Source organism: Schistocerca piceifrons, chromosome 5 (genome assembly GCF_021461385.2).
Source record: "Schistocerca piceifrons isolate TAMUIC-IGC-003096 chromosome 5, iqSchPice1.1, whole genome shotgun sequence".
Lineage (NCBI taxonomy): Eukaryota > Metazoa > Arthropoda > Insecta > Orthoptera > Acrididae > Schistocerca > Schistocerca piceifrons.
Genome location: NC_060142.1, coordinates 361,104,505 through 361,176,593, shown reverse-complemented (window position 1 = coordinate 361,176,593; position 72,089 = coordinate 361,104,505).

Sequence of the window (72,089 nt, the reverse complement as noted above, 5' to 3'; positions counted from 1 at the left end):
TGCCTTTATATTACAGTAGGAAGGTAATTGATAATTATAGATAAATGATTATTAATGGTGGATCACTAGTGACATGGACTAGAGCTTCTTTTGACAGTCTGATCATAGGAAATCACTACTATTAAAATAGTTATGAAGTAATCGTATCTTTTGTACTGATTATTAAAGATTATTCATTACAGTATATTATCTGGCTCAAATGGAATATGTGGACCTGGATCTAGTATAGTTTGAATAATTGTAGCCAGTTACTTATTCGTGATTGCTGTTGAGGTAATATGACACATTTGGTTCAACAATTAACGTGGGGACCCAGAAACCAATTATCGGTAGATATAGACCGTGGAGATCACTTTAGTCGCAACACAATGTGGAAGCACTGTACATACATAACACGTGAAGCTCTAAACGCTATTAATTGAATAAAAACTACGTGGAGTATTTCAGAACTTAGGCACAGTTAATAATTATGTAATTTACGAGTCCACAAGGTTTGTTAACTTTTTTAAGGAAAATATTTGCTCTTCAGTTCAGTAAATTAAGATACTCGGTTTCAACTAGCCCTATCTTTCTCAGAATTTCTAACATCTTGAACCACTTTGCCATGTCGAACGTTTTTTGCAGTTCGACAAATCCAATGAACGTGTCTCGATTCTCCTTCACTCTTGCTTCCACTATCATTCACAACGTCAGAACTACCTCTAAGGTGCATGTACTTTTCCTAAATCCAAGCTGTTCGATCTAATAGATTCTCAGTTTTCCTTACCATTCTTCTGTATATTATTCTTGTCAGAAATTTGGATGCATGAGGTGTTACCGAGCGAGGTGGCGCAGTGGTTAGACACTGGACTCACATTCGGGAGGACGACGGTTCAATCCCGCGTCCAGCCATCCTGATTTAGGTTTTCCGTGATTTTCCTAAATCGCTCCAGGCAAATGCCGGGATGGTTCCTTTGAAAGGGCACGGCCGACTTCCTTCCCCATCCTTCTCTAATCCGATGAGACCGATGACCTCGCTGTCTGGTCTCCTTCCCCAACGCAACCCCAACCCCATGAGGTGTTAAGCTGACTGTTCGATAATTCTCGCATTTATCGGCTCTTGGTGCCTTTAGAATAGTGTCTATGATGTTTTCTCGAAAGTATGATGGTATACAGCCAGTCTCATACGCTCTACACATCAACTTGAATAGTTGTTGTGTTGCCATTTCCTCCAATGATTTGAAAAATTTCGATGGAATGTTATCTATCCCTTCTGACTTATCTGATCTTAAATCTTCCAAAATTCCTTTAAATTCTGATTTTAATATTGGACTCCCTGTCTCTTTCCTATCAACTTCTGTCTCTTCTTCTATCACGTTATCAGATAAGTTTTCCCTCCAAGAGGTCTTCAATGTACTCTTTCGAACGGTCGCAGTCTCCTCTGTATTTAATAGTGGAATTCCCACAGCACTCTTAATGTAGTCGCCCTTGTTTCCAATTTCACCGAAGTTTGTTTCAACTTTTCTGTGTGCTGAGTCAGTCCTTCCGACAATCATTTTTTTTCATGTGGCCATTTTGCCTTAGCTTCCCTGCACTTCCTATTTATTTATAATCCATGTGACTTTTGTTTCTGTATTCCTGAATTTCTATGAACATTTTTGTACTGTCTTCTTTCGTCGATTAGATGAAGTATTTCATCTTTTATCCATGATTTCTTCAGAGTTGTCTTCCTTGTACCTACGGTTTTCTTTCCACTTTCTGTGATTCCCCTTTCTAGAGATGTCCAGTCGTCGTCAACTTAACTGCCTGTTGAGCTATTCATTATCGCAGTATCTGTAGCATCAGAGAACTTCAAGCGTGTCCCTTAATTCCTTAGTACTTCAGTATAGCACTTCTTTGCGCATTGATTCTATTAAAAGTTGAATATTATATAACAGAGCGTTCATTATAGCATCAGCCCTCAACATGTGCGTGCTATGTGGTAGTCTACATAAGCGCTGCAGCTAGTTGCTAGGTCCTTAGTTCGATGTTTGTGTGTTCAATAGAGATAACCGTTTTAATCTTACAGTTTTCATTGATATTTTATTCATATTCTCTGTATGTGAAATGAGCGCCTCGGCTCGTGATGGATGGAATCAAATTAGAAACAGTAATAACTTTAACAACCTCCCCCTCCCCCCCCCACCCTCCCCCACGAATCATGGACTTTGGTGTTGGTGGGGAGGCTTGCGTACCTCGACGATACCGAGAGCCGTAGCGTAGGTTGAGGCGCCAGAAAAACTTGTGGTTCCTGAAGAGTGTGCAGCCTTTTCAGTAGTTGCTGGGCCAATAGTTTGGATGACTGACTGATCTTTTCTTGTAACATCAACCTAAACGGCCTTGCTGTGTTGGCTGGCTTCAGCGAACGGCTGAAAGCAACGGGAAACAACAGCTGCAGTTTTTCCAGAGGGCATGCAGCTCTGCTGTATTGTTAAATGATGATGGCATCCTCTGGAGTAAAATGTTGCGGAGATAAAATAGTCCTTCATTTGGATCTCTAGGCGCGGACTACTCAGAAGGACGTCGTTATCAGGAGAAAAAAACTGGCGTTCTACGGGTCGGAGCGTGGAGTGTGTGATCCCTTAATCTGGCAGGCAGGTCTGAAAATTTAAAAAGGGAAACGGATAGGTTAAAGCTAGATACAGTGCGAGTTAGTGAAGTTCGGTGGCAGAAGGAACAGGACTTCTGGTCAGATGAACACGGAGTTGTAATTACAACATCAAATAGGGGTAATGCAGGAGTAGATTTAATAATGAATAAAAAAAGTAGGAAAGCGGATAAGCTACTATGAACAACATAGTGAACGCATTATTGTAGCCAAGATAGACATGAAACCCACAACCACCACAGTAGTACTAGTTTATATGCCAACAACCTCCGCAGATGATGAACGGATTGAACAAATGTATGATGAGATAAAATAAATTATTCAGATAGTTAAGGGAGACGAAAATTTAATAGTCATCAGGGACTGGAAAATGGAAATGTCGTGTAGCTAGGGCCTCCCGTCGGGTAGACCGTTCGCCTGGTGCAAGTCTTTCGATTTGACGCCACTTCGGCGACCTGCGCGTCGATGAGGATGAAATGATGATGATTAGGACAACACAACACCCAGTCCCTGAGCGGAGAAAATCTCCGACCCAGCCGGAAATCGAACCCGGGCCCTTAGGATTGACAGTCTGTCACGCTGACCACTCAGCTACCGGGGCGGACTATCAGGGACTGGAATTCGACTGTACGAAAAGGAAGAGAAAAATAAATAGTAGGTGAGTATGGACTGTGGGAAAGAAATGAAAGAGGAAGCCGCTTGATAGAGTTTTGCACAGAGGATAATTTAATCATAGTTAATACCTGATTTAAGAATCATGAATGAAGGCTGTATACGTGGAAGAGACGTGGAGGCACTGGAAGATTTCACATTGATTATATAATGGTAAGACTGAGATTTAGGAACCAATTTTAAATTGTAAGACATTTTCAGGGACAGATATCGACTATGACCTTAATTTATTGGTTAATATCTGTAGATTAAAACTGAACAAATCTAAAAAGTGTGGGAATTAAAAGAGATGGGACCTGGATAAACTGAAAGAACCAGAGTTTATAGAGAGTTTCAGAGGGAGCATTAGGGAATGATTGACAAGAACAGGGGAAAGGAATACGATACAACAAGAAAGCGTAACTTTGAGAGATGAAATAGTAAAAGCAGTAGAGGATCAAGTAGGTAAAAAGAGGGCTAGGAGAAATCCTTGGGTAACGCAAGAGATATGAAATTTAATTTGATCGCTAGAGAAAATACAAAAATGCAGTAAATGAAGCAGTTGAAATCGAATACAAACGCCTAAAAAATAAGATTGAGAAGACATGCAAAATGGCTAAGCTGGAATGGCTACAGGATAAATGCAAGGATTTAGAAGCATATATCAATAGGGGATTGATAGATGCCGCCTAAAGGAAAATTAAAATCGTAGAAAAGAGAACCACCTTTATGAATATCAAGAGCTCAGGTGATAAACTAATCTTAAGTAAAGAAGGGAAAGCAGGAAGATGGAAGGAGTATATAGAAGATGTATACAAGGGATACGTAGTTGAGGCCAGTAGTATGGGATTTGACAGAGCACTCAAAGACCTAAGTCGAAACAAGGCCCCAGGAGTAAACATCATTCTGTTAGAACTACCGATAGCCTTGGCAAAGCCAACCATGACAAAACTCCCCCATCCAGTGAACAAAATGTGTGAGATAGACGAAGCACCCTTACGCTTCAAGAAGAATATAATAATTCAAATACCATGGAAACCAGGGCGCCGACAGGTGTGAAAATTACCGAACTATTAGTTTTATAAGTCACAGTTATAAAATATTAACATGAGTTCTTTACAGAAAAATGGAAAAATTGGTGGAAGACGACCTCGGGGAAGATCAGTTTGGATTTCGGAGAAATGTAGGAACAGGCGAAGCAATACTGCCCCTACGACTTCTCGTGGAAGATAGTTTGAGGAAACCTACGTTTATAGCGTTTCTGGACTTAGAGAAAGCTTTTGACAATGCTGACTGGAATACTCTCTTTCAAATTCTAACGGTGGCAGGCGTAAAATACCAGAAGCGGAAGGCTACATACAATTTGTACAGAAACCAGATGTCAGTTATAAGAGTCGAGGCGTGAAAGGGAAGCAGAGATTGGGAGCGGAGTGAGAGAGGTTGTAGCCATTCCCCGATGTTATTCCGTGTGTGTGTTGAGCAAGCAATAAACGAAACAGAAGAAAAATTTGGGTTAAGAATTGAAGTCCAGGGAGGAGAAATAACAGCTTTGAGGTTTGCCAACGGCATTGCAACACTGTCAGAAACGGCAAAGGACTTGGAAGAGCAGCTGAATGGAATGGACAGTGTCTTGAAAGGAAAATATAAGATGAACATCAACAAAAAGCAAAACGAAGATAACGGAATTAGTCGAATTAAATCAGACGTTTAAAGTAGTAGATGCGTTTTACTATTTGGGCAGCGAAATAACTGATGATGTCCGAAGTAAAGAGGATATAAAATACAGACTGGCCACGGCAAGAAAACAGATTCTGAAGAAGAAAAATTTGTTAGCATCCATTATAGATTAAAGCGTCAAGAAGTCTTTTCTGAACGTATTTGTATGGAGTGCAGCCATTATGAGTGAAACATGGTCGATAAGCAGCTTAGACAAGAAAGGAATAGAAGCTTTTGAAATCTGGTGCTACAGAAGATTGCTGGGTAGAACACACAACTAATGAGGCCGTATTGAATAGAACTGGGGGAGAAAGGACATTTGTGGCACAACCTGACTCGAAGAAGGGATCGGTTGGTAGGAGACATTTTGAGACATCAAAGGATCACCAATGCAGTAATAGAGATAAGCGTGTGGGGTAAAAATAGTAGAGGGAGACCAAGAGATGAATACAGTAAGCAGATTCAGGAGGATGTGGGTTGCAGTAGTTACTCTGACATGAAGAGGCTTGCACAGGATAGATTAGCATGGAGAACTGCATCAAATCAGTCTTTGGACTGAAGACCATAACAACAACAATCATTTATATTCCTAACGGGGAGCCAGGTATCGTTTTTTACTGTCAATTTTTTTTTTTTTTTTTTTTACTTTAGTCCTTCTTCTTCTGAAGAAGATCTCCATGGCGATCTTTCAAAGTGGGTCACGTGTAAACATAAATTACGGCGACTGATTAGCTGTGTGCTTTATTAATTGTTGACGTATTGTTAAAGCCTATTATGATCAGGTTTGGCGCTTTTTAGCTAGTAAAAGAATTTGGCATCTTAAAGCATCGAACTTTCAATAGCACTACAGAATCACTACCACAACCCGCTACTCTTCCCATTCACTGCTCTAAGGTTCACTGATCGGTGTTAAAGCGCCACAACGTGCTACAAGTCCAACTACAGAAAGCGATATGTTAGTGCTCATCTTGCGGCGCCTGTCGAGAGTCATCATCATGACCATGTGGGTAGCTGGTGCGGAATCACAAGTGATGACCACTGCAGTTCACCACGCAGTTGCGTGTACCACCGCATTTCTCTTCTCTTAGATAGATAGGTAGGAACATTACAAAGTCCAGCAGAATTAATTATTTTCGGAAATTATTACCAAATTTTTCGTGGTCTCATCGGATGTGCAGCTGCAAATGAAGGTGAAATTAACATATACTTACTTGTACCACCTTCAACAGGACGCCGGAGAAATAATGTAGTGTGTGTTGGATCATTACAGTTATCCATATACTGAGTATATATGTCTCATATGGAAAGTTTTCCTATCCGTAAAACCAACGGAAAGAAATTCGTAACATTAGCGACATATCTGTTGTGGCAGTTATCGATAGTGCTTATAGTAGATTTAAGCACACATGAAGTTTACGCATAGAACGTTTTCGTTCTACATTGAGGCACGATGGCTATTGAGCATTTCGGTATACGTCAAGCTCTCTGCCCTTAGCACACCCGAGCGTCATTGCTGTCCCTTACACACTGGGCTAGATATTGTATCTGTAGAGACATAATTTAAAGTCCACCACCGCAGTTTCTGTCTGTATGTGAAGACTAATATCGGAAACTACCGTACGTTTAATAGATAGACAGACAGATGGATAGAGTGATCCACGAAGGAAGTGTATACCGCTACGAAAGTTAGGCAGCTTGCTGATTACCATAAATGCCATTCTCATGGTGCGATATGTTTCCGATGAAAACACCAAGAGAGAATTCAACAACTCCTAGACGTCAAGGTCATTATCGAAGAAGCAAAAGCACCAGTTGGCCAAAAGCAGAGTAGCAAAGGGTGTAAGCAAGAGGAAGTAAATATAACGTGCTTCCACAATAAATATGTTGACATTGGTAACATTGTTCTTAAGCTGGCATTATATCGGACTATCGACTATTGAGTGGCTGATATTCACAATGAATAATGTTTTTTCTTCACCAGGGAGTTACCACCGTAATCACGTATCCAAGAGAGAAAAAAAAATTGGTGTGAATTCGTAAGGGACCCAACAGCTTAGGTCATCGGTCCCTAGACTTACACACTACTTAAACTAACTTATGCTAAGAACAACACACACACACACACACACACACACACACACACACACACACACACACACCCATGCCGGAGGGATAACTCGAACCTCCGGTGGGAGGGTCCGCGCAATCCGTGATATGATGACTAAAAACCGCGCGGACGCTCCGCGCGAATCCAAGAGTGAAGATGAGACAGCTAACAGTTGCGCTTCTTTCATAACTGTGTCCTCCAAAAAATTTACTTTGGTACGTATGTGAGATATGTGAATAGTAAAATTACAATACTTCGACGTCTCAGTACATTGGCTGACCGACTTTGTTATTTAGCAAAAAGAGTCATTAAATACTCAAGGTTTCCATGAGAAACTAGATACGCTCATGCCTGAACTTTAAATCACACGACGAACTGTTTTGTGTTCTGGATACGAATTTAAAACCCAGCACCTACATCCAACGCAAACTAAGGAAGTTTTTTGTGCGTGAGCGAGATTGCAAAACAGTACCGATCGTCAATGCTCACTAGGTAGTTGTTGGCGTGGCTCAGTTACGAGGTAACTCAAAATTACGTGATGAATATTTTTGTAGTGGACCGGGACTCCTATCCTCCAATTGTTGGTAACTCACCACTAAAAATGTTAAATATGGTTTCATTCACTAGCAACAAAGTGTGCGCATGTTCAAACTCGAAATGACGCGGACGTAATGTTCTTTGTTAGACTGGGATTCGAAACTAGCACCTAATTTGATTGTTGTCTAAGCTCGGTGAAATGTGAGATAAAAAAATTTTTTCACCAATGCGAGCGAGATGTTTGAACTCGAAGTGTCGAGACGAACATTTTCTTACGTTACCGAGTTTCTAACTTGACGTCCATCATAATTATTTTTTAACCATGAATAGACGTTAAATATGGCTTTCTTTCGTCAGCAGCGGGATGCGAGCGTATCTTATATAGTTACCAATGTTAGTCGCCTCAGTTGCTAATGAAAGTGTTAATGTTTTCGAAATGGTATTTTTGTATTCGAGTTTAGAACCATTAAGGAGTGCTTCAACTCTAATACCGTTTTCGTGATGTTTGCTATATCGGAGCAGTAATTTACATCTGTACTGACAGCCATAGGGAACACAATTCACTATGGGTCTTTGGTAACCAGTTTTGTGTAGTCAGACGACTGTACTGAAAAGGTATTAGCGGACCTGCTAGAGAGTTCCGTTAAGTGGGCTGCATGAAAATCAATGCATTCGGATACATTTGAGCATGATAGTACTAATGAAGTATCTCAGATATTGTTTAAATTAGCTCATAACTAAGGTAAGAAGGCGAAGAACTAAAATTGTTTAATTGGGATTGAAAGTGAAAAACAGCACCTTCCTTGTTACAGTCCTAAAATTCTCACAAGCAACAATCTGCGTTTTTAGTATAATTTTGTCAACAAACTAAATTCTTTAACATGGCCGCAGCCGAAACTTTGACTATGACGGATTACAAAACAGTTCACTAACGAGGATTATGCCAAAATTTGTTTCCTGCAATTAGAAATGTTATTAACCAACGAAAATATTCTTGCCGCTATTCAGTGAAAGTGAGATATGGTTGAATAAAACATAAAATGAATTTTTTCATGCAAATTTTATCTCGAAAAAGGTTCTTCTTAAGCGCGCCTATCTCATTACACAATGTAAATTCGTTTCTCTTAAACTAAGCTCAAAAAAGAGAAAAACAACTACTGGTCTCATCAGTAGGCATGTTTCAGCTTCCCACTTCTCCATCGAATTAGCTTTGTTAATACCTGTTGCTGAAATCGATGAAATTTCTTTATTTCACTAAATATACAATGGCAAATTGTGATATACCTCACTTTCCGCGTACAATGGTAATCCCATTTAACACAGATCACGAAACCTCTCGGCAACAGCTTAATGCAGCTGTTAACGTGTATTTTTAGTCATATATATGGTTTCATTCTACTGCTTTCTGACTCCGTTTTTCCATGCAGCGATACTCCACTTTTAGAGACAAAATGGAAGGAGGACTCTTTTTAATGACCACAGTTTAACAGTTATTTGGGTACTGTCTTATCGAAGCCTTTCGTGGACTACTCACTATTCTTCTGCGGGAATTTACAGTCTGTTAATGTGACCCAGGAAGCAACAACTTCTTGGTCTCTGTTAGTTGGCTCATTTGCCATTTCATTCCGATGAGTCTTCAAAAATTTTTCAACCTTCTGAATGTCGTGTTAGGAAATAACAATGTCTATTATAAAAACTCTGCAAATATTCCAAGTATATTTTCATCGCCAAATGAAGTACGCAATAAGTTTGCGTCTACACAGGTTATTTGTGTTCTAAGAGCCCAAAACTTAATTCTGTTTTAATATAAAAATTAAATAAAATCCTTGACCCCAAGAGCTCCTAAATCGTAACTTATTAAGACCAAAATTTATATTCGACATAACTTACAAACGATATCCCTTGTCAAATGACTCGTGGTTTCAGTTGGTAAGAGCTGGGTGAGCGTGGCGAAGGCCTGACGAAGCCATGGACCCAAGTTGACAACAAGGCACTGTGAAAGCCGGTGGTAGCTACATAAGCGTGTGCGCTGTGTTAAACAAAGAATGGACTAGATGTTCGGTTATGTCCGGTTACATAGGGAACATTTGCAGCCATGCAGCCATTCACGGGCTTCGGTTCCCGTACAACAATGGAATTTTAATGAATTACAATGCGCCATATCACCGGTCCACAATTGTTCGCGATTAGTTTGAATGCCATTCTGGACCAATCGAGCGAATGATTTGGCCGCCGAGGTCGCCCGACATGAGTTCCATCGAACATTTGTGGGACATCGAGAGGTTGGTTCATGCACCGGCAACACTTTCACAATTATAAACAGCTATAGAGGCAGCATGTCTCAGCAATTCTGTAGGGACTTGAGACCACGTGTCCATACCACGTCGAACTGCTGTACTACCGTCAGAGAAAATAGGTCTGACACCATATGAGGAGGTCTCTCACGACTTCTTTATCTCGGTGTAAGTAGTGGCAGCAAAAGGGTTTTGTAAGCTGCCTCTTTGAAGCATGAATTATACAAAGGTTATTCGTAAAGTAAGGTCCGATCAATAGCAAACAGAAAACCACAGCGAAACTTAGAATTGTTTTATTAGCGTTAGTTAACTACATCTTCCAGCTACTTCTCTCCATAATCGCCACTCCGACTCAGACGTTTGTCATAGCGTTGTACCAACTTTCCAATGTTCTCGTCGTAGAAGACAGCTGCATGTGCTTTCTGCCAAGTCTCTACGCTGGTCTGCAGCTCGTTGTCTTCTTAGCCAACGGTTCGTGTAAGCGAGGATGAGTCACAGGGAACCAAGTTCGTGCTGTATGGTGGGTTACGAAACACTTCCCATTCAAAACGTTGCAGGAGCCTCGTCAGTGCCCCTGTAGTGCGCGGTGGAGAGTTGTCATGAAGAAGAAAATGCGTGGCAGTTATATTATGTGGGGTTGCATGAAATCTAGCGAAATCTCTCAGTTGGCATCCATACTTGACGAGAGACACTGTTTTCTAGGTATATTTAAGTGCCCACTGTGCCTTCAGAACTGTAAAGAGCAACATCACACGATCAACGAGCATACTAGAAACACTGTCCAATTTTCATTTTTTTTTTTTTTTTTTTTTTTTTTTTTTTGGGTGTGGGGGATCCAGAGTCTTCTGGCTGGTTTGACACAGCCGGCCACGAGCTCCTCTAGCGTGTCAACCTCATCTCAGAGTAGTGCTGACAACCTGCGTCCTCAATTACTTGGTGAATGTATTCCAATCTCTGTCTTCCTCTGAAGTTTATGCCCTCTACAGCTCCCTCTAGCACCATGGAAGTACTTTCGTGATGTATTAACCCATGTCCTATGATCCTGATCCTTCTCCTTACCGGTGTTTTCCACATATTCCTTTCCTCTCCGATTCTGCGTAGAACCTCCTCATTCCTTACCTTATCAGTCTGCCTAATTTTTCAACTTCGTCTGTACCACCAAAACTCAAAAGCTTCGATCCTCTTCTGTTACGGTTTTCCCACAGTCCTTATTTCACTGGCATACAATGCTGTGCTCCAAACGTACATTCTCAGAAATTTCTTCCTCAAATTAAGGCCTATGTTTGATACTAGTCGACTTTTCTTGGCCAGAAATGCCCTTTTTGCCTGCACTTATCTGCTTTGATGTCCTCCTTGCTCCGTCTGTCATTGGTTATTTTGCTGCCTAGGTAGCAGAATTCCTCAACTTCATCTACTTCGCGACCATCAATCCTGATGTTAAGTTTCTCGCTGTTCTCATTTATCTACTTACCATTACTTTCGTCTTTCTTCGATTTACTGTCAATCCATATTCTATACTCATTAGACTGTTCATTCCATTTAGCAGATCGTGTAATTACTCTTCACTTTCACCCAGGAAAGTAATGTCTTCAGCGAATCGTCTCATTGATATCATTTCGCCATGAATTTTAATTCCACTCCTGAACCTTTCTTTTATTTCTGTCATTGCTTCTTCGATGTACAGATCGAGCTGTAGGGGTGAAAGACTACTTTGCTGTCTTACACCCTTTTTAATCCGAGCATTTCTTTCTTGGTCCTCCACTCTTATTATTCCCTCTTGGCTCTTGTACATACTGTATATGACCCTCTCTCCCTAGACTTACCCCTGTTTTCTTCAGAATTTCGAACATCTTGCACCGTTTGACACTGTTGCAAGTTTTTTCCAGGTCGACAAATCCTATGAACGTGTCTTGATTTTTCTTTAGTCTTGCTTCCATTATCAACCGCAACGTTAGAATTGTCTCTCTGGTGCCTTTACCTTTCCTAAAGCCAAACTGATCGTCGTCTAACGCATCGTCAATTTTCTTTTCCATTCTTCTGTATATTATTTTTGTCAGCAACTTCGATGCATGAGCTTTTAAGCTGATTGTGCGATAATTCTCGCACTTGTCAGCTCTTTCAGACTGCGGAATTGTGTGGATGATATTTTTCCGACAGTCACGTGGTATACCGCGAGACTCATACAGTCTACACACCAACGGGAATAGTCGTTTTGTAGCCACTACCCCCAATAATTTCAGAAATTCTGATGGGATGTTATGTAACTCTTTTGCATTATTTGATCTTAAATCCTCCAAAGCTCTTTTAAATTCTGATTCTAATATTGTTTCTTGTTCTGCCACATCAGACAAATCTTCCACCTTATACAGGCCTTCACTGTCCATTACGTCTATGCAAAGCTTCTCCGTATTTTCAGTATAGTTTCCATTTCGCAACCGATCGTACCTCACTTTACGAATAACCCTAGTAATTTCTAAAGAGTCTTCTACTGAATGTCAGCGTGGGACCAATCTTTCCTATAACGTGTTTTATTAACTGAAACGTCTTGAGTTGTTTCGTGCGTATACACCAAAATATTTAGCGACTGTGATACAAAACTTCATCAACCGTAGTCCCGGACGGTTAGGGATTTTCTCTGCCTGGGGACTGGGTGTTTGTGTTGTCCGCATCATTTCATCATCATCATCAATCGTGACAGTGGCTAGATTGGACTGTGAAGAAAACTGGATGTGTAACGATAGAGACTTTCTACGGGCGTTGATGACAAACGCAGTTGGTCGCCTCATAAACCAAACAACGTCATGATCATCATCAACCGTAGTGCATTTTTCCCATTTATTTATGAGAAATATCTGACTTTCATTCATGCCAGTTCCAGAATCAATCATTGCTTCTTTGCAGGTTTTTCTGCTTTTCGCTACAATTTCCAGTATGCAACAACATCGTTTGCGAACATATTCACAGAGCCACGACGTCATGTAAGCGTTCTGAGATAGGTAGCAATCACACAATACTCCTTTGCCGTGCATTCGAAGGTATTTTCATTTACGATGTTCTTTCTCATACACTTAGTTGAATTTGTAAACGATACTGCTTATAAAATGTTCGTACAACCCAGCCTAGTCTATTGTGTATGGAATCCATACCAAATAGGAATAACAGGTGATAAAGAAAGTATACAAATAAAGATGCTACAAATGCTGACAGCATTGCTTAAGCTTTGGGAAAGCGTCACGAAGATGCATGAAAAACCAGGAATGGCAGCTGGTTCAAGACAGGCACCAACAATCCCGTTAAGAACTACATGCAGATTCAAGATCCGATGATAAGTGTCAGTCTATAAATACACTAATACTCTCTACATATCGCTGCCGTAGGCACCGTGAAGACAACATCACAGTAATTATTATGTGCATAGAATCGTTTAATGAAACTTCCCGCACTACATAAGCGAATACAAACGGAAGAACCGTTAACACTTGATACAATGAAAAGTACCCTTTGCCATGTACCTCAAGGAAATTCCGGAGTATAGACTCACTTGCAGAAATTCCAGCCTTTTTCCAGTCCTTCTGTGATATTCTATAATTTCGATAATTGCTCACTCTACCACTGTATCGAACCACTTACGTGTACAAAATACACCGTATAATTAAAAGTATTCAGACACCCCTATATAAGCCGGCCGCTGTGGTTCTAGGCGCTTCAGTCCGGAACTGCGCTGCTGCTACGGTCGCAGGTTCGACTCCTACCTCGGGCATGGATGTGTGTGGTGTTCTTAGGTTAGTTAGGTTTAAGTAGTTCTAAGTCTAGGGGACTGATGACCACAGATGTTAAGTCCCATAGTGCTTAGAACCATTTTTGAACACCCCTATATAATGCGAAGTTGACCGCTATATGTCCTGAGAAATGCATCAACCGGAATGAGAGACGGCGAGGAGTATCGTATTGTCATTAACAGCAGAACTGGTCAGCTAGGAGAGCTCGGTGACTTTGAACGTGTTGATTGGAGGTCCCCCTACTAACACATTCATTAGGAAAATTTCAATCCTTCTAAAGGCGTCCAAGTATACTGTTGGTAACGTCTTAGTGAAGTTGAAGTTGATAACGTCTTAGTGAAGGAACAACTACAACAAACTAAAATCAGGCAGACCTCGAGTATTGACAGTCGGTACTATCCAGCATTGAAATCGGAAGGCATAATCACTCGTGATTTCCGTAGTGACACCAGTAGTCCAGCTAGCACAATGACTATACGTGCAGACTTAAAAAGAATTGGTTTCATTGGTCGAGCAGCACCTCTTAACTCTTATATTACTTTGATCAGTGCGAAGCGACGCTTGAGGTGGTGTAAATAGTGATGCGAGTGGACAATGGATAAATGGAAACGAGTGATCTGGAGTGATGAATCACTTTGTACCCTGTGACAATCCGATGGGAAGGTCAGAAATTGGCGAATTCCTGGAGTACGTTACTTGATCAGTACTAACAATGGAGTAGATAAGAGGTCGTGTTAAGGTATGGGAGTGTATTTCTTGATTAGGGTGTGGTGCTTAGGGTGTGGTGGTTAGGGTGTGGTTATGGTGTGGTCTCATTTTTGGAAACGGTACAGTTATTGTCGTAATGCGGAAATGAAACGATCTATCTGACGTCCAAACGGGCGTGATCATCGTCTTTCGGGGCAAGGGTGGAACATGTCCGAAACGGCTAAGTTTGTAATCTGTTCTCGTGCAGCCGTGGTTAATGTATACCGCGCATGGTAAAATGGCGCTATACGAAATAGGCGGTGAGCCAACTGTGACGCAGCATGGACCATAAACGACAGAAGTGAACAACGACTGCGTAGAAGCGTACAGGCGAATAGACGTGGAACTGTTGAGCAACTAACCATCCAGCTGAACCAACTGTCTCCTCAACGACCATTCAGCGAACATTGCTACGTACACCCGTATTGACTGCTGTGCAACGGCGACGGAGGCTGGAATTTGCACGCCAGTACCGCATCTGGACGTCCACTGACTGGCGACAGGTGGCCTTTTCGGATGAATCACATTTTTTGCTCCATCGGATAGATGACCGTTGGTGTACACGGCTTGAAATGTTTGGAGGAGGGATCATTCCCTGGGTGACATCACCATTCTGGAAGACGTAATGGATCAATACAAGTATGCATCTATTCTTGGGACGATGTCCACTTCTAAGTGCAGTTTGTTGTTCTTCGGTCCGATGGCATCTACCAGCATGACTATTCACTGCACAAATTGCTTCGACATACTTTGAAAAATGTAAACATTATGCACGTGACACAAGATGGCGGGCTTGAAGCATGTGAGTCAGTATCGATTATCGAAGTTTTGTATGTCGAAGCAGCCGGCCGGAGTGGCCGTGCGGTTCTGGGCGCTACAGTCTGGAGCTGGGCGATCGCTGCGGTCGCAGGTTCAAATCCTGCCTCGGGCATGGATGTGTGTGCTGTCCTTAGCTTTGTTAGGTTTAAGTAGTTCTAAGTCTAGGGGACTGATGACCTGTAATGTTAAGTCCCACAGTGCTCAGAGCCATTTGAAGCATTTTTGAAGCTGCAAGATGATGAAATCGTAAGTGATCAAGTGGCATATAAAAGCCTTTCACGCTATTTTCGTAACACACAACTGATTCAAAACTTTCTGCATCCTATATAGGCTGTGATATCATACATAATCAACCACAAGGAAGAAAACCAGCAGAAGACATGACTGACTTCGATTTCTGGCCATCCACTGCCCCCCTCCTCCCCCCAAATGCCACACCAGTCGCTACAGTAACAAACAATGGACAAGAGTTCTAGATTAATCTAGTTTAAGACAGTTTATTTGTAAGTAACATTTCTCTGTATGTATGTATGTATGTATGTATAAACACCTGAAGATGAACAGTACATGTTCGAAACGCGTTGTATGGGTGTTGTGTGATGTCCTTAGGTTAGTTAGGTTTAAGTAGTTCTAAGTTCTAGGTGACTGATGACCATAGATGTTACGTCCCATAGTGCTCAGAGCCATTTTTGAAACGCGTTGTATTATGTTAGATTAAACATAAAACAAAAAATAAAAAAGTGGCTGGTAGCAGAAATTACAAATAAATAATTTCAGAAGATGTGTTTTTTGGAAAAATGACACTTTCCGTTTACACTCTTGAAAAGGGTAAAACCGAGTACGGGAAAATGTTACAGAAATATTATGGTTCTGGTCATAGAGACAGCTAGCCATGTGATGCACTGAATGGGGAAGGCCAGAACCGCCGACTTACTACTGGCATCAATCCAGCAGCGCGTTCGATGATGAAAAAATATTTTCGAAATACCGCGCTTGTCGGAAACGATGATCTGGCTCCTTTCACAAGACATTTTCCTCCATAATATACGACAGGAAAAATTAGAGAATTACCATCGGGATTGAATCGAACCAGGTCCGCAAGGTACGCAGAAGAGCTTCTGTGAAGTTTGAAGGTAGGAGACGAGATACTGGCGGAATTAAAGTTGTGAGGAGGTGTCGTCAGTCGTGCTTGAGTAGCTCTGTAGGTAGAGCACTTGCCCGCGAAAGGCGCAGGTCCCGAGCTCGAGTCTAAGCCCGGCACACAGTTTTAATCTGCCAGGAAGCTTCATATCAGCGCACACTCCGCTGCAGAGTGAAAATTTCGTCCATGTTATTCGCAGTAACTGAGTAACTGAGGTACATTGGTAAATATCTGAATGGTTCTGACATCCGGTACGGACGCAGATAGACAAAGAAATAATTAACATCCTGCACGTTGAATTACTTTTACTAATGTACCTTAAAAACATTATTAACTTAGAAAGATATATTCACCATATGGCTGGCGGCAGTATGAGACGGTAGGAGAAACAGCTATTGTTATTTCATCGAAATTATCTTCTACACAGAGCCTTGAAGCAAACTAACTGATTTCGAAAATTTCGTTACGGAAATTCGATTTCACTGTGAACAGTGGATGTGAGACGGGATGTAGACATCGTCCTTTGTGCCTGTTTTTTTAGAAAGTAGTATTGTAACGAAACACTTACGGTCAGCGTTTGGCGTCCCGCAGCACTACACGTGGACCGGAAGCAGAAATCTGGACGAATTACAGGGTGGATCTGTTATGTATGAAACTTAGAATTTATTGATATGACTTTGGAGGAATCAGCAAGTTAACGGTGTACAGAAATTTTACATCAAATCTGAAACAATATGAAGGAAACTTAAAATGACTTGTGGAATTCTCTGTGATGGAAACGTAAAAACCAAGATAAAAGAAACGACGTATAACAGAGCAGTGAGCTCGCGATTGCTGTGCGGTCCAAAGACGTGGTAACCACTTAAAGACACTACAATTGGCTAGATGTGCCCGAAATGAAGAAGCTGTGATCGACGTACAACACTGTACTCCGAATGAGAAAATAGCTAGAAGATTTAAATTGATTTATAAGGCTAACAAAGTCGAGGGGAGAAGATTACATTGTGTGGACAGTTCATGAGAGGAGACTCACGTTGCAAGAACTGTGACGTAAATGGCAGTGGAAGGCTACAGCGAAATAGGAGGAACAAAGATGAGATTTATCGACTGTGTTCGAAACGACTTTGGAGAAATAAGTAATCATGACGCATAGGGCCGGGTTAAATGGAAGAAAGTTGTAAAAACGTTGACCCTGCTTAAGACAAAAAGAATGGAGCAGGAGAGGAACCACAAATTAATTACATTACAATATCGACACAGACGCGTTCCTATAAATGCTTTTGGTAAATAAGTAGAGATTATCAGACATAAAGACAGAATAAAAATGAAACAGGTCACAGAATACAGATTGCTCCTGAGGCATGGGAAACTTACTGCAAGCAAATAAATTCTACGCTTCAACGAGAACAGAATATCTAAGGCATGTGTCAGTCTGATTACAAAGAAAAGCTAGCTTGCGGATTTGCAGTAATTCTTTTGAAGTCTTTCGCTTCTGTAGAAGGGTGGGCAATTGTAAATGCAAGTGGCGTGGGCCGTTCGTGTGCGGGTCGAACGGCCCCGCTTTTGTCCGGGATCAGGGGTGCGGTTACTCTGTATGCTTATGCGGAACGCGGTGCTATACGAGGGGCAGTCGCCGTCTGTTGCGGACATCGCGCGAGGAAAGACTGGCGGCGATGGGCGGCGCAGCCGTTGGCAGGCCCTGCAGAGGTCCTCGGGGCGGCGGCGGACACATAAAGGGCAGCGCGGACCCGCCGGCGCCGTTGCACCGCCCGCTGGCGTAACTGCCGGCCGCGGCGGGCGATAAGCGCGTGTCTCAAGGGCCGCGCCCCGCCATCCAGAAAAACGTCGGACCCGAGGCGACAGCCCGCCACGCCTGCCGCCATGATGGAGCTGCCACGCTGCACCCCACAGCCTCACAGAGACCATTTCTGTATATACAGGGTGTAAATTTTAAGTTGACAAACAAGAATAACTCGAAAAATAAGCTTCACACGAAAAAATATATAGAATCCAAAATTGATTATTTTCGAGGGAGACATCTGCTGGTGCTAAAATTAGCCCGCCACCCCAGCCCTCTGGGGGTGGGATGGGAGGCAACTTAAAAATTTCAAATGGGAACCCCCACCTTTTATTGCATAATCAGATTCTGTATAAAAAACTACGTACACTTTGTCTTAGGCATTTGTTTTGATTCTTGGTAGTTGGCGCTGTAATTCAAGAAAAACCCTTTTATCCGAATTTGCGGAAAAAATTAATGTTTGGATCAACATTTGTAAAACTCTAATTCCTCTCTCTCAAACGCCACCCTATGAGGAAAGAGGGAGGGTTTTAGTTTTAGCTAATCAAAATTAACGAAGTAAATAAGTATTTATTACTTATCCGTAACCATTTTCCACGCAAAAATGGGAACATGGGTTTTCTTGAATTACAGCGCCAACTACCAAGAATCAAAACAAATGTTTAAGACAAAATGGACGTAGTTTTTTATGTAGAATCTCATTCTGCAATAAAAAGTGGGGGTTCTCATTTCAAAGTTTTAAGTTGCCTCCCGCCGTACCCCCAGGGGGCTGGGGTGGCGGGCTAATTTTAGCACCAGCAGATGTCCCCCTCGACAATAACCAACTTTGGATTCTACACATTTTTTCGTGTGAAGCTTACTTTTCGAGTTATTCTTGTTTGTTAACTTAAAGTTTACACCCTTAATACCACTGGCCGTTCCATCGGCTATGAAAGCTATCAAATTCCGAAATCGTACTTATTGTGCATATACCAAGTGGTTATAATTAAACTTTCCGTATTTAAAACGTTAAAGCACGGAAACTAATTACCGTACGAGTGCCAAACTTGGTAGCATTAATGTCAAGGACATGTGGAAGATAAATAATGCAGAGTCAGTTCAACTGAAACACTTTTAATTGCTGCTACGGTACATCATACCATTACTAACCAGTACCATTACTGGTACAAAAAGGGCTCAATTGGCGCCCATCACTGTCCAGAAGAGTCTGAAAGCGCAGGATTGCATTCTGCACAGCAGAACGAAGCATGTCCTTAGTTATGCTGGCTACGTCTCCTGATACGCTGCACTTCAGGTCAGCACATGTGTGAATGTTCCTCTGGTAAACCCTGTCCTTCATGCAGCCGCACAACCAGAAATCACAGGGAGTGAAATCAAGTGATTATGCCGACCAAGCATTTGGGAACGATGGGCTGATAATTCTACCGTTTCCAAATGTGTTTCGGACAAGGAGGTAAACTTCACGAGCAATGTGCTGTGGGATCCCATCTTGCACGAGAACTGTTGAATTCAATGCCTCTCTCTTCTGTAGGGCGGGTATGACATGCTGCTTATCGCAGTGACGCTGCCCAGTCATACTGCGCGTCTTTGGTCCTTGAGCACCATCCTGTTCAAAAAAGAATGGGCTAATCACGAACGTAGTGATGACACCATGCGGTGACACGTTCACCACACACAGGAATTTCATGCACCCGTGACTGGAGGTGAAGACACCACACTCGGCAATTCTGTGTGTTCACCTCACCCGCCAGACAAAAATGTGCTTTGTCTATCGATAAGGTGGTCCAGCGCCAGCGCTCGTGAACTTTAATACTTGCGAGAAAGTGGAGAGCGAAGTCAACACGTCGTTGTGCGTCCTGTGGTGCAAGCTGCTGTAAGATATGAATCTTGTACGGATACCATCTGAGAGTGTTTCGAAGCACCCGCCGTACAGTGGACCACGGAATGTTCAACTGTCGTGACACATCTTGCGTACTGACGATCGGGAACTGCGCGCACCGTTGTCTGCCATAGCAACATTCTATGGTGCAACTGGTCGTCGGCCTCTTCCCGGAGCGACGCCCAGTTTTCCAGTTGATTCGAACTACTTCATCATATTCCACACAGCAGGTGGAGAATGAGGAACCTTCTGTAATCCTTTCAGCCGGCGATATTCTCGAAGTGGAACTGCAGCATTACTGTTGTTTTTATAATAGAGCTTCACCAATAATGCCCTGCTCGGTTTGTTCAAGCTCAAGTTGACACGTCAACAAGTGCACTGTGACTGGTCAGGTGTGTGAGACTGTGAGTGATGACAACTGATCTCGGTACCTGATAGCCATAGTTGGAACTAGGCGGTGGCGCTATGACACACAGAAATCATGCACCCCATACTCTGGACATCAATGCTACCAAGTTCGGTACTCGTACGGTACTTAGTTTCTGTGTTATAACGTGTTAAATAAGGAAAGTTTAATTTTAAACACCCGGTATATCTCTAGAAGGAAAACGCGACTAAATTTGTAGGTGATTTCTTGGTATACGGGATGCGAAATTTATTACCAGAGCTTCCATCTCTGGTCTCAACAATGGTTCTAGCCCCCTGGTCACTGAGTCGAATGAAATTAGAATGATACACTCCTGGAAATGGAAAAAAAAAACACATTGACACCGGTGTGTCAGACCCACCATACTTGCTCCGGACACTGCGAGAGGGCTGTACAAGCAATGATCACACGCACGGCACAGCGGACACACCAGGAACCGCGGTGTTGGCCGTCGAATGGCGCTAGCTGCGCAGCATTTGTGCACCGCCGCCGTCAGTGTCAGCCAGTTTGCCGTGGCATACGGAGCTCCATCGCAGTCTTTAACACTGGTAGCATGCCGCGACAGCGTGGACGTGAACCGTATGTGCAGTTGACGGACTTTGAGCGAGGGCGTATAGTGGGCATGCGGGAGGCCGGGTGGACGTACCGCCGAATTGCTCAACACGTGGGGCGTGAGGTCTCCACAGTACATCGATGTTGTCGCCAGTGGTCGGCGGAAGGTGCACGTGCCCGTCGACCTGGGACCGGACCGCAGCGACGCACGGATGCACGCCAAGACCGTAGGATCCTACGCAGTGCCGTAGGGGACCGCACCGCCACTTCCCAGCAAATTAGGGACACTGTTGCTCCTGGGGTATCGGCGAGGACCATTCGCAACCGTCTCCATGAAGCTGGGCTACGGTCCCGCACACCGTTAGGCCGTCTTCCGCTCACGCCCCAACATCGTGCAGCCCGCCTCCAGTGGTGTCGCGACAGGCGTGAATGGAGGGACGAATGGAGACGTGTCGTCTTCAGCGATGAGAGTCGCTTCTGCCTTGGTGCCAATGATGGTCGTATGCGTGTTTGGCGCCGTGCAGGTGAGCGCCACAATCAGGACTGCATACGACCGAGGCACACAGGGCCAACACCCGGCATCATGGTGTGGGGAGCGATCTCCTACACTGGCCGTACACCACTGGTGATCGTCGAGGGGACACTGAATAGTGCACGGTACATCCAAACCGTCATCGAACCCATCGTTCTACCATTCCTAGACCGGCAAGGGAACTTGCTGTTCCAACAGGACAATGCACGTCCGCATGTATCCCGTGCCACCCAATGTGCTCTAGAAGGTGTAAGTCAACTACCCTGGCCAGCAAGATCTCCGGATCTGTCCCCCATTGAGCATGTTTGGGACTGGATGAAGCGTCGTCTCACGCGGTCTGCAACTCCAGCACGACCGCTGGTCCAACTGAGGCGCCAGGTAGAAATGGCATGGCAAGCCGTTCCACAGGACTACATCCAGCATCTCTACGATCGTCTCCATGGGAGAATAGCAGCCTGCATTGCTGCGAAAGGTGGATATACACTGTACTAGTGCCGACATTGTGCATGCTCTGTTGCCTATGTCTATGTGCCTGTGGTTCTGTCAGTGTGATCATGTGATGTATCTGACCCCAGGAATGTGTCAATAAAGTTTCCCCTTCCTGGGACAATGAATTCACGGTGTTCTTATCTCAATTTCCAGGAGTGTAGATATGGGCACAACTTTCCCTGTTGCTTGGACGCTATGAAGAGTTCTTTGATCACAGTAAGACCCTGATATGTTTATCCCTTCTCCAAAGGTAACCGTTGTTATAATTAAAGTGCAGTTACTCACAGAGCTCCTGTGCAGGCTGTAATTACGTATGGCAGCGAAACTTAGTAGGTATGTTAATGCGTTGACGCGGAAAAGATTTACGATGCAAAAAAAGTAGTTCCAATTTTGGCCAACAGATGCAAATCTCATGCAGTGAATGCAAGAAAGTCGGATAGAAATGTTTCCTTACGTAATGGATTAGGAACGGGACAGGAGCAGAAAAGATCGAACAAGTGAGGAAGGCTTAATGTCGATTTTATTCTTAACCACCACTTACACAATCTCTTCATTGCGAGCACCGGAGGAATCTGACGAGATACTGCATTTCCAAACAGACGAGCTAAACTGTTGCTCGTAGCAGGTCCGGTGAAATCTGAGCTACTAGTTCCTGTATACAGGCCTTCAGATGAAGTACAGACCGAACATGTCCCTGGTAAACGTGTTCTTTTAGATTTCTCCGAAGCCAAAAGTCACCTGTATTGAGACCAGGTGATCTTGCAAGCCATGCCTGTGGAAAACTCGTGGAGGGATGCATTAAGAAGATCTTTTATTGGGCGGGTTACATCAGGTGTACCCCCATCTTCCATGAAGACAGTGGTTTCCACACATTTGCGCTCTTGCAAAGCAGGAATCGCGATATGTACAAGGAGGTCTTTACAACGTGCATACATCACACTACACCTGACAGGTCCTCTGGGTGTATGGTCTTCAAATAAGAACGGACCGAGAATAAAGGTGCTTATGAATCCACACCATACAGTCACATACAGTGAGTGCGATGGTTTTTCGTACACAACACGCGATTTAAAAGTACCCAAAATTCACTATACCGTGTAGTGTAATACATGCCTCGCCACTAAATGGCATATTGCACGGCCACATGTCATCAGCTTCGATATTTACCAGAAATCGATGAGCATATTCAGAACGTCGCTGAGGATTAATATGTTTTAGTTGCTGCACCGTCTAGATCAGGGATTCCCAAAGTGGTCGATATCGACCCCTTGGGGTCGATATAGGTTTCCTAGGGGTCGACATTAACGAAAACTGATTTTGGGGGTCGACGAGGTCTAAAAATCGACCCTTATTAAATTAACACAAGTTCTTATTTAAAACTTTCTCGCAGTATTAAAGTTCACGAGCGCTGGCGCTGGACCACCTTATGGATAGACAAAGCACATTTTTGTCTGGCGGGTGAGGTGAACACACAGAATTGCCGAGTGTGGTGTGTTCACCTCCAGTCAGGTACTGTATTGTTTATGTTGTGTAACGTGTACTAAGAATAATTAATATTTTTGTAGGAAATAGCATTGTTGTAGTAATGTTTTCCAATTGGTACCTTAGTACCTAGGTATTTTGTATCAATAGGAAAAAACTAAAGATAGGCACCCTTATTCATAATAGTCTGCTAACTTAAAGCATTGCTAATTCTCACTCTGTCTTCTTCTATTGACCTAAGTCAGAATGAAAAATAACACTCTGTAGCAGCTGTTTTAAGTTCGCGGACCATTATGAATAAGGGGGTTGATCTCAAAAGTAGGTAATTTGGCCATGGGAGTCTGAGGTAACAGTTCATTTTAGGAAACGGGTCACTTGTCCAAAATAGTTTGGGGATCCCTGGTCTAGATCTTGCACGAGTACCAGTGTGGAACAGACACAAGACTTTGCGTACTGTTGACCGTGGGACACTGCACGAGCACCATCACTACTAGGGGCACGTGCGGCATGGTCGTTTACTGCAACAGCAACCTCGTCAATAACTTCCACCGAAATAGGACAGCTTCCTCTTCGAGGTGCCACAGCAATCTCACCCGTGTTTTGTAATTTCGTTATCACCTTCCTTCAACCATGCGATGACAATGGATCTATCCTCACTGTTGTCAGCAGGCGATACTCTCGCAGTACAGTGCTGTGATGCTGCCGCTCACATAAACACTAACAGCACACTTTCCCTCTTCTCGATAGCTATACTCTTCACTCAAGCTATGGCTTGTTAAATGACAACTTGGGTGTCATACCCGTCGCGCACACACTATACAGCGCCAGTCTTGCACCTAGTGACCACAAATGAAAATAATTTGTTTTCCAGCGTGAATTGCTTCCGCATTAACGCAATAGCACATCTACCAAGTTTCGATGTCGTGCGACAATTACAGCCAACACTGGACCTCTGTGGGTACCTGCACTTAGTTGTTACCACCTGGTACTTGGCTCTGAGCACTATGGGACTTAACTGCTGAGGTCATCAGTCTCCTAGAACTTAGACCTACTTAAACCTAACTAACCTAAGGACAACACACACATCCATGCCCGAGGCAGGATTCGAACCTGCGATAGTAGCGGTCGCGCGGTTCCAGACTGTAGCGCCTACAACCGCTCGGCCACTCCGGCCGGCCCACCTGGTACTTGCTATACTATCTGGTCTGTTATGTTAGCCGAAGAAAGCTGGATAAAAAGAATCGAACACAACGCTATATTAAAGCTGACGGATACGCTGTTGTCCTACACTAATTTGATTTTTTACCTACTTAATTCATCTACTTTTTGTCTGAGGTAAGTGTAACCTGCACACACAACGCACACCGCTCTCTCTCAATCCCACTGCACAATAAGAAATCCCATAGTTACAAAAAAGAACCAGATGATTAAAGATTAGTAATATAAGTTATACTGTACTCATATAAATGAGTGGATAAAATAACCATCGAGTCAGTATTTCAAATATTTGACTAATTTATTCCAGATAGGAAACTGAAATGCTCAGTGTCTTTCTTTTTTATTTGTTTCATTCCCTTCCCGGAAGCGGAAGGGCGGACACACAGAAGGGTTAATGCCATTTTTTGTGCCGAAGTTTTACTTGATCGTTTTCAACTTTTGTTTCTGCTGAGCGAAGTTCCCAACCCTGTCACTCAAAAAATGACATTTTTAGATCGTGTTTGTGTCCAAAATACAGGTTGATTCTTGCAAAGAAGAAAACGGGAACGAGCCTCTACTGATAACGTTATTTATTTACACGCATAGCTGTGTTACCGTTTAGAACTGACAGGTTCACCTTCATATGGCTGTTCACGTCCAGCTAAAGATTTGTTGTACTTCACATAGTTTTCGTTTCCTTCTTCCGCCTTTTGGTGAAAGTTCCTCCAGGTCGTGGTGCCCTACAGCGAAAAATTATTTTAGAAACGCACTTATCTCCAGTAACTATTGAACACAATATAGGGTGAGGAAAAATGGTGTCACGAAATTTTACCCCTGGATAGCTGATGTCAGCAGGTACCAAAATTACTAATGTTGTGCAGGTCAACAACGCATCATTTTTAAACTACGGAAAGTTGGCGCCACGTGCTCCGATTGGCCGTGGGACTGCCCTGTTGCCGTTCGTCGGTGGACGGGCAGCGCTATGATTGTCGGTTCACACATACAAACGTCCCTCGCCCCGTCACTGCCCCAACGTGATACGCACAGATGTCGAACGGTTCTTGCTCTTTGTTTCCACCTCACGTCAGAGGCATTCACACGTAAGCTTCCCTTCGGAGCACACACACCTCACCCACGATTTAGTCATAAAATAAGCATAGCGGCACAGTATTCGTTTGAAGAACAACGAGACATGGGTTTTGTTTATGAACAACGAGACATGGGTTTTGTTCATGGACTAGCCGACGGCAATGCGCAAATTTCGACGGTTGTATGAGGAACGGTACCCAGCAAGAGGCCACCAACACCCGCAAACGTTTACAGCAATTCACTGGCGATTTGGCGAAACAGGCTCGTTAGCGAGATATCATGGTGATGCCGGAAGCCCTCGAACACGACGGGATGCTGCATCTGAAGAGACTGTTCCCGAGCGCTTCGCGGAGGCACCTACGACAAGTACTAGAGCGGTTGGACACGACATAGGTGTCACTCATCGGTTAGTCTGGGAGGTTTTGAGGGATGACACCCAGCATCCATTTAGTTTCCACCCTGTCCGAGGCCTAAATCCTGTGGCGGACTAAGAACACAGGCTAGGGTTTTGCCGGTGGTTTCCGCAACGTGTTGCATGAGATCCCGACTCCCCCGCCATAGTGTTGTTTACCGTCGAGGGTACCTTCCATAGGGATGGCCTTAACAACTCTCCAAACGTTCATTACTGAGCAAGGAGAAATCCTCACGTCACATACGTCCACGGACACCAGGAACGATTTTCGCTCAACATTTGGGCAGGCAGTGTGAGTGACCATCTGATTGGGCCGGTCCGTCTACCTCCTCGACTTACTGGGGCAAATTACCTTCACTTTTTAAAAGAAATTCTACCCAGCCTGCTGGAAGACGTTTCTCTGGACATACGGCTACGCATGTGGTTACCGCTTGATGGGGCGCCCGCACGTAACAGTCGTGCTGTACGCGAATATTTAAATGAACTCTTCGACGGCCCGGTAATTCGCAGAGCTGCTCGTAGGACATGGCCCCCGCGATCACCACAACTCACGCCACCGGACTTTTGCCTGTGGGGATTCTTCAAGGTTCTAGTTCACCCACCCAGACGCGAACCACCTAGAAACGAAGAGTAATTAAAGGATAGTATTCAGCATGCCTCCAATCACACCAGGGAAATGTCAGGAATCTTTGAAAGAGTTCAGCAAAACACTATTCGACGTTACCAAGCTTCTGTCGCGTCAGACGGTCGTCAGTTCGAGAGCACCTGCTTTTTATTGGTTGTAGTGGTAAGTAAACTATGTCTACAACAACTCAACCTTAAAGATTTATTTATATTGTGTTCAATCGCTTTTAGGGATAGTTACGATTGCATAGGTCGTTTCTAATTTTTTTTTCTATAAGGCACCACTACCCCAAGAAACTTTCATCACAAGGGGGAATAAAGAACCGAAAACTAATGAAAAAAACAGTAAACGTGTATTTAGGCGTGAACAGCTATCTGAAAATGAACCTGTAGGTTGGAAACCGGTAACAACGCTATTTGTGTAAACAAACAGCGTTATCGATATTGGCTGGTTATTGGTTCCTTCTTTGCGAGAATCAACCTGTATTTACCTTACTTCTGCGGAAAATCACCCAAAAACCCTCATCAAGGGTTGATTGGTTTTGCTTCCTTTGATTTGTTTAGTCTTTATTTCCTTTTTCCTATTGCCCTACATTTCCTTGGTGCTCTTCACTGAGCAACTACTGTAGATCTTATGCGTCTTTATGTAGAGTTTCTTTATGTAGAGTTCTGATACCTTTGTATTTTGGTTCCACTGCTTTGCTCACTGGTATTATTTCTTGACTTGGTGATGGTTATCCGTATGCTGGAAAGTGTCTCATACTGAAAAGTTTGCTGACTTCTTCTGTGCTGGCTGTTGCGCTGTTTAGGATCTTTGTACCTAGTCTTGATGTTAGTGTTGCTAGCCCTGAGCCTAATGATTCTAAATTTGACAGTTGCTATACTGCCATAGGGTCAGTGTTGAGTGCTGCTTTCAGTGCAATTCGTAGGACTCACCACTCGATTACGAATAGTCTTCAGGTCTAGCGAACCATCCTGACTGGGGTCACACGGCCTGATGAAGGCTGTAACTGCTTGCGTTCAGGCCATTTGCCCTACACAATACTGCATCTCACTTTAACTAGTCATCTCTCGTGTGATGCCTGCGTAATACGGTCTATGACGTATCATATGCTCGATTTCTATGTTGGATGAGGCTTATCCGTCTTTAGAGGGCGTTTGATCGGATTTTCCACATGTGTAGCCACAGTTCTAGTAGTCTGATAAACTGCCACAATTTCTCCGCAAGGAGGTACTTCCTTTATATACACTATGTGATCAAAAGTATCCGGACACCGTCAAAAACATACGTTTTTCGTATTAGGAGCATTGTGCCGCCACCTACTGCAAGGTACTCCGTATCACGACCTCAGTAGTCATTAGACGTCGTGAGAGGGCAGAGTGGAGCGCTCCGCGGAACTCACGGACTTCGAACGTGGTAAGGTGCTTTTGTGTCACTTGTGACATACGTCTGTACGCGAGATTTCCACACTCCTAAACATCCCTAGGTGCACTATTTCCGATGTGATAGTGACGTGGAAACGTGAAGGGACACGTACAGCACAAAAACGTACAGGCCGACCTCGTCTGTTGACTTACAGAGACCGTCGACACATGGAGAGGGTCGTCATGTGACACCTATCCAGACCATCAAGCAGGAATTCCAAACTGCATCAGGATCCACTGCAAGTACTATGACACTTAGGCGGGAGGTGAGAAAAGTTGAGCGACTGCTCATAAGCCACACATCACGCTGGTAAATTCCAAACGAAGCCGCCCTTAGTGTAAGGAGCGTAAACATTGGACGATTGAACAATGGAAAAACGTTGTGTGGAGTGACGAATCACGGTACACACAAAGCGGCGATCCGATGGCAGGGTGTGGGTATGACGAATGCCCGGTGAACGTCATATCCCAGCGTGTGTAGTGCCAACAACAAAATTCGGAGTCGGTGGTGTTACGTCGGTATTTCAGATATATTTCCTTGAAAGTCACGCTGGAACTTAAACAAGCGTTTTATAGGCTTCTTGGGGTATAAACCTTAAACGCAAGGACATTTCGCTTGTTTGTGACAAGCGTCACGGTCTACTATTTTTTAGATTTTGCACATGATCTGTTTCGGGATCTCCCTTTTCAGAAATTGTGCTGCGGCGGTTTTGTGAAATATCCTAGTATTCAAAGTGAAAGTACCCCGAGAAACATCGAAGTTGAGTTAGCGACTTGTGCTAGTTCATTTCTGTTTATCGATTTTTCTTTACTAATGTGTTATATTTGTAATAGACGAGTCTAAAATAATATTTTACATTTTTCAGTATTTATTTGGTGCGTTTCAGTGTAAGTGTCCACTACGTTACGGAATACTCGTTTCCCGAGAAAAAAGAAATGTGAAACATAACCATTTATTTACTCTCAGTCTTTAAGTATTTTCACAGTGTTATAAGTAATTTACAAAAATCTTTAACGGTAGGAAGTGATACATTAGAAAACATTCTCCATGTCATAGGTACTAGTTACTGTAGCCACCTGTTGTGGCTGCTCTAAAATAAGGATAATGGTTTGAAAATATTTGTACGTAATAATGTGACATTCGTATACAGGGTATATCATAATTAATGGCGCAAACGCATACACCTGAAAGTACACGATAGGGTCGAAAATGCATGCCTTAAGAACTACGAGCAATTTTTCATCTTCAATACTGTGAAGCAAATCTCTTCTACTGCAAGCTCTTTGCTTTCCATTTTTTTGAGAAGTGATAATATGAACCAAAACAAGAAAAAAATATCCAGTAAACATGTGCTCTAAAATGCATACCTTCAAAGATACGAGCAGTTGAGCGAGTATATTGGGCGCGCAGGAAGCGCGGCCGGGGTCGGGCAGAGGGCAGTGCTAGTGCAGACGCGAAAGCGGACAGTTCGGCTGGAAACGCCAAAGGGTACAGTTCGGATTCAGACGCGAAAGCGGACAGTCGATCTTTAGGCAGCTAGGAAGTCCAACGACTTAGAAAATTTCGCGTTGTGTGGTATCGCGGGACTCAGTCTCTGAGCGGTGAGTAGCCGTTCGCCTGGTCTGAACTCTTAACTTTTCCTGGAGGTAACTTGTATTTCGGGATGAGATTGTGAATGAGCGAAATGTGTAAAATGGATATGCGCTCGAGTGTAACAGTAATTCTAAATACGATCACTTTTGCTATTAGTTTGTTTTCTGAATAAACATTATTCTAACCAAATTGCAACTGTGTGGCCGACATCATTTATGGGTCGTTAATGTAGTTCCCGATATTATTATTACTGTTATTTTATGTTTTGATTACTTTGTATTTCGCAAACTTGCCATCAGCCAGACAATTTAAGCAAAGGGTCACAAGTGTCTAATTTAGGTCGTGTAATGCGACGCGTGCGGTTCAACCCCTAGACGAGTTTGAGTCAAGACATTTCGACGAAGAGGAACCGCATGTGAGCTCGAACATCTATGGAATGCTAGCTCGCAACTGGGGGCTCGTCCGGGATACAAACTTGGAAAGTGTTAGTTGAGACATAAGAATCTTGCGAAGTGTTGGAACAGGATTGGATTTTGGAAAGTGTTAGTTGCGGAATATGAACTCAGGAAAGTTTCAGAATTGGATTAGAGTTCTGCAAAGTGTTTCCAAACCCATCATCTGAATTTCGATAGGCATGAACTCTCGCAAAAGTTAAATGTGAGATCGGTTAAGGACTGAATATTAGGTTTCTTTAACATTTGTGAAATTACTATTGTAATTCTCACAGTTAACGACAACTGTGATCTAGGTCCCAAGTCTGTAGCAGTTTAGGCATTTTGCGTGGGGGCTCTGAGCTACGAATGTTGCAACAGTTGTGTGCACCGAGTTTTAGCAGTGGTTGGAAGTGATAGAAAAAGTAACGCGGAAGAAGAGGCGACACCGAAAGCACGTGATTCCAGCCAGCAGTGGCATCTTCAACGGCGATTCATCGCGCAGCGGCGGTTGCCGTATCAAGGCAGAGGCTACGAGATCTTCAGAGTCGGCTTCAACTGCAACGTCGGCAGCAACAATATGGCAGAAGGATCTAGTATGACAAAGCTGATAGTGAGATTATGTATGGTTCTGTAGTTCAGTCGCCAATAATAGACATCGCTAATGTTAAGCAGTCGGTCAGTTTGTGTGGGTCCTAAAATACTAGCGAGCCGATTAGGCCCGAACTCGGAGCGGGAGAGCGTGATCGGCGGTGAATTTAGTAGGGTAAATAGTCCGAAATCAGGCAAGGAAGATGAATTTGGGGGAGGCATAATGTTGCAGTTAACGCAAATGATAAGAGGATTGGAATCCAAAAATGATTCTGTTAAAACCGATATGTTATCAAAAATTGATTCTGTTAGAACCGATATGGGTGACGTAAATTTAAAAATTGACTCTGTTAAAACCGTGATATGGTTGACGTAAATTTAAAAATTGATTCAATTCAATCGAAATTGCTTAGGTTGTGAAAAACGAAGTAGGTAAAATGGCTAATGGAACTGAGGAATTGATAGACGGAAAATTATAAACCATTCGGGATGAAATGGGCAAAATTTCTGATGAAGTTAGGATACTTGACTCTAATGTAGAATAAGAGGAGAAAAATTTCAGTAATAACGTGGAGAAGTTGCAGGCATATCTGAGAGGCAACGAAAGAAATTGTATGAGTAGGCAAGATGCTCTAATGGCTGAGACGACAGAGGCTATCAACAACTTATCCGTTCGAATAGGTAAAGGGGAGAAAGAAGTAGATAAAATAAAGGAACAAATAAAATCTGATATTAAAATTGAAAACAGTGAAGTTAAAAAGCAAATCAATGAAATAAAAAGCGAACTGAATTCTTAAGCTGCGCGTCAACCTCTACAGCGGTCAGTGTTCCGTGGATGAACTCAGGATCGGCCAAATGTTGTGGAGACGACTGGAAATATCACCCAGTAAATTTTCTAGCAGCGTGAAGGGATGGTTTTATAAGGGAATGTCCGACGAGGCGAAGATAAAATTCGTGAAAATACATTTGGAAGGTGAGCCGCAATCGCGGGCAAATATACACAGTGATACGTTCACTACTTACGAAATATTTGAAAGCAGTTTCCTGAACAAGTTCTGGAGTGAAGCGAAGCAAACGCGACTCCAAAATGAGTTTCTGAATAGGCCAACATTTAAATACGGGAACAGGTCGATGCGAGAATTTTGTAAACATTAACTTGCGAGATTAATGCATGTGAAACGTCCGTTGGAAGTGCTTACTGAAATTACGACACTGAAAAGGCGGTTACTGGAAAATTTGCAGTGGGATCTAGTGCACATTCCTAGCAACTCAACAGACGAATTTTGGGACTCTGTAGAAAAATTAGAAAGGGCGTTGAAATTTAAACCGCAAAGTAAGCAGACAAATAGTTTACAGAGAGGAAATCATAACTAAGGACCGAGTAATTACTACGCAAGACATCCGGGAAGTTATCAGCGGAACGCAAATAGCAGTTTTGATAAGGGAACGGTAACAGGAACACATCCAATGATAAATCTCAAAGGGGTGATGGGAACGGATACTTTCATGACAGGGACCGACACCAAAAACGTAGATTTGAGAGACCTGCACCTGGCGAAATGAACCAGCGTAATGGGAGATCTGGAAATTAAGTTTCGCCGCATCTCAGCTCCGGAGATGGCAAAATAAACTGGCGATGAATAGGACGCGAGTAAGTGGAATTGTGATAGGTTTTAATAAATCGGCAGAAAGGCGCCAGAGTTTTGAAATGAAATTAGTAAGAGATGACAATCAAATAGGTAAATTTTCAAATCAGGTCATACATAAAAGGTGTAATCCTAAGATAATGAAAGATAGCGATAAAGACGATGACGAGGATTTAGGGCTAAATGATTTTTTTATGAATGTGAAACAAAAAAGTGTGTGAATTTTAATACAATGAAAGGTTCTATGTGCCAAAAGGAGGCTAAGGTGGAGCTGAATACGGTGGAGTTAGATGGTATATGGAATTCTAAAGAGGCACTAACCAGCAGTAACGATTATAGTGATGAAGGTGATGATGTATGAGATGATACTGTGACGGCGAAAGTTGTTAACGAGGTTAATAAGGGCGGCGTAGCAATAGTCTCGCCAGCTGTTGAAGAATTTGTGTGTGTATCGACGGATATTGGTGACTTAATTTTGAAGGAAGGTAGTAATGATGTTTTATGTGCTGAAGTTACTAAAGTTGAAGCTGCTGGTATTGATACTTCAGAGGAAGAAATCTGTGCGTATCTTTCTACTAATGGAGGTGAATCTGAAATTCTGGATCGATCTGTGGATCTTGAATGTTTGTTTGAGAATGAATGTGGATCTGAATTTGATGTGCGATCTGAAATTAACGTGGTAAAGAAGTGTGTAGGAGAGAAAAAGGTATTATGCTCGGGTTTAAATCAAAACGCAGTGGAATTTAATTTTGCTGTTGATTCTGAAATTGCACAACGCTGTAGCGATAATTTATGTGATGTTATGGCAGAGGATGGTGAAACTATGAACGGTTCTTATATTGGTGATTTCTCGACGGAGGTAAATGAGGTTTTGTGTACCGAGTTGTGTGATATATCAGCGGTTGTTGAAAGTGCTATTTGTGAAGTTGTTTGTAATGACGTGGAAATAAAAACTAATGCTTTATTTCATGATAATGATGTTGTAGCTAATAATGTCGATAATTTTAGGGAGAATACAGAGAGTTTGATTCTCACATAGAAAGTGATATTTGGACAGAATGGTATCTTAAGGAGGAATGTGATTTTACTGTAAATGATTGGCGATGGTACGGTAGAACATTACGATCGTTATTGCCTCATTTGTGAACTCGAGAGAAGTTTAAGATAGCGAGAGGTGTAGAAGGGAGAAAAAATGAAAGTGGGGCGAAAGAAACATTTAAAGAATGATTTTCAGACGAATACGAAATTGAGGGGTGGATCGAACAGGATATGTGTACTCTAGAGATGTAAGAGAAGGGACGAGACGTAGAGAATGATATATTGAGGGAACAGTGTTTAGAACAAAAATAAATTATTAATGTTCAGCCTATTGAAATTAAAGTAACTGACGGGAACGTAGACTCCCTGCTCGATTCTGGAAGTAACGTGTCGGCAGTGTCGGGATGTTTTATACGTAGGATAAAGAATAAGAAATTAGTATTACTACCTGTAAATAGTGTCAGAATCATTCAAGAATTTACGAGCATCTTGCAAACGCTATAAATCAATTGTTTACTGTGTAGTTGAGATCTGTTTGTATCGATTCCAATGGGGAAAGCGTTCAGTGCAGATCCTGGGTGGTTTTGGAAAGTGTTTGTTTTCTGGTATGTACACCTGATTCGAATATCAACAGATTTGTTCCCGAAAAACGTTGGCGAGGGAATGCAGAGCCATACATAATTTCGGTGGGATACTCTGCTCCGAATCTGTGCAGCGCCGCTGGAAACTTCGTTGTGACGAAAAGGTTCTGTGAAAGTGAACGCAGTGGTGCTGATATTTCTGCAGCACTTCAATAGACAGCCGATTTTGATAACTGTATGGTTTTATTTGGTATTTAATTAATATGCCACAATTCATAATTTATGTTAGATATAAGTTTCTTTAAATTTAAAGCATGCTGCACCAACACCACTACAAATAATTACACTCTTCATCTGGTGCTCAGGATATTTGTGTTATTGTAGTATTAATTAGTGTCTTGTAAATTTGAGTGCTACTTCATAACACATTTGGCACTCCAACATGTTATGAAGTGGGGGTGTGTGAGTTAACGAGCATTGTGCTCTCATTTTAATATATGGCCGAAAGAGTCAGCCTACAGGAATTGTGAAACGAACCCTGTCGTCCAGAACCACATGCCACAAAGGGCACAGATTCACCACGAGATGGGGAACCTCACAGGCGACTATTGTCTACTGAGGCCTAAGCGCTGTAGTGTGCGAGTGAGACAGACGAGAACCTGTATCGTAGGGAAACCCAGTAGAAGCCGTTTGTGGGCCAAGGAGACGTATCAGTGTAAAATATGGCGGACCTAAGATCGGCTATAATGAGAAACATTTATGAAAATTATTTAATTCTTTAGTAATGCAGGGAATCAAGTCACAGTAATTTTAATCTGCCGTCCTCCATAAATTTTCGTGGTGATCCCAATAAAACTTGAATATTGATCATATCTATAATAGTTTAGGATTTACTGCTAAAGTGAAATTAACAAGTTTTGTAACAAAGACCTAAATGCTTTGGTCGACATAACGATCGAAATTTCATAGAGAAGTGCATCATTAAAATGACCAACGTTATAAATATCATCTCTGTAGTTTTATTAGTTTCTAGGGGGGACTGATGACCACAGTACTTACGTCCCATAGTGCTCAGAGCCATTTTTTTATTAGTTTAAAAGATATAGTAAATTTAAATTATCAGTATTTACAGTTAAGCATCAGATCGTCATTTCCTTCACATAAAACACATTGAACGATGATAGTATGACACCTTATTGAATCATTACGTATTAGAATATTTGTTGTATAGTTTAGTGTATAATGGTTACTTTTGTTCTTCATTTATTTATCAGACAGGACATTGGTGCAAGGCTACTGGCCATGGCATTCAAAGCTAAGAAGGAAATTGTAAATTGTATTAGTTTTATGTAAACTAATTTAACGCTTATTATGTAATGGATTTTATTGTTACTTTATTTAGAACGTGAAAATGGTCAATTTTTTATTATTTAAATACCTTAAAATGTAAAATAATGTAGAATGAGTTTTAGCCAATCAGATGGACGGCTTCAGAAAAGGTAACTGCCCTGGTCAGTTGAGCGAGTATATTCGGTACGCGGGAAACGCGGCCGGGAACGGGCAGAGGGCAGTGCTGGTGCAGGAGCGAAAGCGGACAGTTCGGCTGGAAACACCAAATGGTGCAGTTCGGATTGAGACGCGAAAGCGTACAGTCGGTCTTTAGGCAGCTAGGAAGTGAAACGACTTAGAAAATTTCACTTTGTGTGGTATCGCGGGACTTATTCTCGAAGCGTTGAGTAGCCGCGCGCCTGGTCTGAACTCTAACTTTTCGTGTAGGTAATTTGTTTTACGGGATGAGATTGTGAATGAGCGAACTGTGTGAAATGGTTATTGCTCGAGTGTAACAGTAACTCTAAATACGACCACTTTCGCTATTAGTTCGCTTTCTGAATAAACATTATTCTAACAAAATCGCAGCTGTGTGGCCTACATCATTTATGGGTCGTTAATTTAGTTCCCGGTATTATCATTACTGTTATTTTATGTTGTGTTAACTTTGTATTTCGCGGACTTGCCATCAGCCAGGCAGTTTAACCAAAGGGTCACAAGTGTCTAATTTAGGTCGTGTGATGGGACACGTGCGGTTCAACCCCATAGACGAGTTTGAACCAAGATATTTAGCCGAGAGGAACCGCATATGAGCCCGAACATCTTTGGGATATTAGCTCGCACCTGACACGAATTAAATGTACATTGTTAGGAGTTTTTATTTCCTTGGGTCACGCTGAAGAAAAGTGAAGCCCCACATGCTGTATGAAAATCCTCCTATTATCCTGTAAACGTATCCCAATTAAGAAATCAGTTATATATGAAGTTCATCTCTCGTTAACATGGAAGAATCTGCGCCCACTAATTCCTTAATTTGCCTGTAAGAGCCATCTATCACTCACATCATTTGCATACGAACGTTGCTGTTTGATAGCAAACGGAATTCCAGCAGAGATCTCAGGCAGATTATAGTGCCCCTGAGAGCTTGGAGGGAAGACACACCGTAGCGACTTTCTATACAAATCTCGAAAAATCTTTTGGCTGCCAGCTTGAAAAGCTATACTATTCACAGCCCAGGAGCACTTTTCCAACATATTGCGTTCCCTCGAGTATTTGTTTCCTAGGGCATCTCACCCCTATCAAAACTCTGTGTACTGTCAAACAAGTGTTACGAAAGAGGTCTGAAGGACGAAAACAGACCATCTGTGTGTGACGAATCTACAATCACAAGAGAAGTAGGGGTTTGAGGTCCGGCGTATCGCAATCGACAAGATAGCGGAATAACTGAAAACCATTAATGGATCAGATTTCAATGTCTTGCACGATATCACAAAAGCTGCTGCCCGCTGGCTTCCACGACTGATGAAATTCAATTAAAAAAGCCGGCGGAGCCGAGGCAGCACGGGAAATGTTTCAGCTGTGTCATGCCAATTGAAATGTCTTCTATAGCCACTTAATCGCTATGAACGAGCCAAAGCAGCAAAACGAGCAGCAGTAACATGTGTATTCGCCGCCATAAAAATTCGAGTTGTAAGACAAAGTGATGTTGAGTGGGTTTTGAAATTGTCATGGTATGGTGCAAAGACGGTATTTGCAAAGAGCAAACCGTCACGCGAGCTTACTACCGAAAGCTCCTGGTGAGTTTACGGGAAACTGTCGAGGCGAACTGCATGAGAAGCTGTCCAAAGGCGGGGAAGGCGGGCGGGGGCGGTTGCTGCTCCGCAACAACGGCCCAGCACAGGACACAGTCACCCATGCTGCTTCTTTAGGCTATCAATTTTTGTAAAATGTAACTTTCAAGGACGGAAACATCACAGTTAATAAAATACTCCTAGCTGTTACGCCGTAGTCGTATAGTTTTCACACTGAAATCCGGCTTTTCGTCCCCATCTGCGGAGGATATTTTCAAGGGGGGTCATAGCTTTTTTGAATGTCCAATTCACACCCAGGCTGGCTAATGACTATAGCAAATCCGAAGATTCAGTTTACCATGGAGGAGGAGGCAGGCAGAAGATTAAATTTTCTTGACATGCTAGTTTTCAAAAAAGAAGATGGTAGCTTGTGCCGCACGGTTTACTGAAAACCCACCCACACAGACCGTTACCTACACCGCGATTCGAACCACAACCGTAACAAAAGCGAGGCATCACCAAATCGTTGTCGGATAGAGGAATGAGAATCTGCGAACCAGAGCTACATGACGCAGAATTAAAACATCTCGACAATGCATTGCTCTAGAATGGTGTTTTGTACGCTGAGGTGAAAAGAGCGTTAAGATCACCGCGTGGAAATCATTGCGACGCTCAAGCGCCGGCGAAATCGAAAGTATTGCTGCCATTCATTAGAACGAGACTGACCACATAGGAAGAATCTTTAAAAAGCAGAACATCGTGGTAATTTACACATCCACCATCTAAAATCGACCAAGCATGCTCGTCAACTGCTGGAAAAAGCTGAAATTTATAGCATTGCGTGTAATTGTGGGGAGGTGTCCAGGGGTACTACAAAATAAACTGTCAAAAATATGACTAGAAGAGCACAAGGGTAATTGCAGAAGAGTAGAGATCAGCTCATGCGGAACATTTGTGGCCAGGAGACCACCACATTCGTTTTGATAAGACCCAAGTACTGGCAACCACAAGCGGATACCATGAAACGCTGTATAGAGAGAGGCCGTGGACATTGTAAAACACCTCAGGAATTTCAGTAGGAAGGAGGACACCGTGAAATTGAATGATATTTCGATTCCAGTGCTGAAGAAGATGTGTGACAATCTTCCACCATGGGGTGACAGCAACATCGGACGACGCCAGTCGACAGCGGCCAATTGGGTTCGCGTATTCAAAAGATGTGACGTCACGCCAATGCGCGGAAGCTCGCGGAAATGGAATTTTGCTGTAGTCACTAGCGAGCATGGGTGTGAATCGGACATTCAGAAGAGATGCGATCCCCCTTGAAAACGTCCTCCGCATATGGGGACGAAACGTCGGCTTTCAAGGTGAAATCCATTTGACCATGGTATAATAGTCCGGAACATTTTATTAACTGTACTATCAATTTTCGCCTCATCTGCCTTACTGTGTTGCCACGACACCAGCGGTATGAAGAAACCAAAGGCTCTCAGGCATCTCGAGAAGGATGCTGAGGTGATTGTCGACGTGAACAGATAAAATATAAACTTCTGGCACCAATCTGCCTGCGAAGTCGGCACACACAATCGCAATCACGGCCGCAGCTCGGTTATTTCCTCAAGACTACCCACCGCATGCTACGTTAAACGATGTGTGCAATGTAAACTTTGGTTGATGAAGGTAGATTTCCATAAATTAGTACAGCTGGAGACCCTTATTCATCACAGTCGCTACGTTCCACGTCCATAATGGATAAAAGTTTTAAACTTTAGTTGGCTCGCCCTCAGATGTTTCGTTATTATTGTCAACCGCTCGCTGATAGAAAGTTCCATACTTAAAGACTGGAAAAAAGCTCAAGTCACACCAATACCCAAAAAGGCCACTAGGAGTAATCCGCTGAATTACAGGCCCATATCCCTAACGTCGATCTGTAGTAGGGTTTTGGAACATATACTATGTTCGAACATTATGAATTACCTCGAAGAAAAAGATTTATTGACACGTAGTCAGCACGGATTAGGAATACAACGTTCTTGTGTAACACAAATAGCTCTTTATACTTACGAAGTAATGACTGACATAAACAGGGGGTGTCAAACTGATTCCATTCTTTTAGATTCCTAGAAGGCTTTCGACACCGTTCCTCACTAGCGTCTTCTAACCAAACTGCTTGCCTATGTAAGGATACAATCTGAGTACCCTATTAGATTGTATGCAAATGATTATGTAATTTACCGTTTTGCAAAATCATCAGATGACCAAAACGAATTTCATGTGGTAATAGTGAATACTCCGTTCAAGAATCACAAGAGGAGATATGCTTGGAAAACACCCGGAGATACGGGATGATTCTAGCTGATTGCATCAGGTCAGACAGAAATTACGAAATGACATACTGAATTGTGAGGCATGCCCAGGAGCAGATACAAACCTGTATCGTAATTTAGTAACGATGAAAAGTAGACTGAAGTTAAAGGGATACGTACGGAAGAATCAGTGCGATAGGTCGTGGGATACTGAAGGACTGAGGAATGGTGAGAAGCGTTTGAAGTTCATTAGGGATAAGGATATGGTGATAAGGAATATTACTGTAATCAATTCAACTAAATAAGATAGGACATCTCTAAAGAGAACAGTCACAGATTTGGGCTGTCAGACATAGCTACAAGGACAGTAACTGTGAAGAGTCCTTGAGTAACAGAATAAGTACTTCAGCTGATCGACAAAAGAAGGAACGACAAAAATATTTTGGGAAATACATGAATACCACAATATAAATTACTTAGGAATGCGATATACAGGAAATGCAGGGAAGCCAAGGCGAAATGGCTGAAGGAGGAATGTGAAGAAATCGATGAAGAAATGGTCACCGGATGGATTCTTTCAACGAATAGAAAATTCAGAACAACCTAACATCCTTCGGTTGGTTAAATTAAATAATTAAAAGCAAGGGTGAGGACGTTAAGACTACAGTAGGAATGTCACTGTTAAACGCAGAGGAAAGGATGTATAGGTTGTACGAGTACATTGAAGCCCTCTGTGAGGGGGAGAACTAGTCTCATGAATCGGTAGAAGAACTCTAGAAGATTTCGGATCAGATAAAACGGAATTTATGGATAAAATTCCACCCGAATTTTTAAAATCACTGGGGAATAAGCCAACCAAACTACTATTGAAGTTGGTTTGTACCATCAGACTATCGGAAAAATAGCATCCAAACAATTTTCATATAGTACAGGCTGATAGGTACGAAAACTGTTGCACAACCAGCTTAGCATCTCATGCATCCACGCCGCTGACACAATAATAATGTACAAAAAAATGGAAACGAAAACTGAGGATCTGTTACATGATGGTCATCTTGGCTTCAGGAAAGGTAAAGGCACCAGAAAGGCAGTTCTGACTTCGCGCTTGATAACAGAATTAAAACTGAAGTAAAATCAAGACGCGGTCATAGGATTTGCCGATCTAGAAAAAACCCTCGACAGTGTGAAATTATGCAAGATGTTTGAAATTCTGAGAAAAATAGGAAAGAGCTACAGGGAGAACGGGTGATGTACAATATGTGCAAGAACTAAGGAGGAACAATAAGTCTGGAAGACTAAGAATGAAGTGCTCGTATTAAAAAGGGTGCCAGTCAGAGATGCAGTCTTTCGTTCTAACTGTTCAGTCTATACGTCGAAGAAGCAGTAACGGAAATATAAGGAAGTTTCAAGTGTGACATTAAAATACAGGGTGAAAGATGTACGTGATAAGACTGCCTGATGACATTGCTATTCTTACTGGACGTGAACAGGAATTACAGGATCTGGTGAATTTAATGAGCAGTTTAATGAATACCGAAAATGGATCGAGAGTAAATCGGAGAAGACAAAAGTAATGATAAGAAATAGAAATGAGAGTATCAAGAAACTGAACTTCATAATTGCTGGTCACGAAGTAGATGGAGTTAAGGGACTGTGCTACCTTGGTAGCGAAATAACCCTTGACGGACGAAACAAGCAGGACCAAGCAGACAAGCACAGGCCAAGAGAACATTCCTGGCCAAGAGACGTCTACTGGTAACAAACATGAGTCTGAATTTCTAGAAGGAATTTGTGAGAATGTACGTTTAGAGCACAGCATTGTACGGTAGTGAAAACCCGCCCGGCTAGCCGAGCGGCCTAACGCGCAACTTCCCGAGCGGGAAAACGTGCTGGTCCCCAGCACTAATCCACCCGGCGGATTAGTGTCGCGGTGTGCCGGCCAGCCTGTGGATGGTTTTTAAGACGGTTTTCCATCTACCTCGGCGAATGCGGGTTGGTTCGGTTATTCCGCTTCAGTTACACTATGTCGGCCATTGCTGCGCAAACACTGTCCCCACATACACGTACACCATAATTACTCTACCACGCAAACATTTGGGGTTACGCCTCTCTAGTATGAGACGTTCCCGGGGGGTTTCATGGGGACCGAACCGCACAATAACCCTGGGTTTGGTGTGGGGCTGCGGTGGGGCGGGTGAAGTGATATGGCCTGTTGTGGGGTTGTGAACCACTGAGGGCTACGACGGGACGAAGCATCTCCGTCTTTTCTAGGTCCCTGGTTCAATACACACAATACACAATGCACACGGTAGTGGATGATGGACAGCGAGAAAACCGCAACAGAAGACAATCGATGTTTTTGAGATGCACTGCTACAGAAAAATTTTGGATATCAGGTAGGCTGATAATATAAGGAATGAGGAGTTTCTCCGCGAAGAAAGGGACATATGGAAAACACTGACAAGAAGATGCGACAGGATGATTGGACATGTGATAAGGCATCAGGAGATAATCACTATGGTACTAGACGGAACTGTAGGAGAAAACAGAGATCAGAATACATCTAACATATAATTGAGGACATAGTCTGTAAGTGCTACTCCTCAGTGAAGAGGTTGGCGCAGTAACAATTAGTGGCAGGCCGCATCAAACCAGTCAGAAGACAGATGACTAAAAGAAACTGACGGTGAATTAATACTGGTTTCTTAATATTGACCTAGCCACTAAGGTGAATATGATTTGCTATAATGCAGCCATAGAATAGATATTTCGAACCCACTCACTATTATTCGCATTGTTTCGCAGCCGTGACTACTAATGACAAGCAGTTGTAGATTTGTTTTTTGTGTGCTTCATTATAACTTCAGAATCCATCAAGAGGAAGATAAAAGCTTTAGAAGCATTTTGGATAATTTTCACAGTGAATTTTCTCGCAGTCGTCATAATTCTATCAATAGATGTTCCTTCATAGATAAGATAGAGCCGGCCGGAGTGGCCGTGCGGTTCTAGGCGCTACAGTCTGGAACCGAGCGACCGTTATGTTCGCAGGTTCGAATCCTGCCTCGGGCATGGATGTGTTGGATGTGTGTGATGTCCTTAGGTTAGTTAGGTTTAATTAGTTCTAAGTTCTAGGCAACTGATGACCTTAGAAGTTACGTCACATAGTGCTCAGAGCCATTTGAACCATTGGAACCAGATAAGATAGATGTTATTTCATAGTGAATATTGGCTACTTTATCCAAATCTGTAACGTTTCCTGAGCAGCTTGTTTACAATTGCGAAATAACAAATTTCAAGCAGCTTTCCCATACTTTCGCAATCTGTTAATTCAGTCTGTTTGCTAATACAGAAGGATGCCCGATCATCTGGAAGTTAGCTCCTAGAGATCGTAGGAGTAACTACACCAATATGAGCACTAACGCAGTCTCTTTACTGATACAGAAAAAGTCCAATCATCTTGAAAGTAGCTGTTATAAATTGTAGCACTAAATACACCAGCTGTGTAGGAAAAACACGCCTTCGTATGAAAGAGCACGTAACTACGAATTTAACCTTCAGAGAAACGGGATCAACCACCAATGCAACTTGTTTATAGCGGTAAGAGGAATTTAATATAAATGTATTTCAAATAAATGTTTGTGATTCGTTGTTCTGATTAATTGAAAACGCAGTCCGAACGACCAGTGTCATAAAATTTTCATGAAGCCCACACAACTGATGAATACGCGTGCCATACGTTATTGAGCGGCCGGTGTGCGGCGCTGCTAGATTCGGAATTCAGAACAGTCTGGGCGCCTGCGTTACGGCGGGTGCCGTATTTTCGTCTGTTCCGAACACACCGCCCGCTGGAGGACGCACATTTCCGAGGGCTCATTCGCGAACTGCACAGCTTACACTGGCTCTTTGCGGAGGCAATTGCTTTATGCGAGCGATCAAAGAGCAACTTTTTCTGGTCTATTCTCTGCTGAGAAAGACACGACCAATCCATTACCCTGGCGGAACTGTACGAGTACAACTTTCTGATTCCACTGAAATTTGGCTGAAGGCATGTGCTATGGTTCGTGGAATAGAGAAGTATTGGGATATAGATTGCTGTAGCGTCCTTTTATCCGCGATGGAAAGGATTTGTTGGGAGCGCAGTGGCCCACGGTATCAGGCGTCACGTTGTACCGCAGGACACTATCCTGCCAACACCTGGCTGAGATTCGTCTTCAATTATCCACATACTACGGCCTCTGGGTTACTGTTCCTACAAGGATCCAAGTAAAAGATCTACATCTACGTGATTACTCTGCTGTTCACAATAACGTGCCTGGCAGAGGGTTCAATGTACCACCTTCAAGCTATCTGTCTACCGTTCCACTCTCTCACGGCGCGCGGAAAAAACGAGCATTTAAATTTTTCTGTGCGAGCCCTGATTTATTTTATAGTGATGATCATTTCTCCCTACGTAGGTGGGTAGCAACAGAATGTTTTAGCAATCGGAGGAGAAAACTGGTGACTGAAATTTCATGAGAAGACCCCGTAGCAACGAAACACGCCCTTGCTTTAATGATTGCCATTTTAATTCAATTTACCATGTTTGTGGCACTATCTCCCCTATTTCGCGATAGTACAAAACGATCCGCTCTTCTTTAAACTTTTTCGATGTCATCCGTCAGTCCCACCTCAAGCGGATCCCATATCGCACAGCAATACTCCAGAATAGGGCGGACAAGCGTGATGTAAGCAGTCTCTTTAATAGACCTGTTGCATCTTCTAAGTGTTCTGCGAATGTTTGGTTTGCTCTACCCACAACATTATCTATGGTTCAAATGGCTCTGAGCACTATGTGACTTAACTTCTGAGGTCATAAATCCCCTAGACTTAGAACTACTTAAACCTAACTAACCTAAGGACATCACACACATCCATGCCCAAGGCAGGATTCGAACCTGCGACCGTAGCGGTCGCGCGTTTCCAGACTGTAGCGCCTAGAACCGTTCGGCCACACCGGCCGGCAACATTATCTATGTGATTGATCAAATTCAGTTTGTATTTAGATGAATTTAAAGCCTTAAGATTTGTGTGACTTAACGCGTAATCTAAATGTATCTGGTTTCTTTTAGTACTCATGTGAATAACTTCACACTTTTCTTTATTCAGGGTCAATTGCCACTTTTCGCACCATATAGATATCTTATCTAAATCATTTTGCAGTTCGTGTTGGTCATCTGATGACCTTACAAAACGGTAAATGACAGAATCATCTGCAAACAATCTAATAGGGCTGCTCAGATTGTCTCCTATGTCTTAAATATAGATCAGAAACAATATAGGGCCTATAACATTTCCTTGGGGAACGCCAGCTATTTCTCCTCTATCATTCCTGCAGCCAAGTCCACATTTTCCCGTAACCCTTTCTTCTGTTCCTTCCCTTCAACCACATTTCAGTCCCCTATGATTATTATCTGCCTTTACATAATGAATTACCCGTTCAATATCATTATATACTCTCTCTATCTCTTCATCCTGTGCTTGCGACATCGGCATGTATAAATGAACTATCGTTTTAGGTGTTGGTTTCCTGTTGACTGTGATGAAAACAACCCTGTCACTGAACTGTTCACAGTAACTCACTCTCTGACCTTCCTACCTATTCATAACGAAACCTTCTCCAGTTATGCTTGTTCTGCTGCTATTAATATTGTCCTATATTCATCTGAACAGAAACCCTGAACTTCTTACCATTTCACTTCATTGACTCCCACTATATCTGGATTGAGCCTTTGAATTTTCATTTTCAGTTTTTGGTGCTCTCCTACTACGTTCATACTTTTAATATCCCTTCGTTGGTTATCCCATCTTCCTCTCATGATCACCTTCCATTCAGCAGTCTCCTCCCAGAGATCCGAATGGGACTAAACCGGCGTCCTTTGCCAATGGAGAGATCAACTTCCTTTTTCAGTCATAGATTTACCCGTTCAATATCATTATATACTCTCTCTATCTCTTCATCCTGTGCTTGCGAAATCGGCATGTATAAATGAACTATCGTTTTAGGTGTTGGTTTCCTGTTGACTGTGATGAAAACAACCCTGTCACTGAACTGTTCACAGTAACTCACTCTCTGACCTTCCTACCTATTCATAACGAAACCTTCTCCAGTTATGATTGTTCTGCTGCTATTAATATTGCCTTATATTCATCTGAACAGAAACCCTGAACTTCTTACCATTTCACTTCATTGACTCCCACTATATCTGGATTGAGCCTTTGAATTTTCATTTTCAGTTTTTGGTGCTCTCCTACTACGTTCATACTTTTAATATCCCTTCGTTGGTTATCCCATCTTCCTCTCATGATCACCTTCCATTCAGCAGTCTCCTCCCAGAGATCCGAATGGGACTAAACCGGCGTCCTTTGCCAATGGAGAGATCAACTTCCTTTTTCAGTCATAGATCACACGTCCTGTGGAGACACAGTACGTGACTTTAATGGTGTGGTATTTATTGCCTTCTGCTTCATCATCTGTTGATCATTGCTGATTCTTTTACCTTTCATTGGTAGTTTCCCATACCAAGGTGAAGAGAGTGCTCTGAAACTCTGTCTGCTCCTCCGTCATCTTTGACAAGCTGCTGGCAGAACGGAAGTGACTTCTTACGCCGGAAGTCACCTGTCACCATTGCAGATGAATTTTGTTCAGTATTTGGGTAGTGGCTTGGCTCTGACCCAAGCCCCAGGCAATTTTGATTAGTAGTCGAAGATCTACCACTAGACACCCACATTGGAATGGATAAAAGAACAACAATTAGAGCAAAGTTCAAGTAAAAGAAGCTCTGTCTGAAACGAACATCCCATAGGAATATGGCATTGGGAACAAAAGTAGAAAGCCATTGTAAATACATAAATTTCGCCAAATATTTTTATATAATTCCTCTCAGACATTCTTCCTTGTTTTCTCTTTCGGTCTGTCCTAAGCTTTCTCGTTGCTTAGTGTCTACATCTATTTTTTCGCGTCCTACTTTCATCTCCCCACTCACAGTGCATCTGACCCCCTGATCCAAATGCACTCGCCTTCATTATAAAATTAACAGGCAGTTTATGTCTCATGTAGTCTTCGACGTAACGTACTATCGATTCCACACTAAACTATGTATTTTTTTCTGCAACTGTTGCACTTAATCTAACTGATTGTTCGTTGTTTGTACACTAACTCTAAACTTTTTAATTCTTTTTAATACCATATGTCATTCAACATCAGAACTGCAGTAAATCATAACGCAGTTGCAAAATTTTACACAATTAAAAATTAACATTAAACGCTGCGTTATGGGTTTTTAATTTGAAAATTACCCTAATATGCTGTTGTTGCGGGTTGTCTATAATAAAATTTGCCCTAGTTTGTCCTGCGCCACATCTTCTGTCTAGGAGTCTGTACATCTTATATCTATACAGCCCTGTCTATGAGAGAATTCGCAAAATGTATCAAATGAACCAATTTCCCCTGCTGAAACTTTTCTATAAAGGACTGTTGCGTCTGATCTTCAGTCTTGGTTATTTCTTGCAGCAAGATCAAAACAGTTCAAACAGCTTAACTAAAAAAATCACAGCTATTTGTTTCAAACTGTAGTGCAGTATCAGTTCTGTATTATTGGCGGCTGCGGCTCACTTTGAGATTTCCCTACTGGGTTGCCTACACTCGGTGACATGTGCTCGCCTACATGCCTGGGAAATGACATCATCAACAACCTTGAACAAATAACACCATCGAGATGGTGCTGGTGGGGAATTTAATAAGAGAAACTGTGGGTGATTAAAAACTGTAAAAATTAAAACTCCAATATGTAGCAATTATATGAGATATATTTTATAAATACTCTCTCTCCTTTCCCCTCTCCACTCCTCTCTCCTCTAATCAAGGCCTAGTATTTCTGCGAACATTAAATCGAAACAGGCGGTCACAGTGTTGCTCCAAAGTAGCCATTTCGGCTGTGCTCTAACAAACAGGAATGATCTGAGTTGTTTGTGTCATGTTCAAAATTTATTTATGCAAAAATTACCGAAATGGTCTAACTTACAGTATTTCCACATCCAAAAGTACGTTACAAACCATTACAATGAAACAGTCAGTCGCAATGTAGGCACAGAGGATCCATCTTGGCATGCTCATAAGCAGCCAAATGATCTGAATTTTTTATTGTGTGTTCAAAGGTACTAATCCTAAAAATTACATAAAGGACGTAACACGCAAGAATTCCACAGTAAAAATAAGTGAGCTACACTCTCTCACACACACACTCAACGGTCATGCAATGATCTTGCAGTTTAAGCAGCAGTGATGAATGTGCAAAGCTCAATTTCTGTGCCATACATGGCGTAAAGCATAATATACTCCTAAATTACTTGCTCTCCACATTGTAATATAATTGTTCTATGATGTTTCTCAAGTGTCACAATGTTCTTTTCTAGTCTAAAATATCTGCAAAAATACACCAGCAGTACAAAATATGCAGTGTTTATGTCAAGTGCCAAGATGCTACTGCACACACACACACACACACACACACACACACACACACACACACACACACACACACATACATACACACACTTACATGCACACATAAAAATTGCTGCCTAAAACATTATTGTTTACTATCCAATTAACTGCTCTAGTGCTATTTTCCTGCCTAAATAATTTGAAATAACTTAGTAAACAGTCAGTCGATTTTTTCAAGGTAAGCCTAGATGGGATGATGTAGACAAACTAACCTGATCAAGCTTATAACCATAGAGAACACATGGTGGTTAAAATATTATGTTAAGCTGGCAAGCATCAAATAATACATTACTGCCGCCTACAAGAAGAATGTAATTGAGCCCATGTTTTTACGTCAGTGTAAAGCATAAAGAACCTTCAGAATTAAATATTTCCTCATCTACATTGCTCTATGATGCTTCTCAAACATTACAATGATTTCTCCACGACACAACACAGATAAAAGACAAGGGAACTGACCAATCACCATTTTAGGAAGAAAGCAAGAAAGTGTTTTCACAAGTTGTTTATTGACGTGTAACACTTTTACTGCAAATTTTCGCAATACATTAGGACAACTTTTACTGACTTTACGTTCTAGAAAACAACAAAAAATGTTAGTGTAACAAGACAGAGATGAAAGATATTCGAATGTAATGGCTGAACGAGACATACCATCATACATAAGTATAATTACAGACTTCGACTGCAAATTAATATTCATACTTTGTACCAAAATAAAACTGTATTATTTCTTGAAATATATACGATCTCAGGCCAAAACACACGTGGTATTATTGTCATAACTTAATTGTTCCGCAAGATTTAAAAAAGCACGTGGTTTGCTTACTGGCACAAGAACTAAAACATAAATTAAGCAGCGCTTGTTGGCGAAAAAAAATTCAGTGATTGTACTAGACTTTGCGAGCGCAGTGAAGCTACAAGTTAAATATTTCTACAACTGCAGTACTTGTATTAGTTATTAAAATAAACATGGCTTATTTAATGGCTCTACAGAAATAAATTTTAGGTTAGTAGAAAACCATAGTTCGACTTTTGTACCACGTATTAAACTTAGCAAAAAATACATGAATTGGCTCTATAACATTGTAAAACACACATGAACACTACTGATAATCTAATTGATAGCGTAAAAGAGTACTTGGTGATGAGAATTACCAAAGTAAAAAAGTTATTCAAACGTCTAAATTCGTCAAGAACTCGCCTGTAGAACCGACATCAAAGTCACCAAAACATTACTGCGACTTCATGTGAGGGTATTAACTTCATATGTAGCTCAAAACGTTGTCATTTCAGCTGTCACATAGTGGAAACTAAATGACACTTCGATCAAATAGCATACTGGACAGTAGTAATACACTTTTACATGCGTTCAGAGTCACCCAAACATTATTGCAAATCCATGCTAGACTGCTAACTCCACCTTGCAGTACAAAACGTTTTTCATCTTCTGCTGAGATCGTGGCAGTGATGGTTTATTTACGGAGTGGGGCAATGTTGCTTAGTACAGGGTGATTACAATTGCAATGGATTCTACTGGGTGAGACAATGATGGTCAGTTTACAGAGTGGGGGAATTATGGTCAATTTACAGGGTGATGTCAGTACCACAGATACTATTGGGGCAGTGATGGTCAGTTTTACAGCGTGAGTCAGTGGTGACCAATCCGGATGAGGTAACGATGGTCGTTTTACAGTGTGACTACCATTACGCGCAGATGTTACTGGGTAGTGCAATGATGGTCAGTTATCACAACGACCGCTTGTTACTCTCAATATGGTGACTACCAGAAACGGAACAGAATGGAACGGAGTGGGTTGGATGGAGCATAAAGGATAGAAATAAAGCTAAACGGAAAGGATTTAATCGGAATTATAGGTTGATACTTACCGAAGCCAGCAAGTCAAGACTTACTCCAACAAGCAAAATTTCGGACCCATTCCATTGCATTCCATTATGACTCACTCCGTTCCGAGCCTTTTCGTTGTGCTTTGTTACAGAGCGATACTTTCCCCTTCCATTTCATTTTCTGCTTCACTCAGGCAGTGGTGGTCACCATCTTCTGCTTCTTCTTGTTCCTTTGTCACGCATGGTCACAGGTTCGGCATGATTATGAACGGATTTGGCATGGTTAGTTTAAGAAATGTTCTTCCTGTTGCCAGCTCGTTACTCTCCCCAGCGGGAGACCTGTGCCCCAACTGTCTGTGTGTAGTTTTATTCATGAAACAGTAAGAAAAAATTTTCTAAATGTTCGCAAACCATGCATCTCAGGCGATACTGGGGTACTAGCCCAGTATCGACAGCGTGGGATGTTGTATATCACGTAAAAACTTCATCCAGGTTGGCCAGCACGCCGATCCTCTTCGTTAACCTCACAAGCCGGTTCAGTCTTGGGATGGCACATCTCCCTATGCTGGAAGCAGTTATCTGGTTGGTTTCATGATGGTCATCATTTTCAGGTTAATGACAGTCACACTAACGCTCACTCTCCAAACAAATAGTATCGAGAGGTAATGGTACTTACCCTGAAACCGGCCATCGTTGCCCCCCCCCCCCCCTTGTAAGTTGATCATGATAACCACACCATATAAATTGACCATCATTGACCTTCCCTGTAAACTAACCATTATTTCCCCAACCTATAAATTCATCATCATTGTCCCAATAGTATCTGGGATAATGGAAATCACCCTGTAAGTTGCCCATAATTGGCCTAACTTTTCAAATGACGATCATTGTCCCATTCTGTAAAAAGACCATAATTGCCCCTATCCAGTAAACTATCCAACTTTGCCCACTTTATGTCAGCTACTGGTGTGTATCACACGTTGAACACAATATGACAAACGTTTTATGCTACAAGACAAGGTTAATACGACAGCATGGGGCCACTATAACGTTGGGCTGACTTTGATATGGGTTTTAGAGACCAGTTTTGACGAATTTAACGCTGGAGTATCATTGTCTACTTTGGTAATTCCCATCAAAAACTTCACTTTAACGTGTTAATTGGATCAGCAGTAGTGCTCATAGGTATTTTTCAGAGTTATTAGAACTAATTGATTAGTTAACCTGGCGAACATTAGGCATCCCTCAAGTCACTTTCATAGTCGGCAGCACATTAAAGCGTTTGTTTGTCGTAATAAAAAATGGATCGTTGTACATAGAAAAGGAGGAAACAAAGCATTAGTATTTTCTTATCAGCTAAGGACTACACCGTAATGTTATGATACAGTATTACCAAAATAAACTAATAAAATTGCTATTGGGTTTCTTCTCAAATGTATTATTATTTCTGAGGGGTAAACATGTGATGACTCATCTGATGGGTTACCATATTGTTACTTCGTTGGCATTTGACGCTGGGAGCTTCTAATAAACCACTGTGGTATCAGGAGAGCAACCTTCTGATCTGTACGTATATATACATGGCGCTGAGATCGGCAACGCCTATACAAGACATCAAGTGTCTGGCGCAGTTGTTAGATCATTACTGCTGCTACAATGGTATATTACCAAGATTTAAGTGCGTTTGAACGTGGTATTATAGTCAGCGCATGAGCGATGGGACACAGCATCTCCGAGGTAGCGATATCTGGGATGCCTTGCGACGTGCTGTTCAGAAGAGATCCCCACACCTTCGTACTCTTTCGGATTTAGGGACAGCCCTGCAGGATGCATGGTGTCAGTTCCCTCCAGCTCTACTTCAGACATTAGCCGAGTCCATGCCATGTCGCGTTGCGGCACTTCTGCGTGCTCGCGGGGGCCCTACACGATATCAGGCAGTTTTACCAGTTTCTTTGGCTTTCAGTGACACGTTAAAAGTGTACTGTGCTTACTCTCCTGATACCACAGCGGGTCATTAGAAGCTCCCAGCGTCAAATGCCAATGCTTACTTTAGTTCACTGTCTGAGGACGTCCGATTATAGTGTTGGACGCAGTTTGCTAAAGACTTCTTCCACCTACTCTGACAATAGACAGAATTTTTTGTTATTTTTGACGTCAATAAAGATGGCTTCATTCCGAATAACTGCACCTAGAACTCACAGTCTAACCACCACCTTAAGGCAGTTTGGTGACTTTCCAGTCAGAAATTCACTCGTGTTTAGCAGTTAAGTCCATTGTATCTCCTTGCGCTACCACACCTAAACTGATTGCCACAGTATTCCAGGCGGTCTGAGAGGAGAAAGCGTGTGGGATAAATACTGATAGGCCACCGGGATCTCATATTAATATTCAAACCAGAATCAAACTGTCAGAAGGCATGAGCTACAACTTAACTTGCACAGGCCCGCTGATTTGAATGGATATTGCATGGAAGTGTGGCATAAACAGCAACAAAAACAAAATACTTAGAAATAAGATATAGGGATATATTCTGAAATTAGTACATAACAATGTATTCTTAACCGAGGGCAGCCTCCACTGATATAGAAACATTGAAAGAACGCCATATAGCAAGAGTATTGATGTATAACTTCAAATCTTAACTGAGAACACTTGGAAAAGAGAGTACTGGACCAGGAGCACTACGTTCAGGCAACAAAAAGGGAGGACAAGGGTGGTGGGGTGGGGGATTGGCATACTTCTGTGAAGCTTTCCGCATGGCTGGCGCTGCTGCTCTCCCGTAGTATCGCAAAGTACTAGCAATCGCCGAGCGACCGAAACGACGATTGAATCCGAGCATTATTACCAGACTGTGACCGTAGTAAGGAACGGTCAAACATCGCCGCAGCATGGCGTTGCGTACCTACGGTCAAGACGCAGTCGCGGACGAGACGGTAGCAGGCGATCCCTCTCAGGAGACGTTGCTCAGGGGTTTTATTAGCCAGTCGGCACCTCATACTAGTGTGGCTACGGTTGAAAAGTAGTTCTGGTGCCAACTTGCTGGGTGGTCAAGCGGCTAGCTGTCGCGTGCTGGTCCATAGACCAGCCGCTTCCCTGCAGCCCCAGGGGTGTCATAACTTGGAGCAGCCTCGACCGTTCGGACGACACACTTTTCTGTATTCATTCGCGCCTCAAGACCAAGAAGATGCTCCCTTTAAACTTGAATCTTTTTAACGGCTGTTGCTATGTTTAATTTATTAATTCCCCTCAGTATGATGTCAGCCGAAATTTGTATCTAGAGAACCAATACTGTAAGGTTTCTTTCCTTTCTGTAATTATTTCGACACTTGAATTCCAAGTTGAATTTTATATAAACCGAAATAGTATCGATATGCAGATTATGGCTACAGCAAAGGTTTAGTCCGCATTAAAGGATCCCGATACTGTCATCTGATTTCGTCTTCATTAATTACTTCTCGACTCATCCTCTGTTTCCGGTCTTGCGTGACCGCCCATGCGCAAGTCACAGCCAAGTGTTATATATTGTTTTACTTTTCTCTTTTAGAGCCTACAGATTTGAAATCGTACACAGAAACGACATCATTATAGAGTAGGTCAGACTAGAGAAATTGTTTGAATTTGGGATATGGGCCAGTTTCTGATGTTCTACTGCTAACATCACACTGATAAGAAGCTAAGTCTCTACCATAACTCCTAACACCGACAAAGACTTTCACTTCGCCACTTGCCATACAAATAACAGTGTTGCATTAAAAGATGCTTTAAAAAGAAATGAGTATTGGATGGTGTACACTTTATATTTACATTAACATAACTCAACATAATTTTACTGAGATTTTTTCGTTACATAAAAAATATTATTATCAAAACAGAAGAACATTAAATATTTTGAAAACAAACTCACATAAAAACTGTTTTGTACTGTTTCATTTTCAGTTTAATTTGAGAGGTAATTACTATTTAACTCTTAAATTTTTCAATTTTATTTTATTTTAGTTTAGTGTTATTTCTTTTTTTTTTTTTTTTTTTTTTTTTTTTTTTTTTTTTTTTTTTTTGCAAAGTGGAAAACAAGGCACACAGTTCTGTACCCTAAAAATAAACGTGGACCAAATTGTAATTTGTTTTAAATTAACTTTCACTGTCAAGGCACATAAACTGTAAGGGGGCCATCCATTCGTTACGATACAGATCAGTTAGAGAAGATAGAGGAGTTGACTGCAGTGTGATAAAACACGGTGAAGAGGGAGGACAGATTTAGTTAAAGACTGACGTCATAAAATTTTCGTTAAAATATTTTATTGTTTCTGATGTATCATGTTCGAAATAGCACTTATTTTTAACTTTTCCAACTGCGAAAAGCGATCGCAGAATCACGTTAAATCGGGAATGCTATGTGTCTCGTGGAGGCCTGCTGTTCCGTAAAATGCTGTACATCATACATCGCACACAATAATGACTCGTCCGTTTCATCGACATTGTTGCACTTTCTGGGAATGTGTGGCATCTTGTGACGTTTTAAAAAAAAGTGCCACAACATTATACCCTTACTTTTCTCCAACCAGTTATCGGAACAAAAATGAAACTCCTCATATGGCCAACATTTACATTTTTGAATAACTTCTTTTGTATACATTTGGTAGTGGTTTAGATGTGTACTGTATCCGAAAAAATGTTTACGAAACACTGAAGGAAACACTGTTACAGGAAAATCTGATCTCTAAATGTTTCAAAGCTGTCTTTCTTCGCACGCTCAGGAGAATTCTCGTGGATTTTTAGTATTCCGACGTAATAGAGTAACCTAATTCATTTAAGGCCCAAAATGGTTTTTCTAACATTTCACAGGATGTCTTTAAGACAGTTAAGAAACTTATCTAACACTGCCTATTTTGTAAATGATTTTTTCTGCACAGAAAACTTATGTAAAATCACATATTGCTTCTAGTGTGACAAATATCATTACAGTTATAACCTCGTCGCACAATAGGTTCAAATGGCTCTGAGCACTATGGGACTTAACATCTATGGTCATCAGTCCCCTAGAACTTAGAACTACTTAAACCTAACTAACCTAAGGACATCACACAACACCACGACATCACGAGGCAGAGAAAATCCCTGACCCCGCCGGGAATCGAACCCGGGAACCCGGGCGCGGGAAGCGAGAACGCTACCGCTCGACCACGAGCTGCGGACTCGCACAGTAGGGCCACAGCAAGAGTTATAAATAAAAAATGGCATATTGTGTTAGATTTCTGCACTGCAGATTCTTAGAATCGTTCCAAACTCCTAGATGTATTCTCTTCTGACTAACACCAAAATATGAATTATTTATATCTATAACAGTAATCACATCTTTTCCCAGAATGAAATTTTCACTCTACAGCGGAGTGTGCGCTGATATGAAACTTCCTGGCAGATTAAAACTGTGTGCCGGACCGAGACTCGAACTCGGGACCATTGCCTTTCGCGGGCAAGTGCTCTACCGACTGAGCTACCCAAGCACGACTCACGCCCCGTCCTCACAGCATTAATTCCGCCATTACCTCGTCTCCTACCTTCCAAACTTCACAGAAGCTCTCCTGCGAACCTTGCAGAAGTTTCATATCAGCGCACACTCCGCTGTAGAGTGAAAATTTCATTCTAGAAACATCCCCCAGGCTGTCGCTAAGCCATGTCTCCGCAATATCCTTTCTTCCAGGAGTGCTAGTTCTGTAGTTTCGTGAATAAAATACAGAGAAGATTAAATGTAACGTGTATATAAATATGCCGCTGGAACGGTGACTGTCAAATTGACACCTGTTAATGCAGCGTAAAGTTAGAAGTGACAGAATAAACTATGTACGAAGGAAAAGCAGGGGACACATTATGATCTCAGCAAGTCGTAAGAGCTGCTTCGATCGGGAACTCCATCAAACGAATGAACTCTAGATTCGATACAGGTGTGGTTTCGCTTTCAGATTTACAGACAATTCCGATATCTTAGGTACATTTCGTACATAACTGTCTACGCCCAAACGTGAACTACACTCAAAGTACCACTCAACTGCGTTTTTCCTTGTATATTAATTTAATTACCAGCTTTGTCAATTAATTGCGGAGCATATCATACCGTGAATTCTTAGAAGTCGTCCGTTTAGTACGTTGATTCGACCCTTTTTTGTTCTCGAGAACCGACTTCTGGATTCCTGGAAGATATCGATTCTCCCCAACCAATAGCCTGATAGTCTTGAGCCATTGGTGCTTTCGTCTCCTTTATTTTTTACTTGACAGACAACATACGTTTAATAGGGAGTCAATGCAATCAAATGATACGGTCATTTATGACAAATATTTTCATACTTGCAGGCTCAGTAATCTAAATCTATAGGGTACTTCCCGTTGACCTGGATTGTGAAATCTGGCAAGTAGCGGAGTTTCACAGTACAACTAAATGAGAAAAAAATCAGAAAATTACTAATTTGTGAGTACACCATACAAAAAATAATTATTTTGTCATTTGTTATTCGACTTCGAACTTAAAATTAAAACGTTCTCGAAAGTCTTGAAATTACCGAGGCCGACAGCTTGCCGGCATCAATGTCAATAACAGGAAAAAATCATCGAGATACTCGATTCCGGGCATGGATGAACTGTCTCTGTACATAAATATTGTAAGGGACCCTCAGGGCGCAACTCCTACTCGCGCCTTGCTAATTTTTTAATTTTTTAATTTTGTTTTGTGAATCACTTCAGAATAATGGCTCATGTAGCTATTTCGTTACGATTTTCGGTGTTTTGTTTATTTGAATATCGTGGATAATCATCCAGTACGCTATCTGTAATGAGAAATAGGATTATTGTGCAGAGATACGGTTAACTTTTGAGACTCAGTACCCATTTAAACCGTAGGGATGATTGCTTCCCAGTCGGCAAAAAATCCAAATGAAGTGAAGATAGTTTGTATCTCTAAGTGATGGAGACAGTAGTGCCGGTAGCGTTAGAGGAGTGGCGACTCAAAGCTTGAAGTTGACTGGACTTGACACGCGGCGTCAGTAAAGAGCAAACTAGCGGCTCCCGGCAGCCCGCCTCCCACGTCGCCCGATACCTCTCTGCTCTGAGTTCGTTGTTGGCTGTTTTTATCGCTTTTCCGCCTCCCACAAACATTCTCTGCCATCGAAAAAACGCCCTTCGAAAGCTAGATGGCTTTTTCCTGTAGCTCCCGAGTGAACCTTAATGTGTGTGTTAAACAAAAGAGGGACTCTGTGTTCTCACCAGCTGCGAGAAAGTCCGGCTCCTATCTCGTTCGTAAACTACGAAGCGTTTGCCGAATGCTCCCACGGGAATGCCTAGTAAGCCCATTTTTTCCAGCTTTGTACTCCAACATCATTGGGTCGAATCTAGTGCAAGAGCTGTTGTCGTCAGTTTCAAATGCAAACTACCAGAGGACGAAAAAGCGACTGTTTTCAAACTGGTAAACAATAGCTATTTAGCCTTCATTTCTAAATGATGAACGGTTTTATGTACGTATATCTCTAAAGAGGCAAGCATTGTGCATAATTAGCATTAGAAAGCACCATTTATTTTTCGCTTCCGTATTAGTTGTAGTAGGGTGGAACATTCTGAATAACTCCGATTGAAGGAAATGTGTTTTTTGACAAGCTTTCTAAATAACAGGCTACTTAGTTACTTTGCAACGTGTGTGCATATTCTGCTTAAAACCTCTCCAGGTTTTTAACGCTAAGATAATGTTACCACATGTGTCCCATCACTGCAACAAATAGGTAACCATACACAACAATTTGTATAATAGTTTATTACGTTAATGATCACTTCTATGTATAAAAATATGGTAATACGTCAATTTTTGAAATACGTAATACTGTTATTAATACTCTTGCTATGTCTTGGACACTTTAAATATTCTGTTGCCAATAAAACCTCAACCGAAATGTGAGAAAATTTAACAACAAATCGTTTGGAAAAAATTCCTCGAGACAAAAAAACCCAAATATTAAATGCACTGTAGCCTACCTATGCTATATAGCGCGATCTTCATTGACATACTACTCCTATTATTAAACACTGTTATTTTTATAGAGTGCTCTGAGAGTGGCATTACAATTCTGTTTTGTTTGCCCGAGAATGTTTTATGTTTTGAATACTTAATGGTCGTCGGTAGTTGAGGTTTAGTGTAATAAGTGTACAATTCGCATGTATCATTGTATGTGTCTTTATGTTCGAAGATATTTCCCATATCTACCGCATCTCATTCTCAATTTATTGCTCTTTTATTTAGAATAATTACATTTAATTGCTAATCTTCTCTCTCTACAAATACATATTGTATGTGTGAGTTAATGTAGAATCAATAAACGCGATGATCAGATACGTACAGACTTCAAAACCATATTTTTTTAAATTTTGTATATTAATGACGACAAGTCAGAAAATAAAATGTTGATCTAACAGATCGTATAATTGTATGTTATCTAGTAGATGTGAAACGGTTGCAATACAGAGATCAGATACGAGAAGTGTATACAGAGAGATCAGATATGAGAAGTGTATACATCTATGTAAGTATCCAACAGAGTTCAGATACTTACATAGTTCAATATAATTCTCCTTCATAAAGTTTCAGTGTACTTCTCGTACTTTGTGTTACGTGATGTCTGCCTGTGTGCACACATCGTGGTGAAATATCCGTTTGTGTGGTCTGAATCTGGTGTCGTAACTACACCCCAGTGTACAAGTGTGCATAACTCTCATTTTATGTGAGATATGATTGTTCGAAATCCACATAAATCTTCTTGTAATACCAGGAACAGACCAAGCGACGTGGCGCAGTGGTTAGCGCATTTGGGAAGACTACGGCTCAAACCCACGCCCGACCATCCTCATTTAGGTTTTCCTTGATTTCCCTAAATCACTTCAGGCAAATGCCGGGATGGTACCTTTGAAAGGGCACAACCGACTTCCTTCATCATCCTTCCCCATTCCGATAGCACCGATAGCTGATTGGCCCTTTTCCCCAAATCAACCAACCAAACTAACAGGTTTGAAATTCGTATGTAAAACGGAGAACTGAAATCCTCCTGTCAGTTTTGACATAGCATATATCGTTCATTAAAATATGACAGTGTAAATTGTGCGTTTGAAACACGCAAGGTGTGGTGAATGTTTTAAAACAAACGGAAAAGTAGGTAAATTCGACAAGAAACGACTTGGAAAAAGATTCTTCGAGACAAAACCACACTTTTAAATACTCAGCAATGTACGTTCCATACAGATATTGCTCCTATGTTCATGGATAAGCCTTCTACTTGTTTGGTTTTAAGACATTGGCCAAGCCGTAAGTGTTTCTACTTAAGCAGTTGCAATGACGGATTTAATGTGTGCTGGTACAGTGATAAAACTCTTACATTAGTTGCACTTTTTCTCGACTGTGATTTTTGCACCAATACCTCATTTGGTTGTGTCAAACGCATATTAGGGAGTTCATCACGTGTTACTATTTCTCACACTCTTGTGCAGATCGCAACATGCTGTAAGGATAACAAATTTCGTTGCGATGTAGTTTATTCTGCACTGTGGCAAAATTAACTACTTGCTAACCATAAACTAATGTATTTAACGGTATCCATAGGGATCCGCGATACTAGGCTTTGGCCAGTGACCTAATGGTAATGGATACTGTGGCATCACTTTTTGTGCACGTTTTTAAATCCATTTCTATAGTACTTGCTATTTTCGTTGGTTTCTATATAAGTTGTAGTTTTAAATAGCTGCTGTGTGTGAGAAATAACACTGTTTCTACTGTTTCGGATAGAATTATAATATTTAGACGATTTATCAATCTTTTGTCTTTACTACTTTTTTTAAAATTCGTACTGTTTGTCGTCGTTCCCATTAAAAACGGTAGTGCTTCTTTTTCGATGCTCAGTTCGTTTCCTTATTCGATAAATAGTTTTGTGGTTCAAATGGTTCAAATGGCTCTGAGCACTATGGGACTTAACATCTATGGTCATCAGTCCCCTAGAACTTAGAACTAATTAAACCTAACTAACCTAAGGACATCACACAACACCCAGTCATCACGAGGCAGAGAAAATCCCTGACCCCGCCGGGAATCGAACCCGGGAACCCGGGCGCGGGAAGCGAGAACGCTACCGCACGACCACGAGCTGCGGACAGTTTTGTGGTCACCATTTTGATTTAGTCATGATACACACATACATTAGAATTTGCGGGACACAGTCTCCATTTGACCTACGTAGCTCAAATGCAATTTTCGATACTAGTTTCGATTTCATTACCATACATATTTTATTCTTATTGTTAGCTAGTACCGCGTGGGTCTCCACCACAGCCGTACAGATTCTTTTCCGACAGTCTCATCCTCTTTTTTTCCGATAAATAGTTAAAGTTCTTCTTCTAATGACTATTACTATTTGCTGCGAATAAGCGCATGTATTCTGAACTGGGTAAAACACCCACCACTTGAGTTGCAAGGGTATAGTGTATTTTCCAATACTAGCTTCGATTTATTTGTGAGACATAATTTTTTAGTTCGTTTTGCGTGTCTTGATGCCCATTATGGTGTGAACTCGTTTTTAATATACTTGATTCACTTTATTTTCAAGTATTTTTTGTTAATTACAATATTATGGAATATAACAGTTGTAATTCAAACTATTTTACCATGTTTTCATTAGGTCATTTCCTTGTCTGTCTGTCTGTTAAGGGCAGATATTGCAATTGATTTAAGCTAACTTTCTGACGAGATAAAGACTTGAAATCTGGAAAATAGCTCATAACTGGTTGACAATGCAACACTAACTCGCTTTCTTGTCTGGTGTGTGGCGGAGGGTACTTGGTGTACCACTTCCAATTCCCCCTTTCCCTGTTCCAGTCGCGAATAGTTTACGGGAAGAACAGTTACTACAAAACCTTTGTGTGAGCACGAGTCACGTTTTATCTTCGCAGTCTTTACATGAGATGTACTTTATGATGAAGCAGTACGTTGTTTGAGTTAGGTCAAGAGGAAATGAAATAAACCTGAAATTTTACACGTGTCTCACTTGTAATCTCATCGAAATGTTTGAAATCTGTTGAAAAATTTCACTCAAACAAGGCTAAAAAGAAGAAAATGATTATTTAAATGAAAATTAATCTCAATATACTACGTTTTTTTCTAAAAATAAAATAAATTCTCCAAGCGTCATACAGATTCCTAACCCTGTGATAGTGAATTTTTTTAAAAGCTATGAAAATATATGTAAAATTTAAAACTAAAAAGGTGGATTACATGCAATACATAACTGATGCAAGAATAGTTCACCTCCTTACTATTATATTACTTACTGAGGTATTAATAGTTCACCTTCGTACTTCCTCATGATACATATGTTAGCAGCTGTAGGTTTCATGCGCCCTGCAAGATTCATTTTAAATCTTAGAAGTGTGTTCACAGCTATTAACAACTCATAATCACAAACTGTGAGGATTATCTGGATGGAACTAGGAAAAAGTAGTTTATACTTTTTAATCCGATTTATAAATGTGCTGTATTGAATATTTATTTGCTTTTAACAATATATTTTCCAAATGTAGTGAAACCTGGTAATCAAAAGATTGGTTATAGCCGACGGTTACTACCACAATTTACTTTTTATCCCTCTATTGATCTCGTAGTCGACAGGACATTAAACACTGTAAAAGTTAAAAAGACCGAGGAACAAAATGAATTCGCTAAGATTTTTTCAGCAGCTTTGGTCCCAGTCATTAAAAGCAAGTTCAGTACTCCATTTCGAGTTACGAGTTTTCTTACTGCACCATGCCGTGCTAAACTCCCGCTATAAAAGTGATATATTATGATACAAGAATCCGTAATGCATCTTATAGGATCTGAAAATTTAATCACATTGGTGAAGACAAACTTACTACTCAATACTAGTACAGCAACATTTTGGACACACTTCGATTACATGTGGCTTCAATCGATATTATTATATATAGAAGTTGACCAATCTACCAAAAAATTTATGCCACCTTGTAACACCATAGCTCTAATGCTGTACCGATTTATTTTGCTTTTGTTTCATTTAATGTTACATTGCTGTGCTTCTGTAAATGTGTTGGTTTGAATAGGTAACACAAAACTGTATACTCCTTTCTTTGCTAAAATTTTGATGTCATGATTTGATTGTATGCTGTGTAGCATATCTCTCGTTTAAATGCTTTGACCCATTTGGAGGGAATAATTTTTGGTAGAAAGGTCAATATGTAAAAATGTTCTGTTTTATTTAATGTGTTTGGTTACTGTTATGTAAATTGCTGATCCTCACTTAGGAATCTTAGTAATTTTGTGTATAAGAGGTAGTGTGGTTCCCCTCGGGAACGGAACTGTGTAGCGCGCGCAAATTGTGGTTGGCCTAGGTGGAAAAGGTGGAACTGATAGTCAGTCAGGGGCGAGCCAGCAGTCAGAGATGAGCTACGAGTCCATGCACTGCCATGTAAAAGACGCATATGGTGCTGGTTCCGAGAGAGGCTTTTCCTGCTTCTTTCCAAGGCCTCGGATGGATGGATAAATAGCTGGAACTATTCTGGAATTTGTATCTATCATCGCCACCAAGAAATGACAGAGTCCAGCAATTCTGCCTGCAAATCCACCTACCAACATGCAGTTACCACCACGTTGCGCAATCACTGTAACGTAATACTATAATGATGTATAGTGAAGGATCAGCTTAATGGATGTGCTAATGTGCTGAAATATAAGGTAATTTGTATCTGAATTTATGTACCTACCTTGATTTTTCTCCTCATCATAACACCTCTCAGGTTCCTCTCAGTTTGAGCTAAAGTGATATCCGAGTGTCCTTACTAAAAGAAATTAAAGCCTAGAGTTTTGCTAATTAATGCCTCTTGAACTTAGTAAAAAGAAAGTTAAAGTTAATGTGGCAATAGAGTGAGTTAAAGTAAATGTTGTTCGATGAAAATAATTTTCCTATTAATACTACTTATTAAAGTGCTGTTGCCAACTGCAAAATTAAAAGTTCTTAAGACTGAGGTTTCTAAAGTTTTGCTTAGCTAATGACCACTTTGATATCTGTAGTAAATTCTAAAAGGTGAGCCAGTTTCTTGCAATTTTGTTAGCATTGTGTTTCGATGTAGTAAAAGTGAGAAAGCTGCCGTGGTGAAACATTATACACTCTTGTTTGCTAAGTGTTTCTCTCTCTTGTGTATTAGAAGGGCATATTAATAGTAATGTTATAAAGACCATTCACTTTGTGTAAGCCCTGAAAGTAATAGTGTGTTTCGGTAGCTGTTATAATTTTGCAAATAGCTTGTGCTGCTCCAGTTGTTAGCTTCAATCTTAAAACATATGTGTGTCAGAGTTCATTGCACTCGCGTGTGGCTAAATCTAGGTTGTGTTTGTCCATTATAGTTACTTATACCTACTTTCATAAACGAGAATGTTAATCTTTCTCTTGCCTAATTAGGCTGGCGACCGTTTTCCTTAATCTGTAAACACTATAGCTAAGCAAAATTTTGTTTGTTACTATTCCAATATTTACGTAATTTTGACTTTCATTTCCGATAAGCCACCTCCGTTAGGAACAACACGGTCAACATAACAAAATTCCTCTGTTGCTTTATACCATAATTGCTATAACAAAATAATTCTGTTTTGCAAACTGCCTCCAGTTTTGAGGTTAAGGTATAGCTATAGCAGACAGGAGTGTTATAACCTGACAGGTGATAACTGGACACTTTCTTCGATAAATTAAGTAAATTCTCGATAAAATCTCAAGTACAAAAATCAACATAGTTTATTGTGGAGGCATAAACATAAACACACACATCGTAATTGTAATTAGTAACACTTCTAGAAAAATCCTTTAGAGTTTTGGCACATCCCTATTGGTCAACAGGGCAACAAGCGTCACTACAATGACTGCAACAGTAACTGACCATGTGACGACACATACGAACAGGGAAAAGTGTGGGTTAGCTATAAAATATCTTGTCCTATCATACCTTTCTAACAAATAATAAAAATAAAATCGAAAATGGAAAAAAATCCCTGAAATGCAGGCCTACAGATGACATTCATCGGAAATAAAAATACAAGATTTTTCAGGAGAAGTAGCAAAAAGTTGGGAATAAGTGTATGAGGAAAGCAACGTAAATTCGAAAGTGTCTAAATTTTCAATACTGCTGATCCTGAACTTTCAAAAGACATTTCCAAGAGCATGCCCATCAGTACCACAGTCTAAGAAAAACAAATGGATTAATAATCCTCTCAAACCCTTAAGCTGTTCCGTTCCATCAAGCAGAGTCATAATGAGGTCGTAAATATCTGTCGTAGGTATAAACAGATGTGTAGGACAGTACAAATTGCTGCAAAAAAGTCATTTAATGACAAAATAATATGCAATAGAGAGAATTAAAGCAAACCATTATGGGATGCAATAAAAAGGAAGACAGAGACAAGAAAAGTCATAATAACGTACTGATAAGGTAAGTTAAAACAGTAAATAATCCACACCACCTAGTGGCGTGAATTATGTGAATGAGCATTTTTCAAGTATTTCAGATAAATTACAACAAAAATCAACATATCACATGTGAATAATAATACACTAAGTACAATGATGTTGCTGTCAGCCGCAGAGCTTAAAACCAATAAAATTTTATCGAAAATAATAATGAAAACGTTAAATCAGTAGGTGTAGATGAAGCACCAATGTGTGTGCTGAAATGATGCCTGGAGAGCGTATAAACTACCTTAACAAACATAATAAATGAATCCTTCACATCAGCGAAATTTCCAGAGTATTTAAAATAGAAAAGAGTTGTACCTCTGCTAAAAAAAACAAGGTGGTACAGAAAACATAGAAAATTACCAGTCCATTTTTCACCTGTCATCATTCTCAGAAATTATATGATCAGTTATGAAGGAAAGATTAACCAATTAGTTGAGGAAATACTGAAATGGATAAAGTACAGAATCAGCCATTTGAATTCACGAAGATGCTCTCAGCAAAGATGAGTGTGTCACCTGTTTTAGATACTTCTAAAATTTTTGATACTCTTTACCATACGATTCTACTAAATAAGGTAGAATCTAAGGAAGATGTCTGTTTCCTGGCATACCTGGTAGAGAAGGTACACAGAGTAGAGATAATGCATACCTCAAATAAATCTAAACTTTTAGTAAAATATCAAAATCCAAATATATTAATACAGGAATTCCTCAAGGTAGCACATGTAGGCCAGCACCATTGCTGATATACATCAATGACTTTCCCACTAGTGATAGTCATGAAGAAAAAAACTTTCTTTGCTGATGACAGCAATTTTATTGACATTGAGAAAACAAGAGAACTCCTTCTGGAGTGAGCAAATGAAACGACAAATACAGAATTTCTAGAAATGAATATTAACTCTCAGGTGAAGTTGTGGGAACAAACCTAGATGCCTGCAAGCAGAATGTCATCATCATGTTGTGCCTCTTATCAGTGTGTAACAGCCAGTGGATTTAGTTACATAGTGATCAAATGTACACTCAATTATCAGCTATGGGCTTCTTCTCTGGGGAAAAAATGCGCAACTACACAAAATGATAACAAGAATAACAGCCCAAAATAGTAGTCGAGCTCTTTGTAAAAATCTGTTCAAAACACAGGATTTTAATTGCGCTGTGTGAGTATATTAACCAATCATTTGTGCACATCAAAAATAACATTGATAATTACTGTACAAACATCTCTGTCCACGAGCATGGAGAAAAAGCTAGACTGAACTTATGTTTACGAATAAACATAAAACTCAAAACAACATCCTCTACCAAAGAATAGCACTGTTCAATAAATTTCCCAAGGAGTTTAGAGAGATTAATAAAGCAAACTTATATGAAAAGGCAGTTAAAAAGTATCTGTTAGGCAATACATTCTGCATATTGATGGATTACTTACGTAACACGGAGTAAGCGTTTGGTAATAAATTTAACGACGATAAAACACTTATCGGTTCATATAACACTTTGGCACAATGTTCTTGTCTTCTTCCTTTCCTTTGTTGGAAAAAGTCTCGTCTTCTTCCTTTTCTCTGTTGGATAAACATACTCCTAAAGCTGTGCATTGAATAACAGCAGCACATTATTGTCTTTGAAACTCAACGTTTCACTTGTTATAGAGGGATGCTCTTTCAGTTTTTAAGGCTAGAAAAATGTAAACCACACGTTGCCGCTATGGTCCTGATGTCAGCTGAAAATGTGTATTACTGTGTTATAGAATAATGTATGTGTAGTGTGTGTAGTGAGTGCAGTGACTGGGAGAGAGAAATGATTGAACAGTGAAGCACTAGCCTTTTACATCAAGAAATAACTTTTTACAAAACAGTATTGTACACTACAGATAGATCGAGTGAGATCGCACTCTCTTATGCAGATTTGCCAAGATCGGAACTTGATATCTCTGCATATAAACAGTTCATAAAAAATTCTGCCATATAGTCCACACAATGAAAGAAGAGCGTTGACAGTTAAAGTGTAGCAGACAGATATTTCGCGCATCTACCACAACCAATCACACAACGCCAGTCTGTAGAGCTCATGCAGAACAGTAGACGCACATTCAGCAAGGCAGACGTGGGGAGAGTGGTAACGGTGGGGGTTATGGGCAGGTGCTGTAGGGTAAGGAAAATTCCGAACGCCGTTCTAAACTGAAACATAAGCTCACATTTTTTTGTAATATTACGTGGAGCCCCTTCATGCTCCTATTTGCATGTGCCCATTCAAAAATATCCGTCACCTGTGCTTTGATTAGCATCTAAAAAGAACTCCACTGAAAATGTAACGAATTCAGTGATTTACTTTCTCGTGGCTTGTTAACCGTTTGTAACTTTCAGGGAAGTGTGCTAAGTGGCGAATTTTGAGTAAACCGTACACATTGCTCTTGTTGCCACGGTAAAATTTGCTTCTTTTTCTAAAACACAGCTGAGTGTACAAAGTGTCACCTCACTAACATACTGAACATAATGCAACTGCGAGACAATTCTGAAACAGTGGTTTATTAAGTTTATTAAGTGAGGAACTGAGGAAAATTAAAGTCAGCAGCTTATGAAAAAGCACATCCTCCGTACAAAAATAAACGTGTAATGAGTTCACTTATGGTGTTCCAAACACCACCGCATTTCTCGTTTCACCAGCTGACGATGGCCCTTTATATTCTTTCATCAAAAAGTCTTTATTTAGTGGAACAACATGACAGATAATGTAGTGTTGCACAATAACCATATTGAAAAATACTGCCCACTTTGCGTGCTATCATTTGCTAAAATCTCATGTGGCTATTTCAAACCGTTTATGAAATATGAAGAATGTTATGTATATTTCATTCTGGCGCTGTCGATGGCTTGCGCTATCACAAGTGGGTGTGCTACGCCAGATCAATTTTCTGGAGACTGGTGACAGATAGAGGCCTTCACGCAAGCCTAAAGAAAAATTCACTATGTTAGCTAACTTTAATACACAGCAACATATTGTGTAATATTTATCAAACTTAACATCATAGCTACCCCTATTTTTCACTATAAACTTTTTCGAATTTCGCATAGTATCTTACTTATATGCAAATATCACAGTAACTATGATAATTAACAAAATGAAACTGACATAAAGCCAAAAGCAACAAAAAATTAGTTTTTTACCAAATAGATTCCAGAAAATCCTTTGAGAAATAGTGCAGGACGTGCGCCTCGATTATGTCACCGCCGACAGGCCGAAAGCGGCTGCCTCTCCTTCCGGACAAACGAATGAACTCGCCCAGCACCTTCGACGAAAACTGGTCACTGCGCATCGGTCACCATATCTGCATGGACCATAAACATCTCTATGACATCGCCTCAGTGTTGCCATAGTCCTGTACTCAATTATTATTGTTGTTAGTCACGTAGCACGAGCAGCCTTTACCGTTTTGCATTTCAGCGCTGCCAGTTGTCAGAGATCTTCTTCCGTGTAAAGTTCGTAAACTGTCCGCCATAGAGTGATGAAGCAGGAACAGAATATCCTGTACGAGACTCAGTTTATAATTTTCTAATACATCACTGCATCCGAAACACCGTTTGTGATTACTGCAGCCAGCACCACCACACAACGACGCGATCACGTCGAGCCTCGCCAGAGTACTCGCCAACCGCGGTGACATGATTTATAACAACGCTGTCTCATGGTGCGACCATCACAGTTTATGACGTAGCCGCTTATCTTCATCTGGTGTGAGCGCTTTCTTTTCCTGCCCTGTCACTGCTGTCACTCTCGTGAGCTATACTTAGTTACCTTTTTCTGGATGTGCTACTTAGCGTCACGCTGGGGTGATCACTGGCTGTTTTTCATCACGCTGCTACGGCTTATTGCGCAGCCGTATGCGTCTTGTTTTTCTCCCACGTGTCGGCAGAGATAATTTGTCGTCTCGCCTCAGGCTGTCGCCACGAAGATGCCTCACTGAGGACGTTCTCTCGTAAGCAACGAAAGCCGCAACTGTACATCAGACCCTCTCCCTAGCTGCTTAAATTCTGCTGTCCAGAATCTTGTTAGAAATGTAGTACCTCAGACGTTCTCCAGAACAACGAAAGACTAAACACAGAAAACATGTGAACACATCCTTGGACGACATAGTCATTGTCATATCAGCATGTTCCAGCAGTGTCTGCTCTATACTGCCTCGAGAGATATATTAAGTCTTTATTAAAAATGAAATTCCTCCAGCTGTACTTAAGATTTTTTATTTACTTCGTTACTAGTTTCGACGTTGCGACAACGCCATCTTCAGGCACGTACACTTTGATGAAATCAGTTGTGTGTGACTCAGGCTAGAAGTCCGAGTGAGATCAACACGTACTCCACATGGAAGGCGGGCAGTAGCTAGTTACTATACCTAACAGCCCAGCTTTGATTCCCTGCTGGGTCGGAGATTTTCTCCGCTCAGGAACTGGGTGTTGTGTTGTCCTCACCATCATCATTTCATCCCCATCGACGCGCAAGTCGCCGAAGTGGCGTCAACTCGAAAGACTTGCACCGGGTGAACGGTCTACCCAACGCGAGGCTTAGCCAATGTCTGTCTGAATGTTCATTAGCGTATCGTGTAAAAATCTGTTGTAAATTGGTCCAGTACTTTTCTAGAATTTTGGTAAGAACGTTAAAAATGGTTTTGTCTTTATATAGATAATAGTAAGCATTTCGTTTGAACACTGTTACATTGCGTCTTCTGATCCAATTGTTGTACGTAAGATACACAATTAGTGTTCATACATGAGATATTACATCACAGGACCTCTGTCTTCCTGTAAAGATTGACATTTCTACACGAACTGACACATAACAAAGTGTCGTACATTTCCGCAGAGGTACCCGTGGTCTAGGGGTAGCGTCTTTGATTCATAATCAAAACATCTTCGGTCCCGGGTTCGATCCCCGCCACTGCCTAAATTTTGATACATAATCAGCATTGGCGGCCGAAGACTTCCGGCATAAGAAGTCAGCCTCATTCTGCCAACGCCCTTGTCAAAGACGGCGGAGGAGCCCTCTCTTGTCCTAGGGGTGGGAAATTGCCCCTAAAGGCGGAAGAATCAGCAATGATCAACGACATGAGGATGCAGAAGGAAATGGAAACCACTGCATTAAAGACACATAACGTGTATCCACAGGACATGTGGCCTGTATTTGAAGAAGTGTCATGATGATCTCTCCATTGGCAAAAGATTCCGGAATAGTCCCCCCTTCGGATCTCCGGGAGGGGACTGCCAAGGGGGAGGTTACCATGAGAAAAAGATTGAATAATCAACGAAAGGATAACGTTCTACGAGGCGGGGCGTGGAATGTCAGAAGCTTGAACGTGGTAGGGAAACTAGAAAATCAGAAAAGGGAAATGCAAAGGCTCAATCTAGATATAGTAGGGGTCAGTGAAGTGAAGTGGAAGGGAGACAAGGATTTCTGGTCAGATGAGTATCGGGTAATATTAACAGCAGCAGAAAATGGTATAACAGGTGTAGGATTCGTTATGAATAGGAAGGTAGGGCAGAGGGTTTGTTACTGTGAACAGTTCAGTGACTGGGTTGTTCTAATCAGAATCGACAGCAGACCAACACCGACAACGATAGTTCAGGTATACATGCCGACGTCGCAAGCTGAAGATGAACAGACAGAGAAAGTGTATGAGGATATTGAAAGGGTAATGCAGTATGTAAAGGGGGACGAAAATCTAATAGTCATGGGCGACTGGAATGAAGTTGTAGGGGAAGGAGTAGAAGAAAAGGTTACAGGAGAATATGGGCTTGGGACAAGGAATGAGAGAGGAGAAAGACTAATTGAGTTCTGTAACAAGTTTCAGCTAGTAATAGCGAATACCCTGTTCAAGAATCACAAGAGGAGGAGGTATACTTGGAAAAGGCCGGGAGGTACGGGAAGATTTCAATTAGATTACATCATGGTCAGACAGAGATTCCGCAATCAGATACTGGATTGTAAGGCGTACCCAGGAGCAGATATAGACTCAGATCACAATATAGTAGTGATGAAGAGTAGGCTGAAGTTCAAGATATTAGTCAGGAAGAATCAATACGCAAAGAAGTGGGATACGGAAGTACTAAGGAATGACGAGATACGTTTGAAGTTCTCTAACGCTATAGATACAGCAAAAAGGAATAGCGGAGTAGGCAGTACAGTTGAAGAGGAATGGACATCTCTAAAAAGGGCCATCACAGAAGTGGGGAAGGAAAACATAGGTACAAAGAAGGTAGCTGCGAAGAAACCATGGGTAACAGAAGAAATACTTCAGTTGATTGATGAAAGGAGGAAGTACAAACATGTTCCGGGAAAATCAGGAATGCAGAAACACAAGTCGCTAAGGAATGAAATAAATAGGAAGTGCAGGGAAGCTAAGACGAAATGGCTGCAGGAAAAATATGAAGACATCGAAAAAGATATGATTGTCGGAAGGACAGACTCAGCATACAGGAAAGTCAAAACAACCTTTGGTGACATTAAAAGCAACGGTGGTAACATTAAGAGTGCAACGGGAATTCCACTGTTAAATGCAGAGGAGAGAGCAGATAGGTGGAAAGAATACATTGAAAGCCTCTATGAGGGTGAAGATTTGTCTGATGTGATAGAAGAAGAAACAGGAGTCGATTTAGAAGAGATAGGGGATCCAGTATTAGAATCAAAATTTAAAAGAGCTTTGCAGGACTTACAGTCAAATAAGGCAGAAGGGATAGATAATATTCCATCAGAATTTCTAAAATCACTGGGGGAAGTGGCAACAAAACGACTATTCACGTTGGTGTGTAGAACATATGAGTCTGCCGATATACCATCTGACTTTCGGAAAAGCATCATCCACACAACTCCGAAGACGGCAAGAGCTGACAAGTGCGAGAATTATCGCACAATCAGCTTAACAGCTCATGCATCGAAGCTGCTTACAAGAATAATATACAGAAGAATGGAAAAGAAAAGTTGAGAATGCGCTAGGTGACTATCAGTTTGGCTTTAAGAAAAGTAAAGGGACCAGAGAGGCAATTCTGACGTTACGGCTAATAATGGAAGCAAGGCTAAAGAAAAATCAAGACACTTTCATAGGATTTGTCGACCTGGAAAAAGCGTTCGACAATATAAAATGGTGCAAGCTGTTCGAGATTCTGAAAAAAGTAGGGGTAAGCTATAGGGAGAGACAGGCCATATACATTATGTACAACAACCAAGAGGGAATAATAAGAGTGGACGATCAAGAACGAAGTGCTCGTATTAAGAAGGGTGTAAGACAAGGCTGTAGCCTTTCGCCCCTACTCTTCAATCTGTACATCGAGGAAGCAATGATGGAAATAAAAGAAAGGTTCAGGAGTGGAATTATAATATAAGGTGAAAGGATATCAAGGTACGATTCGCTGATGACATTGCTATCCTGAGTGAAAGTGAAGAAGAATTAAATGATCTGCTGAACGGAATGAACAGTCTAATGAGTACACAGTATGGTTTGAGAGTAAATCGGAGAAAGACGAAGGTAATGAGAAGTAATAGAAATGAG